Here is a 60,948-nt window from a genome sequence, read left to right on the forward strand (position 1 = left end):
TGCTGTGATCTTCGAGGGCTGCGGCCCTGGGGGCTCTTTCCTCTGCGCTCTTGGTTGCGGCTGTCAGTTCGGATATACTTTTTCAAATAGCCCCGGTTGATGAGTTGCTCAATTTCCTCCTTGAGTTGCCAACAATCATCTGTGTCGTGGCCGTGGTCCTTGTGGAACCGACAGTACTTTGAAGGATCTCTCCTGTTTCCCTTGGAGATCATTCTAGCAGGCCACTTCACGAACTCCTCTTCGCTGATCGCCGCCAGTATGTGCTTTCTGGAGGTGTTGAGAGGCGTGAAGTTTTCTTCTCTTCTCTGAGGAGGCGGAGACTTCTCTCTCCTGGGAGGTTTATCCTCCCTGCGCTGCTTAGGGAGATTCTTCTCTTCAGAGGTTATCCTCCGGTTTGAATTAAGAGCTGCCAGTGTTTCTTCCACCGTTATGTACTCTTCTGCCCCGGCCATAAGATCCGCTAGTGAGTGCGGATTTTGTCGAGCCACCGCTCGACGGAAATCATTAGACCTGGCGCCTGCGAGGAGCGCATTCATTGCTGCTGAGGGATCTAGATTTGGCACTCGAAGTGCCTCCCTGTTGAATCGGTGGACGAACACCTTCAGAGGCTCGTTGTCGTCCTGTCGCAAGGCCATCAGGGAAGCTGTTGTTTTCCTTGGCCTGCGGCTGCTCATGAAGTGGCGGACAAGATCCTCTCCAAAATCATCAAAATTGCTGATGGAGTTCGGTTTGGTCCTGGAATACCAGTCTCTTGCCGCGTCAGTTAGCGTCGTCGGAAATGCTCTGCAAAGAAAGCCATCGGAAGCTCCGTGGAGGAGCATCATTGTTCTGAATGTCTTCAAGTGGTCCACGGGGTCTGTAGTGCCGTCATACTGAGGGACGACGGGCATTTTAAACCCTCTGGGTGCTGGGGCACCCAGAACATCATCCGTGAACGGTGTCCTGCTTGAGAACGCCCTGGAGACGGGCCGGCTCTGGTCCTTCGCCAGTTCCTCTATCCGATGATCCATCTCCTCCATTCTCTGTAGTAGCGGATCCGTCCTGTGGTCCAAGGACCTGATCCTTTCCACAGACTGGCTCGCCGCGGAGCCGGACTGACTCTCCGGACTCCTACGACGAGGCCGGGACTTCACTGGTGGTGCACGATCTTCATGAGCTCGGCGCCTTTGTGCGGAGCGGGACCGCGACCTTTGGCGGCGGTGAGGCTCTGTTTGGGAATGTCTCGCTGTGGGGTGATGGACTTGTCTGGTGGAGTGGTGAGTTCGATCCTCACCATGGCGCGACGACTCTCCCCTGTGGATGTCTGGCCTTTCTTGGACAGATCGCAGAGCCTCTGGGGGAGGTTGTGAAGGCGTCTGAAGCAGTTGCTGATACTGCCCAACGAGAGCTGTCATCTGTTGAAATAGAGCTTGAACTTGCTCCGAGGTGGGCAAGGGATTCAGATGTTCTGAGCGAGCCGGGCTCTACTCTGCTGTAGCAGAAGCTGCTACTACTAGTGATGCAATTCGCTCGCTCCGGGTCCTGCGGGGTAGCGCGGTTTGGGTAGTCTGCGCCCGCGCAGTAGGCATCCGCGTACTCTTGCGTCCTGCCATTTTTGTGAGTGGGATGTGTAAGGACAGCTTTTAGTTCTGGGGTCCCACGGATGGCGCCAATCTGTTAGACCTAAAATCGGTAACAGGTACAGCAGTGGCGTGAGAGCTGAGCTGGATGACTAGGGGAGCTGAGTCCTGAGGGACCGGAGTGAACGAGAAGTGAGGTGGTGGAGAACGAGTCCTGCTATGAGGGCTGAGTCCTGCACAAGTCAAGCGAGGTCAGAAGACCAGACCGGGTTTTACTCCGGACAGGCCCTTCGACACTCAAGTCAGTATGAGCAGGAGTGAAGGGGAGATGTCTAAGAGTTTTTAGGGAGAGAAGGGATTTTTCATTACCCATTGGTCTGAGCTTTGATCCTGTATTTATAGGAAAATCTGGTGAGGTGTCCTGGACAGGTGTCCAGGACAGGTGGCGGCCTGTGAGAGGCTGCAGCTCACCTACTCTGGGACAGGTAGTGGCCTGTGAGAGGCTGCAGCTCACCTACTCTGGGACAGGTGGCGGCCTGTGAGAGGCTGCAGCTCAACTACTCTGGGACAGGTGGCGGCCTGTGAGAGGCTGGTGTTTTCACACCCCATCAGAATCTATGGAGATCTTTGCTTCTCATCTTTGCCTTTCAAAATGCTTCGGGTTTACTTTGTGAAACAACCAACTACTCCAAAAGCTTAAGCTGTTGGAGATGGTGTTATTTAATCTTTTATATTTTAACACTCCCCCTCACTTGTGGCCCCTCTTTCTAGGGTTGGCCTACGTGTGGCACATGAGCCCCCTCTTTTGGGTTGGTCGTTACATGTGGATTTTTAATATCAATGAGTTTTGAACTCGTGACCTTTGCTCTATACAATGTGAAAGGACCCGCAGGTGAACCCGAAGCATGGTTGCACATTGCATTGACATCAAATCTAGGGTTGGTTTGAATCCGAAGTGGATCAAGCAATGAAGCAAGGAGAGTCGGATGAGTGCATATAAAATATATTATCTTTCTCTATGTTCTAAGGAGAGTAACATCAACAACAACAAAAAAGCACTAGTAGAAAGATAATCTCAAGTATATAACAAAAAAAACCTAGGCCAAGAAGAGGAAGAAGGTTCCAATGGAGTAGCTCAGTCCCAACATATCACTTAGACCAGTACATAATCTCATAAGAATAATCATTGTTCCCTTTTCAACAAAAATAGGCTACCAAAAGATATTTCTTTACTTCAATGCCAAAGCAAAGCATGCAGATTACTAATACATCAATTCGAAAACCGTTCTTCAACTTGAATTTTTTCTTCATAGAGAAATCTTCCAAGTGCATTGTGTGGTATAGATCCCATGTTTGTTGGTAAAACCTAACAAGCAACTATAGAATATTCAGAATGAATTAAACCCTACTAAAGCCCATGCGCATATAAGAAGACAGAAATGTACACTCAACAAATCCAAGAGACAGCCTCTACATTGAAGAAAATAGAGCATTTCATGTAGATGAACCAAACCGCCTCTGTTACGCCACTGTTATGTCTACATATTTTCCAGATCTAAAAGTTGATTTTCCTTCCATGCCTATACATCTATTACTATTGAAAGAGTGATATAATGACAGTTTCTAAAATGTGGTTTTATTTGAACTTGAAGGATGGTTCGGTATATGTGGACATGATTACGAGAAAAAAAAAATGTCACAATAATTAATGCACCTGCTGGTATATTTTCTTATTATGGCGTTGATATACTTGAATTGATAGAAAACAAGCTTATCATCTCCTCAGGTATAGTATATTTTCTATTATGTATATGTGATGCATATTATGCTAATTAGTGACATGTAGTCTTTTTCAATTCAGGGAAGTACTATTGATGCCAACTACGCAAATATGACTGGATTTCTTGCTCCTCATGGACTACTCATAACGCCTGTAGGGGTATAGAACTAGAAACCCTAGAAGAAATAAGAAAAAACTCTTTAATTATTAAAACTCCTATAGGAGAAATATGATTGAACGGCATTCGGATTTCACATTATCATATAATATACAATTGAGTGTGGTTATATCATGTTGTATCCTGCACAACTACATTAAGACCATGGGTAGTTATGACCCTATCAGCAATTATGATAATAATGTTGAAGTGATCAAGAAATGAAGGTGCCTATGTGATGCAGAGTGTCGTCTCCTTGGCATTTGACATTAGCCTTCATGGCTCCTTAGTGTAGATTTTCTTTGTTTCATTATCGTTAGTCATGTGGTGTTTTGTTTGTAATTTCATTGTTTTTATGCGTTCTTAGTAGTCCTTTTCTTGGGTAAATTGGTCTCTTCATATGAGAGAGAGCTTGGTTCTTCTCATGTATTTTCATCTGCTTTCTTGAGATTGGAGATTTGCAAGCTAGCTTTTATCTTAATCTCCCATCCTTTTTTATTTCTTGTTAAATGCGAGATTGAATTCTTGGAGTGATTTCTTGCTTCCCCTCGCTTGAAGACACGTTTAAGATTATATTTCCTGCAAAAAGATTAAAAGAAAAAGAACAAATCAGATCTTCCAAACTGGTTTAGCTTCTGCACATCTGAGATCAAGACTCAAAGAGCTCAAGAAGTCTTCCGCAGATTGACCTGCATCATGTGGTATACGAGCTGGCTTGTTAAGTTTCTCAATTTTACGGATCTTGGTAGAGCTTATTGCAGGGGGATTAGGCAAAGATTTTAGTTTGCATTGTTTATGTTTGTTGATGCACTTCCGTGACATATTCATTTCAGATTTGTAGTTGGTTGATATTGTTTGCAAGGTAGTTCGATATGGCATGTCCTACTAGTCAAGAATTGTTTGCTCAACTTTTAGAAGGCGCAATGAGACAGGATGCTATATTGGGAGAAATCTGTGCCTACAACAGAAAATGGGATTGGATCATTTACCAACACAACCATTCACCTCCAGTAAAGAAGCATACTTTTCAAGCAGGGGAGCGGGTTGATATCAAGGAGAGAGTGCCAAGGAGATCAGCTCCAAGACATGCTTTTCAGTCACATGATGACCGGAAGTGGCACTCAGATGTTGAGGTTGACATTCCCAAGTTCTATTCATGAATGGAAGCCACGGACATTGTTGATTGGGCATATGCAGTTGAGAGAGTTTGATTACAAGCAAGTTCCGACAAAGAGTCATGTATCCTTGGTTGTTGCTAAGTTTAGATGTTGAGATAAGGATTGGTGGTTAGATGTGACCTACCGGTGACAGGATCTTGTTGACTCATTAATTCAGACATGGGCTGAATTGAAGAAGGTTAATGAGAGAGACTTTCTTCATAACTATTGGTTATCATCATAGGCTGCAGTCAAAACCAAAGAGTGCAAGGATTACTTCTCTACCACCATTGCAACCACCTAGGATAATTTCCACCCTTCTCCTATTATTAGTTCATATATTAGCTGTCATGGACATGATTTTTACAACCAAGACTCTAAGGACTGTTTTAAACACAAGTCATCAATGCAAGTGCGATAAGAGTTTGATGATGTTGAAGAATATGACAGCAATGTGCATGAAGAATACCATGAAGATCCTGAAGATACCATAATCTTAGAAGAAGATGCGAATGGCATTGGGCTTGATGGCACTAGCGGCCTTGATGATGAGGTTAATGACAAGGTTGAGTCGGACAAGTTCTTTGAATAACAATTTAGCCATATTAGCATGGGTGGTCCTTTTACATGGTATAAAGTACCCCATCTTCAAAAAGATATCAACAACCGTAAACAACGAATCATGTCCGCATTGGGTTCTAGGCAATCCAAGCACAAAATCCATAGATAAACTAAGCTACGGCCATTCTAGTGTAGGCAAAGAAGTATACACCCCTTTGTTTTGAGGATGACCCTTTGCTCATTGACACATCACACTAGCCCACCAACGTTTTTCACTTCCCATTGCATCTAATGGCCAACAGAAATCCTCTTCAAGGAGTGCCAGTGTCTTGTCTCTACCAGAATATCCTCCAAGCCCACCACCTTGTCTCTGTTAGATGAGTTGAACACGAAAAGATAATGTGGGTATACATAGTCGTGTTCAATCTATAAACAAGTAACAACCATGCAAAGGGAGATGATAAAATGTATCACTATCGCTGCTGGGGCACTTTTGTAAAATGGGAGAGAAGTATGGGTCTCTTCGGAGATCCCACATTTCCTCTAGACCAATCACCTTGGTTAGTAAGCATACTTGCATGCCTAATAAGAGCATCAGCTACTCAATTATGACTTTTGCACTTGTGCTTCAATATGAAGGTGAATCAAGGCAAGTCACCCACTTTTGCATGTCTCGAAATGAGTCTCTTTTGAGGATTCACTTAAGAGCCTCGCGGTCAATATACAATATGAACTGGTGGGTACCAAGTAGTTTCTTCAATGCCTTTCAACTTGAATGGAGTAAAACTCTACATCACGAATCAAATAGCTTATTCTAGGTATCATTCAACTTTTCACTATATAAGGAGATAGTCAATACTATACTAATACCTGAATATGAGGCATCACACTTCACCTCAAATTATTTATTGGAACCAGGTAGAGCCAAAATCGATGCTCTGGTGAGCTTGTCCTTGAGCTGCCCAAAACTCTCCTCAGCTGCCTTAGAGCAATTAAAAGTTGCGTGCTTCATACAATCAATCAGAGTAATAGAGATAGAACTGAGATTGCGTATGAACCGTCGAAAAAAAGAAGCAAGCCAGTGGAAGCTGGAGACTTCGGAAAGCGACTTTGGTGTTGGCCAATCAATAATATACCACACCTTTTCTAGATTAGCAATAACACCATTGGCCTGACACCATGAACCCCAACAATACTAATTTTTAGGCCAATAATCGGTTTGCACCCCCCATCCACGATCGGTTCTCACAATCTGAAACGAACAGGGCCTAAATATTAATCTTATCATTACACGACTGTCAATACACATAGCCCAAGTCAAATATTTTCTGGGGGTATTGCACAAGGATTCATACTTTCCCTAATATAACCTTTGGATAATAGTTTCTATACTTGCCTTCTTAATTCCTTTTATTTGGCAGGACTCATCCTAAACTATAGGAAGTTTAGTTAAGCAAGCTAGAACCCGGAAACATGCAATGCAAAATTTTCCTCATGGGTGGTAAATTCGAAGGGAGTTCTTCCAGAATAACATTAGGGTATATATTCAGAGCATTCACCCTATTATTACTCAGAACTCTTCAACTGATTTGGCAAGTGGCTGAAACATCAAATCTGCATTTAGGCATTGAAACGACCAATGTTCGGGGTCTCCACACTACTAGCAGTTCAAAGGTGGAGAATGTTTATTGGACTTCGAATGATTTGTGAGTTCATGTGTGAAGTCATTGGATTATACTTAATGTCTTCTCTGCCAACAGAGTCACTGCGTGGTAGATGGCGATGACTGAGTCATTCAGGACTGAGATTCGAATATCAGGAACTTCTTTTGAAACAGACTTTTGTAGCTTCTCTTCCATCCATAGAGCAAGTTGATAGGCTTGTTCAATTCAAAACAAAATCTCGTCATGGGTTTGCAGACGCAGTTCATTGATGTAGTGTGCCGTGACTTGTTAGATCTATTCGGCCTTTTAAATTTCAAAGAGCCTGCCATGATCTCCTGCTGCGGAAGTGGCAATGACCGACCTAGAATGTCCAGCTCAGAAGGACCCCCAAAGGCTACTTCCTCTCGTCAGCCCAGAGCGACCTGAGGAAGTGGTGGGTGGGTGGGTGGGGGGCAACATTTTAGTGTAGAAATTTGAACTCCAATATAAGGTCGACATGCGGCGCCAGGAAGCTCAGGGGCGCCCGGATGAGCAAAACAGGTAACTGAGGGCATAGAGGAAATTTTTCACCTCTTCCAAAAGCCCTAAAACGAATCCTAAAAGGCAATCTAGATGTGGGCGAGATAAATATAGAAACCGACTTCTTCAGGAGGTCAACCATTCACAAAGACTCCGAGAATTACAAGTTTCTTAAGCTGCCAAGGACTCCAAGTCTATAAAAGGGGACTCAACTCCAAGGTATGCCTTCTCACCACCACAACTTTCATACTTCGTTCTCAGCTCTTCTCGCATCTGCTCATTTCTTACTATTGGTGTGTGTCCTGACTTAAGCATCAGATGGTCCCCCAGAGTCCAAACTCTGGGCCCTCTGACGAGTTTCAAGTCGTCCCCAGAAGCCGAGCCTTTCGTGGGACCTCACCAGCCGAGAGCCAGTTCCGATCTCGAAACCAACACTCACTAACATGCTGAGTTCCTTGGTGACACCAACACTCACTAATATGCCGAGTTCCTTGGTGTAGATTCTGAAATCATCATAAAGAGGCTTTGAGAGTATTATGACTGTAGAAACTTCTCTCTTCTCTCTAAGACGAGTCTTCATCTTTTCACACGATAAAAAATTTTCCCTCCTCTTTGCATATTCTTGTAGCTTGAACTTGGTTCCAACATATGGAAGCACATCCATGCAGTCAGGTTGCTACTAACTGAACCTTCCTATCATCCAACCGCTTTTTCCATTTGAAGAATCTCTCAACTGAACATGTGACGTAGCCGGAAGCACAAAGAACAAGTTAGAGGTTGATCACTGTCAACCAATGTTCGATAAGCCTATGAATTCACGAAGGGTGCCACAATTCAAAATCACTATTCAAAACAAAAGGAAAACTCTATTTCATAAAAAAAAATCAAGTGCCACAATCCTTGGCACGTAGGTGATTTTATAAAAAAAAAATTTTAATCTCCCCTCCTACCAGAACTCAACTATCCTATTCCTACTAAAAGTACCATCTTGCGATCCTACTTGAACTAAAAGTACACTCCACTACTGCTGCAGGTGAAAGTGCGTGGAAGCTTTCTTTGGGATGAAGGTGAGTAAAGTCTTCAATGTCAAACAATTCTTGTGAAGGAATCTCTTTAAAATTCAGGTCTAAATTTCAGCCCAAATGAAAGTTTCCAAGTGCAAATACAGGGCCTGGTTTGTATCTAATTAGCTAGCTGAAAGTCATTGCAATTTCAAATATCAACAGATGTCTCAGGTGTCAAAATTGTTAGTGATTTTGGATTTTCAAAATCTTATATTTTGTCATGATTTAGTGTTTTTGGAAAATGTTTTCTAAATAGCATTTGGGAAAAATAAATTTTTTTCTTGGAAAGATTTGCTTTTTACAAAAGGATGTAGAAGTGTAGTTGAAAAGATAGTCCCATCCGAATGAGAGAAAGGAAAGAGAAGGGCTTATAAAGCATTATACTTTTCTACTACTTGTTTCTTTGCACATTGGGTTGAACCCATGGTTGGCCCCGCGGGATGGTGCAACGCACCGTTCGCACACACGCACGCGCGGGCGCGGGGTGGGCAATGGGCTATGGGGCGCATAGTGGCGCTTTATTGGCGCTTTTTTAGGCAACGTCGCGATGAGGGATTGGAGCCTTTGATTTTTCCAGATTTGATCTGGACCGTTGGATCAAGATGAAGGTGGACTGGTCGGATGGGTGGGCCGAATGGTTCGTAGGCCCATCAAGCCCAATGCCGAATGGTTCGGTTGGATTGAGCTTCGACTCGGGCCTAACGGTCGGCCTAGCGGACCCAATACTCTAACGGTGAGTGTGATCAAATGGGTTGTGTCCCTTCCCCCAACGGTCAAGAGCCAAGGGGGTGCGATAGTTGATCTAACGATGACGGGGTTGGAGAGAGGTTGTACTCAAACCAACAGTCACCTCTAAGATCGATCAAGACCGTTCAATATTAAATAGGTGCGATCTAACGGTCAGATTTCAAACATTCTGGAAATGTGCCCTGTAGAGGTGTTTTTCACACAGAAAAGACACCAAGTGGTCTATGAAATGTGCAGAATTCAGTCATTTCAAGAAAGAAAAACGAATTGGCAATTCCATTGTTCAATTATTGACAAACTTTAAACACTCTTCTACATTCTTTCAAAAATCCCCAAGGATTTCTTCATATTGTTTTTCTTTTGTTTATTGTTCTAGATACTGTTCTTCTGTAGAAACAGTATCTGGAAATTTCTCTAAGGCTTGAAATTTCTGAAGGGAATTTCGGGTTTGATTCCGCTAGTGCGAGGCGTCATCAAACATTAGTAGGGCTTCCTTACTAGGCTTCATTGTATCGTGGAAGCAATCCGCGGATCCCCTTTGCACACTACTGGTGGGGGCGAATCTTGTCTTAAGGAAAGTGATTTCACGCCTTGAAGCAACAAGTTTCTGTTTTCTATCACCAACAGTACCCTCAATTCTCCAACAAAAATATGGTGAAAATTTTTCCCCAGACTTGGGCAAAGTCAATCTATTGCAAAGGACCGTTTCCAATCCTCCTTTTAAATGGCAATTTGAGGGTAGATGGAAATGTTATTTTTCAATTCTAGTACCTTTTCTATGCTTTTAGAAATGGGAAAAGAGATACACGAATTTTATAAGAAGATTCACCAACAGTCCACCAATTAATTGAGCAACATTTTGCTCATGCTTACAGAGAGGGAGGTAAAAAAATTCAATTCACTATGGGAGGCTAGTTGCATGAAAGCCCTTAGATTTGTGATAGATCTATTGAGGAATCTAATTCTATTTTGTACTAGGGTAGTTCTCATCACAAATTCCCGACAACAAGTCCCAGTGCAATCCCCAACCTTGATATGTTAAGTCAGTAGTAAACTATGCTACGGAGTTTCTCTTGGCTCCTGAACAATCTGTCAATTAAATTTTTGAGCTACCATCATAGACCGACCCCAAATTATTTTGGTTTTCTTCAACTACAGGTGTTCTCAATTGGAGAGATCATTACCAAGATTCTAGAACTCCAACTAAAAGAGAGAGAACAAAATTTCACATGCATAAGACTAATGCTGCACACAGTAATAAGAATTCTGTGACTGTTTCTTCACAATCAAAGCATGGATTCAAGAATGTAAAGTATCATAGACTAAGATCTCTTACCAACAGTACTCATGTTAGTGAAATTTGAATACAAAGGAGCATTGAACATTACCGCAAATTTCTTGCACCACAGTGCTACAAACAGTTCTAACTTAGCCTATGCATTTCATGACAGTGACTGAACACACGATCAGCTGTGAGATGATTTTCTTGTTTTCCTCTTGAGGATTTCGACCAAGAACAGGTGGATCTAATTTCTTCATCTTCTTCGTTTTTTTGGTTTTTTACAATTTTTTTCTATTTTCCTTATTCTTTGCTGTATTTTAGTATTAATTGACGAAACCAGAGCAAGAGTCAATGCTAAATATTTTTTTTATTTTTTTATGGGTAATGCTAAATTAGAGTTATGGATAACTGCTATAGAATCCAAAGGTTTTAGACTGAGCAGGACTAAGATAGAGTATATGGAGTGCAACTTTAGTAATGTAAGGAGGCGAGACGAGGATGTAGTAAATATGACTGGATAAGAGGTATCCAAGAGGGATATCTTTCGTTATCTTGTGTTAACCACAAAATAAGAGCATGTTGGTTGAAGTAAAAGCATGCTTTCGGAGTTCTGTGAGACCTTAAAATACCTACCAAGTTGAAGGGAAAGTTCTATAAGACAGTTGTGAGGCTAGCCATGCTTTACGGCTCAAAATGTTGGGCCACCAAGAAGCAGCATGTGCATAAGATGAGTGTAGCAGAGATGTGAATGCTTAGATGGATGTGCTGCCTCGCAAGGTTAAAACGAATTAAAAATGAAGACATCTGTAAAAAGGTGGAGGTGGCACCAATTGAGGAAAAATGAAAGAGCACCACTTAAGATGGTTTGGGCATATCCAACATAGGCCTTTGGATGCTCCAATGAGAAGAAGTGACTCGTGCCAAGTTGATGGAGTAAAAAGAGGTAGGGGTAGACCGAAAACAACTTGGGTAAAACAGTGAGGAAAGACTTGAGGCATAGGAACATAACAGAGAACATGACATTGGATTGGATAGAATGGAAGAAAATAATCCATGTCGACGAACCCAACTTGTGTCAGGATTAGACTTAGTCAATTTGAGCAGGGTAGATTCTTTCACCTTCTTCATGAAAATTTTCTAAAGGATTCATTAGCCGAACCCAACTAGTTTGGGACAAATGCTTATTGAGTTGATTTGAGTCTTCTTATATTATATTTAGTATTTTTTTCCTTTTTTTTTCTTTAGTTTTTTCTCTATTTTTGTGAAACAACCAATTACTCCAAAAGCTTAAGCCGTTGGAGATAGCGTAATTTAATCTTTTATACTTTAACACTACGCCTCACGTGTGGCCCCTCTTTTTAGGGTTGGCCTTTACATGTGAATTTTTAGTATCAAGGAGGTTTGAACCCAGGTAAATTGCTTTAATACCATGAGAAACAACCAATTACTCCAAAATCTTAAGCCGTTGGAGATGGCGTTATTTAATCTTTTATACTTTATCAATTTTTGACTTCCACCCTCTTCTTATCTTATCTTTGAAGATTTTTGTGTTCTTTTTCCTTTTTCATACTCTTCTCTTCCTTTTCCTGTTTACCAATTCTTTTTTGAATTTAAGGAATCGTCAGGAAAAGTTTGGAGAACAAAAACTTTTCTAAAATTTCAATTTCCATTACCTAATTACAAATGAAAAAATAGTAACCTGAACCACCGCAGTTCATTTTTTTAAATTTACATGGACCTTTAATTAACAGTGATGTCCCTACAATTTACGATTTCCATCTAAATTGTAGGCCACATTTGACAACCATGAATTTTTTTCATGGAATATTAGTTTAGCATAAATTTTTTTGCATGGAATATAATATTAGCTTACCATGTGATGAGAGAGTGAGAGGGTCGAGAAGCAGAGACTAGATAAGGCATGAGTGAGGAGAGGGTGCCAAGTGGCTAAAACATAAGGAAAACAAAACTCTATGTTGAGTACAGTTTTTCTTTTCCCAATTTTTAGCTACCTCTCACCCTTTCCTCACTCGTGCCCTCTCAATTGTCTCCCTATCTCAACTCGGGTGGGTCAGGTTCGGGTTGGCCTCAATCTGATCCCAACCCGACCAACCATTTACTCAACCTGGATCCGACCCGACCCGACCCGAGGAACCCTTTTTGCCAACCCGAACCTGACCCAACCTGAGTTCAACCCGACCCAACCCGAGATTTTAAGCTTATAAAATATAAAAAATATTAAAAATGTTGGGTTGAACTCGGGTCGGGTTGTCCAAGCCCTCAACCCGAATCCGACCCAAACTCAACCCGAACCGAACTCAACCCAACCCAACTTTTTCCCGGGTTGCACCCGCCCAAGTTGCACCCCTACTCACCCTCCTTGTTCCTCTCCCACCACTTGAAGAACTAATATTCCATAGAAAAAACTTTCATGGCAGCCAAGCATGGCTGTATAAGCAAAAACAATTCCAAGGAAATTTTGCAAACCAAACAATGCCTTAAAAAACCCCATGTAAAAGCTTGAAAATACTTTCCATAAAGTTACTCTAAAACCTTTTAATAAAGGCCAAATGATGAAAAAAATGTGAACTTTATTCGAAATTGTTATTAAAGGGTAGTAATCTGGAAATTATTAAAAAGGAGTGTGAGGTGAGAGAAAAAATGTATAAAGACAAAAATACCCTTAGTCTAGGTTTTAACCTTTTAACTGTTATATTACTTTCGTTTTTAACTTTTCACACTTTTTTTTACCTTCGTCTTCTCCGACGAGAGCTCTCACCGCCGGTGGAGAAACAGCCGTTGCCAACGTCGTACATCCGCGTGAATCTCGGTGACGCACCACCTACTCGCCGGAAAGCATCCCCTCTCGCCAGAAATCTGCTCCGTCAACTATTCAAAGGTAATTTTGAAACATTTCATGTAGGGTTTTGTTAAATTTGGGTTTTTTTCGTGATGGGTTGGATCTCACGTATCTGAAGCTGTTTTAAGTACCTCTTTGGTAGTTTGTGAGAGGGATTTGCATGAGTATGTAGTTTTGAAGCATTTGAAATGCTTTGCAAGGGGTTTCATTTGTATGGATTTAGAAATTTTTGGGTTTTAATGAGGTGGAACCATTAATTGTTAGAAACAAAATATTTTGACATAGGGTTTATACGGTTTGAATGGTTGGGCTTTGATTTTGTATTTGAAAGGGTTTCGTTGAGGGCTTTAAATGGGAATAACGAGTAGGAAAATCAGAGGAGATCAAAATCCCAAGGGGCATTGCCAATCTTCCGCCATTTTTCCTTCGCTAACGATTTGGGAGTATTTTTGAGAAGCAATTGCATTTTGAATCTGTGTCCTTGTATGTTCCTTCTCTTTTGCTGAATGAACTCAACACTAGTTATCTTCAAAGCACCTACATGCAAATACACATATATGTATGTGTAAGGTTTTTCTATTAAAAAAATGCAAATATTATGCTAAATTGTTAATAAAGGGTAGATATTTAAAAATTATTAAAAAAGGGCTGTCAGGTGAGAGAGTATCAATTTTATGACAAATATACCCTCACTTTCATTCATTTTCCCACCATTTCTTAAGCTCTTTTTCTTTCTTCTTCCTCACCTTACCCAGGGAATGTCAAAAATAGCAGAGCCATTCCCATCCTTTGGAAGGTCTAATCCCCACGTTTTTCTTTCTTCTTCCTCTCCTCACCCAGCCAACGTGAAAAATACCAGTGCAGCCATTGTCATCCTTTGGAAGCTCTAGTCCCCACGTTTTTCTTTCTTCTTCCTCACCTCACCCAGCCAACGTGAAAAATACCAGTGCAGCCATTCCCATCCGTTGGAAGCTCTAATCCCCATGTTTTTCTTTCTTCTTCCTCACCTCACCCAGGCAACGTGAAAAATACAAGTGCAGCCAATCCCTATCCTTTGGAAGCTCTAATCCCATTGTATTTTGTTAAAAAAAAACACCATTACTTGTGAGAAATTTGAACGTCGGTGATAAACATAGCTCCAAGTAGGTCCATGCTCCTCTACTTCGATAAGGTTTAACAGTTTATGAAGGTTTTCATATTTTGTTGGGATTTTACATTTTATGGAGGTTTTCAGTTTTGTTGGGTTTGAACATTTTATGAAGGTTTTCATTGTTTTGTGTTGGAAAAAAGAGAGAAATTACCAAAGTTGTTCTATGTTGGTTGTATAATTGTTTCCATTGTTTTGTTGGGTTTTAAAAGAAAGTTAGAACCACCATATTCTCTGTTGGAAAAAGACCATTACTTGTTTCTACCCAATTTGGTTCGTACCGGTTCCGGGGTAGAAAATGTCACTCTGTACTGGCTCCGGCGTATAAAATGTGGTTCCTCAGTGGTTCGGAGGTATAAAATTTGGTTCTGTACTAGGTTTTAGGGTATAAAATGTGGTTCCGTAGTGGTTCTAGGGTATGAAATGTGGTTCCCTAGTGGTTCCGGCGTATAAAATGTGGTTCCCAAGTGGTTCCGGGGTTGAAAATGTGGTTCCGTAGAGGTTCCAGGGTATAAAATTTGGTTCCCTAGTGGTTACGAGGTATGAAATGTGGTTCCGTAGTGGTTGCGGGGTATAAAATATGGTTCCCTAGTGGTTCCGGGGTATAAAATGTGGTTCCCTAGTGGTTCCGTGGTATAAAATGTGGTTCAGGGGTATAAATTATGGTTTCGTAGTGGTTCCGGGGTATAAAATGTGTAGCTTCACACTGGTCCACTCGCAACTTAAACGGCTAAGTTCAAACTCTATTAAGATAAGAAAAAATCAAATCCCCTAAGAAGAAGACTTTCAACTATTCCAACAGAAATGGGCAATTCAAATGCTCCATAGATAACCCCCCGTGTCTCGTTCCCGTCCTTATCACCGGGGGATCGAAGAGCTTTTCCCTAGTGGTTCCGGGGTATAAAATGTGGTTCCCGAGTGGTGACGGGGTAAAACATGTGGTTCCCTAGTGGTTCCGGAGTAGAAAATGTGGTTCCTTACTGGTTGTGACGTATAAAATGTGGTTCCGTAGTGGTTGCGGGGTATGGAATGCGGTTCCCTAGTGGTTCCTGGGTATGAATTGTGGTTCCGTAGTGGTTCCGCGGTAGAAAATGTGGTTCCCTAGTGGTTTCGTGGTAGAAAATGTGGTTCCGGAGTGGTTGCGGGGTATAAAATGTGTTTTCGTAGTGGTTCCGTGGTATAAAATGTGGTTCCCGAGTGGTCCCGGGGTAAAAATGTGGTTCCCTAGTGGTTCCAGGGTAGAGAATATGGTTCCGTAGTGGTTCCGAAGTATAAAATGTGTTTCCGTAGTGGTTGTGGGGTATAAAATGTGGTTTCGTAGTTATTCCCGGGTATTAAATGTGGTTCTGTAGTGGTTGAGGGGTATAAAATGTGGTTCTGTAGTGGTTCCGGTATATAAAATGTGGTTCCATAGTGATTCGAGGGTAGAAATATGGTTCCCTAGTGGTTCCGAGGTATAAAATGTGTTTCCGTAGTGGTTGCGGGGTAAAAAATGTGGTTCCCGAGTGGTGATGGGTAAAAAATGTGGTTCCGTACTGGTTCTGGGGTAGAAAATGTGGTTCCCTAGTGGTTTTGATGTATAAAATGTGGTTCCGCAGTGGTTCCGGGGTATAAAATTAGGTTCCCTAGTGGTTCCGGGGTATAAGATGTGGTTCCGTAGTGGTTCCGGTGTATAAAATGTGGTTCCGTAGTGGTTCCAGGGTAGAAAATATGGTTCCGTAGTGGTTCTGAGGTATAAAATGTGTTTCCCTAGTCGTTCCTGGGTATAAAATGTGGTTCCCGAGTGGTCATGGGGTAAAAAATGTGATTCCCTACTGGTTGCGGGGTAGAAAATGTGGTTTCCTAGTGGTTCTGAGGTATAAAATGTGGTTCCGTAGTGGTTGCGGGGTATAAAATGTGGTTCCCTAGTGGTCCCGATGTATAAAATGTGGTTCCGTTGTGGGTTCAGGGTAGAAAATATGGTTTCCTAGTGCTTCCGAGGTATAAAATGTGTTTCCGTAGTGGTTCCGGGGTATAAAATGTGGTTCCCGAGTGGTCATGGGGTAAAAAATGTGGTTCCGAAGTGGTTGCGGGTTATAAAATGTGGTTCCCTAGTGGTTCCGGTGTATGAAATGTGGTTCCCTAGTGTTTCTGGGGTAGAAAATGTGGTTCCGTAGTGGTTCCGATGTATAAAATGTGGTTCTGTAGTGGTTGCGGGGTATAAAATGTGGTTCCCTAGTGGTTCCGAGGTATAAAATGTGGTTCCGTGGTGGTTGCGGGTTGTAAAATGTGGTTCCATAGTGGTTCCGGTGTATGAAATGCGGTTCTGTAATGGTTCCGGGGTAGAAAATGTGGTTCTGTAGTGGTCTGAGGTATAAAATGTGGTGCCGTAGTCGTTCCGGGGTATAAAATATGGTTCCCTAGTGGTTCCGGTGTATGAAATGTGGTGCCCTAGTGGTTCCGGCGTATAAAATGTTGTTTTGAAGTGGTTCCGGGAAATAAGATGTGGTTCCCAAGTGGTTCCGGTGTATAAAATGTGGTTCTGTAGTGGTTCCAGCATAGAGAATATGGATCCCTAGTGGTTCCGGGGTAGAAAATGTGGTTCCCTAGTGGTTCCGAGGTATAAAATGTGGTTCCGTAGTGGTTGCGGGTTATAAAATGTGGTTCCCTAGTCGTTCTTGTTTATGAAATGTGGTTCCGTAGTGGTTCCGGGGTAGAAAATGTGGTACCGCAGTGGGTCCGAGGTATAGAATGTGGTTTCCTAGTGCTTCCGGGGTAGAAAACGTGGTTCCGTAGTGGTTCCGATGTATAAAATGTGGTTCTGTAGTGGTTGCGGGGTATAAAATGTGGTTCCCTGGTGGTTCCGAGGTATAAAATGTGGTTCTGTGGTGGTCGCGGGTTGTAAAATGTGGTTCCCTAGTGGTTCCCGTCTATGAAATATGGTTCCGTAGTGGTTCCGAGGTAGAAAATGTGGTTCCGTAGTGGTTCTGAGGTATAAAATGTGGTGCTGTAGTCGTTCCGGGGTGTAAAATATGGTTCCCTAGTGGTTCCGGTGTATGAAATGTGGTGCCCTAGTGGTTCCGGCGTATAAAATGTTGTTTTGAAGTGGTTTCGGGAAATAAGATGTGGTTCCCAAGTGGTTCCGGTGTATAAAATGTGGTTCCGTAGTGGTTCCAGGGTAGAGAATATGGATCCCTAGTGGTTCCGGGGTAGAAAATGTGGTTCCCTAGTGGTTCTGAGGTATAAAATGTGGTTCCGTAGTGGTTGCGGGTTATAAAATGTGGTTCTTTAGTCGTCCTTGTCTATGAAATATGGTTCCGCAGTGGTTCCGGGGTAGAAAATGTGCTTCCGCAGTGGTTCCGAGGTATAAAATGTGGTTCCGTAGTGGTTGCGGGTTGTAAAATGTGGTTCCCTAGTGGTTCCAGTGTATGAAATGCGGTTCCCTAGTGGTTCCGGGGTAGAAAATGTGATTCCCTAGTGGTTCTTATGTATGAAATGTGGTTCCGTAGTTGTTCCGGGGTAGAAAATGTGGTTCCGTAGTGGTTCCGAGGTAGAAAATGTGGTTCCGTAGTGGTTCTGAGGTATAAAATGTGGTGCCGTAGTCATTCCGGGGTATAAAATATGGTTCCCTAGTTGTTCCGGTGTATGAAATGTGGTGCCCTAGTGGTTCCGGCGTATAAAATGTTGTTTTGAAGTTGCTCCGGAAAATAAGATGTGATTCCCAAGTGGTTCTGGTGTATAAAAGGTGGTTCCAGGGTAGAGAATATGGATCCCTAGTGGTTCCGGGGTAGAAAATGTGGTTCCCTAGTGGTTCCGAGGTATAAAATGTGGTTCCGTAGCGGTTGCGGGTTATAAAATGTGGTTCCCTAGTCGTTCTTGTGTATGAAATGTGGTTCCGCAGTGGTTCCGGGGTAGAAAATGTGCTTCCGCAGTGGTTCCGAGGTATAAAATGTGGTTCCGTAGTGGTTGTGGGTTGTAAAATGTGGTTCCCTAGTGGTTCCGGTGTATGAAATGTGGTTCCCTAGTGGTTCAGGGGTAGAAAATGTGGTTCCCTAGTGGTTCTTGTGTATGAAATGTGGTTCCGTAGTGGTTCCGGGGTAGAAAATGTGGTTCCGTACTGGTTCCGAGGTAGAAAATGTGGTTCCGTAGTGGTTCTCAGGTATAAAATGTGGTGCCGTAGTCGTTCCGGGGTATTAAATATGGTTCCCTAGCTACTCCGGTGTATGAAATGTGGTGCCCTAGTGGTTCCGGCGTATAAAATGTTGTTTTGAAGTGGTTCCGGGAAATAAGATGTGGTTCCCAAGTGGTTCCAGTGTGTAAAATGTGGTTCCGTAGTGGTTTCAGGGTAGAGAATATGGATCCCTAGTGGTTCTGGGGTAGAAAATGTGGTTCCCTAGTGGTTCCGAGGTATAAAATGTGGTTCCGTAGTGGTTGCGGGTTATAAAATGTGGTTCCCTAGTCGTTCTTGTGTATGAAATGTAGTTCCCCAGTGGTTCCGGGGTAGAAAATGTGCTTCCGCAGTGGTTCCGAGGTATAAAATGTGGTTCCGTAGTGGTTGCGGGTTGTAAAATGTGGTTCCCTAGTGGTTCCAGTGTATGAAATGTGGTTCCCTAGTGTTTCCGGGGTAGAAAATGTGGTTCCGTAGTGGTTCCGAGGTAGAAAATGTGGTTCCGTAGTGGTTCTGAGGTATAAAATGTGGTTCCGTAGTGGTTCTGAGGTATAAAATGTGGTGTCGTAGTCGTTCCGGGGTATAAATTATGGTTCTCTAGCTATTCCGGTGTATGAAATGTGGTGCCCTAGTGGTTCCGGCGTATAAAATGTTGTTTTGAAGTGGTTCCGGGAAATAAGATGTGGTTCCCAAGTGGTTCCAGTGTATAAAATGTGGTTCCGTAGTGGTTTCAGGGTAGAGAATATGGATCCCTAGTGGTTCCGGGGTAGAAAATGTGGTTCCCTAGTGGTTCCGAGGTATAAAATGTGGTTCCGTAGTGGTTGCGGGTTATAAAATGTGGTTCCCTAGTCGTTCTTGTGTATGAAATGTGGTTCCGCAGTGGTTCCGGGGTAAAAAATGTGCTTCCGCAGTGGTTCCGAGGTATAAAATGTGGTTCCGTAGTGGTTGCGGGTTGTAAAATGTGGTTCCCTAGTGGTTCCGGTGTATGAAATGTGGTTCCGTAGTGGTTCCGGGGTAGAAAATGTGATTCCGTAGTGGTTCCGAGGTAGAAAATGTGGTTCCGTAGTGGTTCTGAGGTATAAAATGTGGTGCCGTAGTCGTTTCGGGTTATAAAATATGGTTCCCTAGTGGTTCCGGTGTATGAAATGTGGTGCCCTAGTGGTTCCGGCGTATAAAATGTTGTTTTGATGTGGTTCCGGGAAATAAGATGTGGTTCCCAAGTGGTTCCGGTGTATAAAATGTGGTTCCGTAGTGGTTCCAGGGTAGAGAATATGGATCCCTAGTGGTTCTGGGGTAGAAAATGTGGTTCCCTAGTAGTTCCAAAGTATAAAATGTGGTTCCGTAGTGGTTGTGGGTTATGAAATGTGGTTCCCTAGTCGTTCTTGTGTATGAAATGTGGTTCTGCAGTGGTTCCGGGGTAGAAAATGTGCTTCCGCAGTGGCTCCGAGATATCAATTGTGGTTCCGTAGTGGTTGCGGATTGTAAAATGTGGTTTCCTAGTGGTTCCGGTGTATGAAATGTGGTTTCCTAGTGGTTCCGGTGTATGAAATGTGGTTTCCTAGTGGTTCCGGGGTAGAAAATGTGGTTCCCTAGTGGTTCTTGTGTATGAAATGTGGTTCCGTAGTGGTTCTGAGGTAGAAAATGTAGTTCCGTAGTGGTTCCGAGGTAGAAAATGTGGTTCCGTAGTGGTTCTGAGGTATAAAATGTGGTGCCGTAGTTGTTCCGGGGTATAAAATATGGTTCCCTAGTAGTTCCGGTGTATGAAATGTGGTGCCCTAGTGGTTCCGGCGTATAAAATGTTGTTTTGAAGTGGCTCCGGGAAATAAGATGTGGTTCCCAAGTGGTTCCGGTGTATAAAATGTGGTTCCGTAGTGGTTCCAGGGTAGAGAATATGGATCCCTAGTGGTTCCGGGGTAGAAAATGTGGTTCCCTAGTGGTTCCGAGGTATAAAATGTGGTTCCGTAGTGGTTGCGGGTTATAAAATGTGGTTCCCTAGTCGTTCTTGTGTATGAAATGTGGTTCCGCAGTGGTTCCGGGGTAGAAAATGTGCTTCCGCAGTGGTTCCGAGGTATAAAATGTGGTTCCGTAGTGGTTGCGGGTTGTAAAATGTGGTTCCCTAGTGGTTCCGGTGTACGAAATGTGGTTCCCTAGTGGTTTCGGGGTAGAAAATGTGGTTCCCTAGTGGTTCTTGTGTATGAAATGTGGTTCCGTAGTGGTTCCGGGGTAGAAAATGTGGTTCCGTAGTGGTTCCGATGTAGAAAATGTGGTTTCGTAGTGGTTTTGAGGTATAAAATGTGGTGTCGTAGTCGTTCCGGGGTATAAAATATGGCTCCCTAGTGGTTCCGGTGTATGAAATGCAGTGCCCTAGTTGTTCCGGCGTATAAAATGTTGTTTTGAAGTGGTTCCGGGAAATAAGATGTGGTGCCCAAGTGGTTCCGTAGTGGTTCCGTAGTGGTTCCAGGGTAGAGAATATGGATCCCTAGTGGTTCCGGGGTAGAAAATGTGGTTCCCTAGTGGTTCCGAGGTATAAAATGTGGTTCCGTAGTGTTTGCGGGTTATAAAATGTGGTTCTCTAGTCGTTCTTGTGTATTAAATGTGGTTCCGCAATGGTTCCGGGGTAGAAAATGTGCTTCCGCAGTGGTTCCGAGGTATAAAATGTGGTTCCGTAGTGGTTGCGGGTTGTAAAATGTGGTTCCCTTGTGGTTCCGGTGTATGAAATGTGGTTCCCTAGTGGTTCCGGGGTAGAAAATGTGGTTCCCTAGTGGTTCTTATGTATGAAATGTGGTTCCGTAGTGGTTCCGGGGTAGAAAATGTGGTTCCGTAGTGGTTCCGAGGTAGAAAATGTGGTTCCGTAGTGGTTCTGAGGTATAAAATGTGGTGCCGTAGTCGTTCCGGGGTATAAAATATGGTTCCCTAGTGGTTCCGGTGTATGAAATGTGGTGCCCTAGTGGTTCCGGCGTATAAAATGTTGTTTTGAAGTGGTTCCGGGAAATAAGATGTGGTTCCCAAGTGGTTCCGGTGTATAAAATGTGGTTCCGTAGTGGTTCCAGGGTAGAGAATATGGATCCCTAGTGGTTCCGGGGTAGAAAATGTGGTTCCCTAGTGGTTCCGAATTATAAAATGTGGTTCTATAGTGGTTGTGGGGTATAAAATGTGGTTCCCTACTGGTTCGGAGGTATAAAATGTGGTTCCGAGGTATAAAATGTGGTTCCGTACTGGTTGTGGGGTAGAAAATGTGGTTCCCTAGTGGTTCTGGGGTATGAAATGTGGTTCCCTAGTGGTTTCAGAGTATAAAATGTGGTCCCGAAGTGGTTCCAGGGTTGAAAATGTTGTTCCCTAGAGGTTCCGGGGTAGAAAATGTGGTTCCGTAGTGGTTACGAGGTATAAAATGTGGTTCCGGAGTGGTTGCAGGGTAGAAAATGTGATCCCGTACTGGTTACGTGGTATAAAATGTGGTTCCATAGTGGTTGTGGGGTATAAAATGTGGTTCCGTAGTGGTTGTGGGGTATAAAATGTGGTTCCGTAGTGGTTCGAAGGTATAAAATGTGAATCCGAAATGGTTCCCGGGGTATAAAATGTGGTTCCGAGGTATAAAATGTGGATTCGCTGTGGTTCGAAGGAATAAAATGTGCTTCCAAGAGTGTAACTTATTGTTCCAATTGTGGTTGTATCATTGTAAATGGTTGTTCATATATTACTTTGTATTCTAATTTTATGAGGGTTTAATATTGGTTCTTATCCTAATAGGGTTTGCGAAAATGGTGGAAAGAAGGTCTTCTTTTATGTTACACGTTGATGGGTACTTGAAGGATAAAGTATCATTTGAGTATATTGGCGGGATGAAGATGTCTTTAATTGTGAATCGGAATATAAAATTTGCAGAATTTGAGTCTCTAGTTTACCAAAAAATTCATACCACATCAACCGGTATCTCACAATCTATAAAATGTCGATATGTCGTGGATCCATATCAAATCATGTTGTACGACATTCGAAATGACGATGACCTAGCTATGGTGATGATGCTTTTTGAGAATAGCCTCTTCAATTGTATGAGCCTGTACATAACCAAAGAGTAAAAAGTAGGAGGAATTAGTTCTGCACCGATCCCCATCCGGAGGTAAAATATTCAGTAAGGTGGAGATTTTCATTCTTTGAACTCTCATTCCATTACACTATTAGGTGATGTGAAATTTGTCATTGCTCAGGAATATGAGGGATCGAATTCAACATTATGAAGATCCTATTTTAGATGGAAATATTTGTGAACCTTCTTCTCCTCCTCTTGAACCGCCATTGAACCTCATAAATAAATCCATCCGTGCAGCGTCAGCAACACCTAATCGAAATGACGTTGGTGCTCCAAAGAACATACAAATATTGGGCAGAAACCGAGAAGATACCAATATTCCTCGGAATCCGAAAAGATATTCAGTGGACTTGAACCAAGACTATGAGGACCCTATTTTTAATGTGACAGAGGAAAATACAACTCAACATATGAGCACTGCCATGTAATCTTGTAATTACTAATTACATTTACTTCGCCAGTTCTATGTTTCTCTCATACAATATGCATTGTAACGTACTCCCTACTGTGCAGGCACGATGCAGAGTTCAGCAGGGATTTCCATAGTGATATGCATGTTAGTGATGCCATTGAATGCAAGGATGGTAACAGTATAAAGGGTGATGATTCATTTAGTGATGATGACTTCGTTGAGGACAGTGAAAGCGAAGGTGACTTTGGTAAGGAAGATGAGTGCGAAGCTGTACGCCCCCTCGTTGGTCTACAGAACGTTGTGGGCGACCCGTTGTGTAATACATATAGAAGGGAGCGGTTGGAAGTAGATGAGATGGTTGTAGATGAATTAAATGAGGGACGTATAGGACTTGAGGAGATGAAGGTGGGGGAAATCTTCCCGAATTTGAAAGTATTTAAGAACAAAGTGAAAGAGTACGCAATCGAACGGAAGTTTGTATTCGTCCCAGTAGATTCAAAGCCTACAAAGTATGCTGTTAGATGCAAGGATAAAAGTTGCCCCTTCAGAATCAGTGGGAGAATTTGTTTGGATCATGTTATGGCAAAACGGTTTGTGCCAGAGCATACATGCTCAGGTACTATGAGGGGTAATGACCATCCCCTTGTCACAGCAGCTTGGGCAGCAGACACCTGTCTTGGATTATTTCCCTGCCCAGGAGACGTGAGGCCTACTTTGATAAGAGCATACATCAAGGATAAGTGGGGTATAACCATAAGCTATGTCAAGGCTTTCAATGCGAAGGTCATTATACACGAAAAAATGTGTGGAAATGCCGAAGCGTCTTACCGCATCCTTCCTGCATATGCTGAAGAGATGGAGAGATGCAATCCTGGCACCATTATGTGTGTATATCAAAGTCGTCAGCTATGGACGGGTGGAGATAATACATTTTGTCATTTATTTTGGTCATTCGGCCCTAGCATTCGCGCCTTCAGTCGAACAATTAGACCACTGATACTAATTGATGGGACACATTTGCGAGGCAAGTATAAAGGAATTTTATTAGCTGCCACTGCAGTAGATGGTGACAGTGGATTATTTCCGTTAGCATATGCAGTGGTTGAGAATGAGATGTATGAGAGCTGGCTATGGTTTCTTCGTTTACTCCGCCAAAGGGTGATACCAGCAAAAAAAAAACAACGAACTCACTATTTCCTCTGATAGGATGAAGGGTTTGCATAGAGCTATAGACGAAGCATTGCCGGGATCATATCATAGCTACTGTATTCGTCACCTCAATGCCAATTTCCTGAAGACCTTTAAGAGCCAAATACTTTGCAAACTTTTTTCCAGAGCCGCATATGCTTTAAGGGAGAGAGACTATAAGGAGACGATAGAATGTATTAAAGCGAAGAACGCAAAAGCAGAGAAATGGAAATCTGAGATTCCTAAAGAAAAGTGGGCTAATGTATACTTTAAAGGGTCTAGGTGGAATATGTTGACAACTAATGCAGCGGAGTCCTTCAACAACGTATTAAAGGGCGCACGGGAGTTACCGATCGCGGCTCTAGTCGATCACACTAGATGGAAAGTACAAGAGTACTTCCACCTTCGCCGCAAGGCTGCTTCTGAATGGAAAACGCATTTGACCCATAATGCAGAAAAATGGTTAGCCAGATCATGTCTGTATGGCAGTAAGTTTACACCCCGGCCGTGTAGTTGGAATGAATATGAAGTGATATCGTCAACTAATACAGATCGTGTGGACTTAGAGCAGAGAACGTGTACGTGTGGTCTTTTCCAAATTATGGGATTGCCGTGTGGGCATGCCATAGCAGCCATGGGAGTCAACAAGCTGGACAAATATAGGTACTGCTAGGATTGGTTTTTGACTTCAACTTATCGGACTACATATGACGACGTGATTCACCCTACTTTAGATCGCACACAATGGCCGGAGCCATCCCATGTTTCAGAAGTAGTGTTGCCACCACGAGTAAGAAGACAGCCTGGACGACCCAAAAAAGTACGAATGGAAAGAGGGCTACAATTTGGACAACATCACAACTGCAAATCATGTGGGGAACCTGGACACAACAAAAGAACGTGCAAAAATCCCCCCTTGTAAATCTTAAGTTAAATATGACGCCCATCGGTCCATCCGCACCTACAGAAAATACGTATGTTCCATTATTACTCACTCGATATGATTTCTCTATCAAACCCATAATTTTATTAATTGTTGCATGTTTTTCTTGTAGGTCCAGTGTCTCATTCGCACCTCCTTTCTTTGCTTAGGGATGGAGTTGTTGGTTTGTTTGTACAAAGTGACATTGATTTTGGGACTCTTCATACTGCACATAAATATTTACTCACATTGGTTGTACAGCTGACCGTGACTGTTGTAAAAGTGATCATTAATGTATCATTGGTGTTGGCAATATCATTGGTTTTTACTCACTACCGAAACGTCAGTCGGCCCACATTGTTTGGATCATCTAAATCATTCATTTGATGCGCCGTCACATATATATATGGTGTGCTCAAATAATCAGGTCCATCGAATCATCGTAATCCTTCCATCTGTGGACGAACAAAGTGTACGTACGATTACTCGAAAGTCCGAACCCAGCGTCGGACTTCCGAATGATGAGAGCGGAAGTGCAATATCACTTGTCTCCCGTCGGAAGTCCGATAACGTGTTCGGACGTCCGACGGGAGACAAATGAAAGTACACATTGTTCTGGACTTTCTTCGGAAGTCCGAACCTTTGTTCGGATGTCCGACTCGGAAATCCGACCAACCGTCCGGAAATCCGAAGGAACTCCAGTGTAGTTGCCATGGTACTGGGCTTCCTTCGGAATTCCGAACTAAAATTCGGAATTCCGACTCAGAAATCCGAACCAACGTCCGGACTTCCGACGGAAGTCCAGTAGAGTTGACATTGTTCTGGACTTCTTTCGGAAGTCCGAAACTATGTTCGGAATTCTGAATTTTAGTTCGGAATTCCGAAGGAAGCCCAGTAACATGGCAACTACACTGGAGTTCCTTCGGATTTCCGGACGGTTGGTCAGATTTCCGAGTCGGAATTCCGAGGTATAAAATTCGGAATTCCGAATGAAGTCCAGTACCATGGCAACTACACTGGAGTTCCTTCGGATTTCCGGACGGTTCTTCGGATTTCCGCGTCGGACTTCCGAACAAAAATTCGGAATTCCGAAGAAAGTCCAGTACAACAGCGAATATGGTGGAATTCGCCCTAATATTTTTGTGGGAGTTGATCATATACAAGGCCGAGTGTGCATGTGGTGTACGACCGGGTTCATGTAGGTTATTTCACGAGGATCTACCAATTCAATGGTCTTGATCACATGTGTACATCATTTGTGGCCCAAGATCATAAGTGTAATACATATTAATGATGATCATTTGGGTGGTAAACTCGTAATGTGAAGAACTTAATCTTAAAAGCACATATCTTTTGTGTCGGACTACCTTATAGAAAATGAAACTTTTAAGAGGAGTTCGCCCTAATATCAAAATATTGTACTGCCAATATCAGCGAAAATAATAAATTGCAGATTACATTTCTGGACCCATGAGAGACCAATGGCGGGGGAAAAAATTAGCACCTGCCTCTTGCTTTCATTGAACATAAGGACTGAAACAAAAAGTCCCAGCTGTGTCAGTTATGGGTTCAAAATAAAGATACAATCAACATGTAGAAGTTAAAAGAAAAAAAAAATTCAGTGTCAACAATGAGTACTACTACTAAAAAATCATATGAGACAATCTCTTCTGTAACATCCACGACTTCTTCAACTTCCACTTCTTTGGCTTCATATTCTTCCTCTTCATCACTACCTTCGCCATCTCATGCAACTGTCTCCAGTGCTTCTCCCATCTCCCCCATTCTTCCTGCAACTTCTTCCGCTTCTCTCGATCCTGGTCACTTACAAGCTTGCTATTGAAGGAGCAGATGTTGAAGCCATTCCTCATCCACGACTTCTTCAAGTTGGCACTAACGCTGAAGAGAGCCAGGATTTGGAACAAGCCTTACCTGCAAACAAGCACAATTATCATAATGAATAACTAGAACATTTTGATGTTTCCCAATTGTTTGCAAAATATCCACTCACCCTAGCAGATTGATTTCCCCCACCTACTTCAGGAACGAGGAGAGCAAGTATCGGATCAGCCGCCAAGCAATTGAAGTCTAATGCATGTACAACCAACAACAATGACTCCCAGGTAAGAATGTGAACAACTTATAGAGATACTTTCCCATAGACCCCATTCAACATTTCCGAAAGTAGGGAAGCTCGCATAGCCGTAATATCTTTCTGGGTGAAATCGAGGCTAGCGTCACGGCTAATGTATTCCATCTCTTTCAAAACGAACAGCCCACAGTCGTGGCTGCAAAACATGAAGCAAAACCGAGAAGAAGAATTAATCGTTTACGGAGGTATCGTAAACTGAAGTAATTGCACGTAACATACCTGTTACCTTGTAGGGGCCGATCGACCACTACATCAATGGGGAATGCACTTATATCAATGTCTTTGACCATTCTGAACCATTTAACAAGGTAATCGACCTACAAATCAAGAATTCTGTACGTTAGGGCCGTAGTAACAAAAAATTAATTAATAATTGTCATACGAATCAAGTAAAGAGTAGTACTCACAAGGGGTTGCACCTTCCTAGAATCCGTGCGACTGTAAAGAGAATCGTAAAGAAGGAAGGTACGATGCCCCATATCCAACACGAGAAGTACCCAATGAACCATATCAATGTTAATTGGAATGAGTACTTTTCGTATCTCTTGAAGAGGGGTGTTCTCTACACGAGTTACGAATCTGGAACATGCATCGGGACGTTCACATCTTTCGTCAAGAATAAGTTGCTGCAACCAGAAAAAGAAATGTTAGAATTGCCCGCAGCTTCAAAAACAAAAACCATTACTTATAAGTGAATTTAATCTCACAGGTAGATGGGTAGCAAGGCAAATGCATGATCCATTTTCTGTTGTTCGCAAACATTCGTCCCGCAAGTTCAAGTAATCCGTATATACATTAACAATCTACAGAACAGAGCATAGGTCAACGAGAAGGAATTTAAGAAGATATGTGTACCAACGCATTATTCACGCTTTACGTTACTAACTGAACCATATAACATCTTATCGGAGATGATATACACCCTCTACGATCGGTTAGTATAAGCAAGTCTTCTTTACACATGTGGTACCCATCACTGTGAATGACTCTCTCACTGCAAATCGAGTAAAAAGTCACCTACCTCTATGAACCTTTGGTCATATAATTGTACTGAATCAACCTATGTATGCAATTAATCGAAGAAATTAGAATTCCAAAACAATATAGGTTGTACGAAAATTTACCTAGGGTCTAGCGCTGCCAATGCATCCACCTTCATCGCTGCAGGCCCGGTGATATTGCGAAGAGCATACATGCTTTTCCGGTTGCTTATGGCATACGGTGAACTGACTGCTCTACTAGGTTGCAACTTCCTTCGACGTTGCTTCACATTTTTTTCAATGCTCCCAATCACTTTTTCATCTTCTTTCTTATTTGATTTCTTACTCTTACTGAGGATCAAATCAGGACTGTCAAGCAAGATAACCATTTTAGCTGCAGCATCCCTGACATCCCTAGTAATTAGGCTATCAATAGAGATATGTTCTACGCTATCATCAACTATGTGTTTCCCCATATCATCTACAAAAACGCCATCCCCTACTTCCCCCTTCGCAGTCACTATCTCGGCTTCCCCATCCATATTGTCGGCCTCTCGTTCCCTCTTTCTCGTTATTTTCATTGGGATATTATTCCCTGACTCCAAACCTTCCCTCTTTCTGGAATCTCTCCCAAACAAATGAGTTTTTACCTCTCTCATTTCACGTTCAACTCTGGTTAACCTCTCCAACAATGAACTCTTTGTAACAGATTCATCTACTTCGGACTTCTCATGTGCCCCACTTCCTCTGCTACTCCTCCTCCTTCTTTCCATCCCCTGCTCTGCTGCAGTTGGCGCCATTGAATCCCCCACTACACGCACAATTGGACCCATGCCATCCCCCACTGACCGCTTTGTAACGGAGTCATGTACCTCAGACTTCCCATGTTCCCCTCTTCCTCTCCTACTTCTCCTCCTTCGTTCCCTCCTCTGATATGTCACAATTGGCCTCTTTGGATCCCTCAGTACAGGCAGAGTTTGACCCATGCAATCCCCCACTGCGACCACAATTGAACCGACTGAATCGCAAGGAATACTACCATCGTCGTGTTGATCATCGAGTCGAAGTAGAGATTCTTCCCTTGCCGTAGCTTCGACCCTCCTAACCACCTGGAATACATTCCATATTATTAATTACAAATACGACTATAAAAATAACACGAAAGACATACAACGACCAACATGAATTATACTCTCGCCTCTGAGGCTTTCACCGTCCCATGAAGAATACAATTAATCAACTGTTGATGCTCCATCTTCATCGTATTCATCTGAGCGGTCCACTTAAATAGACGCGGATACGCATGAGGAGAATTAGGTGCCCATAACGTGGTATGCTCAAATAGCCATACCTGATATGAAACTAGATTAGATCCGCATAAGATAGAAAGAAAAAAACTATATGCAATGAATGGAAAATTACCTATAAAAGGATAGAGCAACCCAATATATGTCCCTTTCCACGGAGTGTAGCATGTGAATCTAATGATCTGACCAAGAACTCATGAACGGGATAAGCCCATGCAACATTTCCTATAGTCTGCAGATCAATATACGGGAAGAGGCAAGAACATGCCTTCTGGTTCCTCTGCGCAAACAAGACAGTGCTGCAGAATAACAATATCAAATGCTTCACAGTCGACTTCACGAAGTCTTCTTCGTCTGAATCCATATCGGCATGAATAACCTTGACCACCTCGTCAAAGGTGGCGGTTGGACCCCCAAACCTCCAACCATCCACAGTATCCCTGTTAGACCAATCAAATTGCGGCATTTCCCCAATGATACTTAAACCTAATATTTTCGCTACATCACTAACTAGAAATGGGAGTACGATGCCGCCCAAACAAAAATCTTTCTGTTTGGGATCCCATTTATTTACCATTGTCGTTAAAATCTTCTTCCGCAACTCGACATCTTCGAGGCCCTCATGCAGAATCAAATCTGTAAATGGGGTATCCTTTATGAAATCCCTATGCACATCCTGTAACCGAATATTTTGTAAGGACTCGTGAAAGCGTGACAGACAGCATCTAGATAAGACATATTTCGCCTGCAAAAAATGGCACTATTAAACAGTTGAGCTAGAAACAGGAGGAGATGCAGACGGAAAATGATCTGGGGTTACTCACCATGACGAAGATGGAAAGAATTGATGGGAAAGATCAACAATTTTGTTAACTTCGTCTGTATCTGTCGAAAGCAGCAACAATCACTTGAAACACAATATTAGTCTATTCAAACACAGTATTACTCCATTGAAACACCAAGGATAGAGAAACCATATGTAATCACTTTAAACAACACAGGGCTCCCCAAGTAACTTGAAACAACTAGACGTAAAGATCATCAACACCATATATGACAACCGTAGCTAATCCCTTCAAATTTAAACAATCAAACATCGGTTCAAACAACATATGGCTCCCCAACTAATAGCAACCATAACAAACCGTACGAAACTGAAGCTAAACCATTCAAACTTAAACCACCAAAAATCACTTAAAACAACCATAGCTATATAGATACTTGAATCAAATTCATAAGAACCATCAGAAACATACCATGCAAGCAAGACACAGAAATATAACGATAATAACATTTCATCCATCCATCCATAATAACATATGAAACCCGTATATAACATAACATCCATCAACCATTTATAATAATAATAAAAAAAAAACATAACATCCATCTATCCATAAATCAACCACAGCAACGGTCTAATGATCTGGGGGCAACAGACGGCGGACCAAGTTGGTGAGTGAAGAAACCTGCTCCGTGAGTGAGGTGACCGCTGTGCCGAAGTCCTGGCGTAGGGTGGAGACCTCGGTGTGTACCCCAGTCAAAGCTTGCTGAGTCGCCAATTGCTCCTGATGATGGGATTGTAGAAGCTGATGAACCGCGATAAACTGCCCGTCAAGGTACTGACGATGCGCACGAAGCTCCTGCGCAACAAACTCCTGTGATGACTATAGGGGTTTTGGGTTAGGTCCCTGTGGGGTTCACAAAGTAAAAGGGGAGCCGCTTCCGGTCCTTATCTGCAGAAACCAGGAGAATAAACTTGGAGGGGAAGATACTTCAAGTATAAGATAGTTGAAAAGTTGAAATTAAAGATACTTCGAAGAAAACCATGTTTCAGAAAGTTCGTACAAAACACACTATTTAGAGACTTGGAACCACTTGAAACTAATGTTAGGATAGAGGAACTATGGAACCACATATTAGAAAGTTCACAAATAAGATTAGTGGAACCACATATTAGAAAGTTCAAACCACAATAACTGGATAGAGGAAGTACGGAACCACAAATTACACAGTTTGAACCAGTAATACTGGATACAGGGTCTATGGAATACTGGTTCCAACTTGGGCAGAATATGTAGTTTCATGGATCCAACTTCAATGGAATAACAGTTCTAACTTTCAAACCCCTAATTGAAACCCTTCAAACAAATTCAAAACAATGCAACCATTGAAAAGCATTGAAAACCATGGAAACCCCAAATGAAACCCTTGCAAGCTTAACAACTTCAAGGGAAACTTAAGAGAGAAGCTTCAAGGGTGAAGGCTTAAGGGAGAACAAGTGTAGAAATCTTTTGTAAGTTGTTTTGATATATATAAAGAGTTCTTATTTTGGTGTTACATTTCTTGTTTTTCGTGGAGCTCTACACGTCCCCTTTGCCCGTGTATCTCCAAGCCCCCTTACCTTTCTCTTTTGACCTCAACACAATATAATCGATCCATGTTTATTGGGGCCAACAAGTGGTATCAGAGCATAGGGCGTGTTATCGTCAATCGGAATTTCCTACAAAGAGTTATTGTCAAAAGAGCACACATATGTGAAAGTTGACTGTTGTTCAAGATCTGAATGTTCCTTCAAGTGTTTGGGTTGAAAGGATTATGGTCCATTTAAAGGTTTAACGAGGAGCTTTTGTTTAAGGTTTTTTTTTTGTTACAATAGAGAATGACTCTCTTCTCTATATCTATTTGTGGTATTTTCATTTCATTGGGTGGTGCAAAATTTATGGTGTGAGAAAGAGAACGATACTCTTCTCTTATTCTCAAGATTGGAAGGAGAAGTGTCCTCTTTTCTGTTCCGGGAAAGAGAACGATTTTCTCTTATTGGCCCGATGAGTGTTGGGAAAAGAACAATTCTCTTCTTTATACCGTTGGTGTTGCAAAAAGGCAACGGTTATGATGTTTGATGCACCATGATGGAAACCATTATTGTGCAAGTTTTGTTCAAAGCATTTCTAATGGAAGCTTCAGAAAAGTTTAAGTTAAAACCTCCCATTTACAGTGTTTGGAAAGAAGGAGCGGACCTCAAACTTTTTTTTTCAAAGCCTCGGTTGAAGTTAAAGAAAGAGATTGTGTGGCGGATTTGAAGAATCAGATCAAGTTGCTTGATGGCGAAATTGTTATGTTCAAAATGAAGATTTCATCAAGCTCAGATGAAGATCATGTTGATGAAGACTAGAAACATTTTGGGATTTTCATTTAAGGAGGGGTGTTGGAAATAGTAAATCAAAATTAATATTAGTATGGTTTTGTGGAAACTCTATGTAGTCTTCTAGGTTATTTATTATGCATGGAAAATGTAAGTCTTTTTGTGTAGCTAATTTATCATAGAGACAAATGTGGATTTCCTATGTAGTTGCTTACACTTCCTAGATGACTCATGGGAACTACAACTATGGTTTAATGTATTTACTATTTTTAGGAGTCTTTTCAGTCTACAAATATGAAGTAGTGTTGTAGAGATTGCAAGCTTAAGAACTTCAAGGGAAAGTTAAGAGAGAAGCTTCAAGGGTGAAGGCTTAAGGGAGAACAAGTGTAGAAATCTTTTGTAACTTGTTTTGATATATATAAAGAGTTCTTATTTTGGTGTTACATTTCTTATTTTTGGTGGAGTTAAGAGAGAAGCCTGTGGTTTGGCCATTTTCCACTTTTAACCTCGTGCTTTGGAAGTTACCAACGACACCCCCTCAACTTTCCATGGGTTTTTTTAACATGACTGAGTGGATGGAGAGGGGGAAATGGCTATAGTGCCCCCATCTTCCCCAACTAAAAATTAGGGTTTTCAACTCATTTATTTATCAACACAAACCCTCGATTTAGGGGTTTTATTTCTCTTCATTCACATCATTATCATGATTTGCACAAAAACCCTAATATTTTAGGGCTTTTTTATTTTTATCAAGGTTTTTTTTCTTAAAATGTGGGTTTAATGTACCCATGGGGTGGGGTTTCATTGTCTGTGGTGGAGGTGACGGCGGTGGCCGGAGATGGCGAAGGTGGCGGTTGAAGGAGGTGGCGGTGGGAAATGGCGTAACCCTAATCCCTCTACTAAAAAATCTCATAAAGTTGAGGGGGTGTCATTGGTAACTTCCAAACCGCGGGGTTAAAAGTGGAAAATGGCCAAACCACAAGGGGTGTATATGTATTTTTCCCTTTTTTAAAAAAAAATACATTAACTACATGAAATGTTGAAGAACAAAAGGGACAAGAAATATTCATCACAATGGCAATTAGAACTTCAAATCATCAAGTTTGTTCGAGGCTAGCATTACCTTAACCAACAAAAAGAAATTCAAGAACAGGAGGGAATCTTAAAAGGGAAAAAATACAGGCAAAGTTGCTCCATGATTAGCAGGTTGTTCTGTAACTCAGTATGGATCAGTTTTTCAAAATGCCGATGGGATGAAAATGCAGCGAAAGTGAATCCTAGTCGACTTGGTTGATGCGGCTGAGTACTTGGTTGATGCGACTGAGTAATCGGTTGACGGGGTCATAAATCAGGAGAATCAGATGAGCTTTGATGGACTTTGTAGGACAAAAGGCAGACTCGGACAAGAACACAGCCAAGTTAAAAAGAGTTGACTTGGGTGAGTCCATGATGATGTGGGGAAGTTTTGAAACTATGGCATGGATTAAACATTTTATGGAATTGAAGGGGGTAATACAGAACAAGTTTGAGAGGGGGTAATATAGAATAAGTTTCAGATGGTTCTTGTCTACTTCAGTTTCCATTTGCTAGAGTGCTAAATTATTGCATAGGTTGTCATAAGTTTCAGATGAAAAATATTCCTTTTTTTCTTATATTTACTTGAAAGGTAAGCTAATCTTGGAACTGATATTAAGTGAAGACATCTCTCTCAAGAAAGTTTTGGTAAATGCTTCTAAAAGTAAGTAGGTCTGGGAAAATTGTATTGACTTATAAATCCCTACAATAAAATATTTTCATGATTTAACATTTAAAAAAAAACATTTCCAATATGAAACTCTAAAAGCAAATTTTTTTTTTGCATGTATGTGCTTGTGTAGAGAACCTTAAACCATCCCAACTTACAGAAGATCAGATATCAACTGGGTATAAATAATAGAAAAACCAGAACCCATTGATATCAAGAAACAACATTCTCTGTAATATTACTCATAAATTCCTAATACACATACATATCTGCGTATTTGCATGTAGGTGCTTTGTAGATAACTAGTGTTGAGTTCATTCAGCAAAAGAGATGGAACATACAAGGACACAGATTCAAAATGCAATTGCTTCTCAAAAATACTCCCAAATCGTTAGCGAAGGAAAAATGGCGGAAGATTGGCAATGCCCCTTGGGATTTAGATCTCCTCTGATTTTCCTACTCATTATTCCCATTTAAAGCCCTCAACGAAACCCTTTCAAACACAAAATCAAAACCCAACCATTCAAACCGTATAAACCCTATATCAAAATATTTTGTTTCTAACAATTAATGGTTCCACCCCATTAAAACCCAAAAATTTCTAAATCCATACAAATGAAACCCTTGCAAAGCATTTCAAATGCTTCAAAACTACATACTCATGCAAATCCCTCTCACAAACTACCAAAGAGGTACTTAAAACAACTTCAGATACGTGAGATCCAACCCATCACGAAAAAAACCGAAATTTAACAAAACCCTACATGAAATGTTTCAAAATTACCTTTGAATAGTTGACGGAGCAGATTTCCGGCCAGAGGGGATGCTTTCCGGCGAGTAGGTGGTGCGTCACCGAGATTCACGCGGACGTACGACGTTGACAACGGCCGTTTCTCCACCGGCGGTGAGAGCTCTCGTCGGAGAAGACGAAGGTAAAAAAAAGTGTGAAAAGTTAAAAACGAAAGTAATATAACAGTTAAAAGGTTAAAACCTAGACTAAGGGTATTTTTATCTTTATACATTTTTTCTCTCACCTCACACCCCTTTTAATAATTTCCAGATTATTACCCTTTAATAACAATTTCGAATAAAGTTCGCATTTTTTTCATCATTTGACGTTTAATAAAAGAGATGGAGAGAGTCTCCCAAAACGACCCTTTTTTAAAAGGGACGTGATATCCTTCCCTTAACTTCTCTGTGCCGACGCCCTCTACTAAATTTATGAGACTACTCTTTTTAACACTAAAAAAAGGGGTGGCCCAGGGAATAGAAAGGATCGAATATATCCTTTTCACTTTTTAAAACTTAACTAACGTACTGCATGATGGGGCCCACTAACAAGTTGGAAATTTCCATTAAAAGGAAAAAGTAGAAATACAACCGCCATTTTTATTAACTCCTCTCTTACAAGTATCCATTTCCTGCAAAAAAAACACAGCTTTTTGCTGCAACAGATAAAATTACAATTTCGCCCCCCTTTTCTCTATTTTCGAGGCTTAAAATGAAAACTCTCTCGCTCTCTCTGCACGTTTCTCTGGGGAAAATGTCAATTCTTTCACCCTCAGATATTAATTATATTTACCATTTTACTACCTACTCAACGTGTCCTCTCCAGAAACAGAAATTAAGGATCTGGGTTTTAGGGTTTTGTATACCCTCTTTTTTTTTTTCTTCCTTTAAAATTCTCTTCTTCCTTCATGGATTCAAGGACTGCATTTTAGAGGTACTTTTTTTGTTAGTATTAAAGCTACCATTTTTTTAACTTTTTGTACATCACAGTTATCTTTGCTTCTTATTTTGGGTCCTGTGAAAAATGAAGGCTTGAAGAGGTTTGGATTTTCTTCCAATTTTTTCAGTTTTCCTGATATAGGGTTCTGTTTTTGCACTGTTTTTGCAAATGGGTTTTGTTCTCTTTTTCTTTATTTTGCTTTTTGCATGAAGGGAAGTATCATTCCTTTTCTGTTTCTTTGTTTTGTTATGATAGAAAATGTTCTTCTTCTTTTTTCTTGCTTTTGATATTGGATGAGGTTTTGTCTTTTTCTTCCCCATTTTGGTTGGAACCTTGTAGAAAATGGGAAGATTTGGAGAATCTCTGCTTTTTTTTAATTTGGGTTTATTTTGCTTTTTAATGAAAATTACAGTTCCCTTTCTGGTTTTTTATATTTTGTTTTGATTCATTTGAGCTTCAGTAAATTTTGCCTTTTTTTTCATTTCTGGTTTTGGGTGTTTTGAAAATGATGGAGGTGATTTCTTAATTTGTGTTTTTTGTTCCTTTTTTAGTTATGTTTTTTTGTTCTTTATTTTGCATTATACAGTGATTTCTGGTTTTGGGTGTTTTGAAAATGATGGAGGTGATTTCTGATTTTTTTTTTTTGTTCTTTATTTTGCATAATACATTGATTTCTGGTTTTGGGTGTTTTGAAAATGATGGAGGTGATCTCTGAATTTGTGTTTTTGTTCTTTTTTTTTTTGTTCTTTATTTTGCATCATACAGTGATTTCTGGTTTTGGGTGTTTTGAAAATGATGGAGGTGATTTCTGAATTTGTGTTTTTGTTTTGTTTTTTTTCTTTTTTGAATGGCTATGTTTTTTTTTTGTTCTTTATTTTGCATTATACAGTGATTTCTGGTTTTGGGTGTTTTGAAAATGATGGAGGTGATTTCTGAATTTATGTTTTTTGTTCTTTGTTTTTCATCATACAGTCATGGAATTTGATTAAGGGAAAAAGCCACAGAAAATATGTCAGAAGCAAGGAGGCATTCTGTTGATATCCCTCTTTCCAAAACCCTAGTTGCACTTAAGAGAGTCCGATCGTTAAGGGATCCATCGACAAACTCCATGACCAATTTCAATTCTTTCGCCGAAAATCTGAGCTGGGAAACCAATTCTTGTAATGGGATTTCTCTAAAATTTGAGCCCAAGGTTGAGGGAGGCAGTTCGGACAATCATAGCATTCGTTCCTTGCATAATTCTTATAAACATGGGGGAAGAGAGGAAATTGAGAGTGATTTTGAACTGGGTTATAGTAAGAAAATAGCCAATTCTAAATTCGATTCTTCCAAGAAATCGGCTAGAGTTGGAATTAGAGGGACTGATTTGAAGGGGACAAAAAGGGTTGAAGAATTGGGCCTTTCTAGATTAAGTTTCGATGGAATATACGAAAACAAGTTGTTCTGTGAAAGAGATGATCGTAATCATAGATTTAAACCATCGGCTTTGACATGGATTCATTGTTCTGGGAACTGTTTGAAACAAGATATTGACTCATATAGCGAACCAAACTTAGAATCTGCACGGTCTAGAAGGATTGATTCAGCAATGTCGAAGAGGAAGTCAAGATATGGTAAACTTGTTAAGTCATCTGTTGCAGTAGATGATGTTGTTAGTAGTCGTGTTGGGAGTCCATACCAGTCCGAAAGTGATGCTCGGATGGATGGGTTGAGCATTAACACATCTCTCTTTGAAAAGGAAGAGGTGGATGCTTTGGGTCCGAGTCACTGTGGATGTGGAATTAGTCAATGCTGGTCAAGAACACCAATTAACGTTGAGGAGCATCCATTGTTATCATCTGAAGTTAGGGAGACTGATCATTTGGTGTGGGAAAGGAACACATATTTGAAGGGTGAAGTGACTATGTATTCTGGAAATCCGAGGAGTCTAAGTGAGAAATTTAGGCCAAAATTTTTTGATGAAGTGGTTGGGCAGCACGTAGTAACGCAGTCACTCCTAAGTGCCATTTCAAAAGGAAAAATCTCATCCATTTATATATTCCATGGTCCCCGCGGTACTGGCAAGACATCAACATCTAGGATATTCGCAGCGGCCTTGAATTGCCTATCGCTTCAGGAACATGGGCCATGCGGGTTCTGCCGAGAATGCATATTGTTTTTCTCTGGAAGGGGCAGAGATGTCAAAGAAATGAATGCGGCAAAACTCAACCGTATAGGCAGGTTTAAATCACTTCTTAAGAATGCGGCTGTCGCTCCTGTTTCATCCCAGTTTAAGATATTCATTGTTGACGAATGCCAGTTCCTACGAGGGGAAATATGGGCTGCTTTTCTTAATAGCCTTGAGGAAATTCCTAGACATGTCATTTTTATAATGATTACTGCTGACATGGATAAGCTACCTCGTAGTGCTATATCACGATGCCAAAGATACCACTTCGCCAAGATAAGGGACGCGGATATAGTTAGCAGGCTACGAAAGATCTGTGTAGAAGAAACATTGGAGTACGACGAGGCTGCATTGGATTTTGTTGCTTCTAAATCTAATGGTTCTCTTCGAGATGCAGAGGCAGTGCTTGACCAGCTCAGTTTGCTTGGAAAAAGAATCACAATATCTCTAGCATACGACCTCGTGAGTAATGACAATCTACCTTTATTGGGGCAAGGTTTAAAATTTCGGTTTCGGTGTCAGTTTCGGCAGTGGCCAAAATTTGGTAATGAAAAAAAGAATTGGCCCTGTTCCAAAATTTCGGCCGAAACTTAAGAAATTTTGGCCGAAATTTTGTAACCACCCAAAAATTTCAGAAAAAAATAGAAATGGCCGAAATTTCGGCTGAAATCTAGTCCGACACCAAAGTCATGTACTTTCTGTGTCGGCTCTGGGATTTCAGCCGAAATTTTAAACAATGATTGGGGATGGGGTTAAACTTTGGTTAGCAGAGTAGTTTTTATGGGTTACTTATCTTCTTTATATGCTTGATTCACTTTGAAGTTTCATGATTTTTATTTTGTATTGTGTACGCAGAATGGGATGGTTTCAGATGATGAGTTGCTTGATTTGCTGGATCTGGCTTTGTCCTCAGACACTTCAAATACTGTTAGAAGGGCTAGGGAGCTTATGAGATCTAGGATTGATCCTATGCAGTTAATATCTCAACTGGCAAATATCATCATGGACATTCTGGCTGGAAGATGTCGATTGGGCAGTTCTGAAGGTAGACAAAACTTTTTTGGAAAACATGGTGGTAGATGCAGTGATTTCTTATTGTTGATTTCCTTATATTGGTATACGATGAACCGTACTGGTAACAATTGTTTGCTAGGGAATATTGTTTGGATTTGTCTTGGCTTTGCCACTAATAATATTTTCCATGTACTTTCTGATTTCCTATTGGTACCTCCTATCACTTGCACATGTTTCAATAAGACACTATTCATGTACCTTAGCTTAGACTAAAGGTCAATTCTCCCACATACTTTTCAATGGCGTTGATAATCCTAAGCTGTTAAATGCTAAATGACAGGTCGATGGCTGCCCGATTATTAATCTGCATGGACTCAAGGTCTGCAACAACCATGAGATTTCGAACCTATGAATACATATTCACCTAAAGATTAAGATGGGGAAAGTCTTTAGTTAACCCATGCTCGTGTACAAAAAAGGCGCTATCCATATTGGATGCATACCGTATATTAACGTATTATATGCACTTTTCTATCTTACATTTGCTTTTGTGCTCCAATGTTTTGATAGTTACATTCCTTACTTCATTTTACACGTCTCTAATTAGCTTTCTTCGCTTGTAACAATTCACAAAAGGCTATCTATGGCCAATTAAGGAACTATTTAACAGAGAGAAGATTGCCATTATCAAAACACAGGAGTGAGGATATCATTTCCGTTTCTATATTCATATGCAGATTGTGTATTACACATTTGTTTCCATCTTATGTCTAATTTTAAATGTTAATTGTCATACTGATTTTCATATTATTTGTAGTAGCTGAAGTGGACTCACCGAAACTGAGGAATGCGTTAAAAATACTTTCTGAAACTGAAAAACAGTTGAGGACATCAAAGAATCAAACAACATGGCTTACAGTAGCGCTTTTACAGTTCAGTGCTGGAGAATCCTCATCTTTCTTGGACAGAAGTGATTCAAGGACATCCCTGAAAAATACATGCAAGATAGGTGATGATAATGTGAACTATTTCTTATCATAGTCCCATTGGTTGATGAGTGTTATGATTAGCGGTGCAACTCGGTTCGTGTTCAACCCCAAAAAAACACAGGTCGGGTTGTGTTTGAGTCAGGTTCGGGTTCGGATTGAGGAAGTTGAACCCCACTCAGGTTTGGGTTCGGTCCGGGTTTAGGTGTTGAGTTGACCCGACCCGCATCAAAACCCGAGTTTGTAAAAAGAAAAAAGTTACCATTTTTCTGTTTTGTTTTTTTTAACATAAAAATCTAAAGGGTTTCGATATCACGATACCGGGTCATCCCGACTCAACCTGACCCGAATTGGGAAATCGGGTCCTGTTCGGGTTGAGATATTAATTTTTCAGGTTGGGTCGTGTTAGTCTTCATCGGGTTGAGAGTCAGGTCGGGTTCGGGTTAACAACTTAGAGTTTTGGGTTGGGTTCGGGTTGGCTTCAACCCGACCGGAGTTGCACCCCTAGTTATGATGTCTGTTGGGAGTTAGTCTAAAAAACTGATCTTGATTTTTAAGATTCGCATAGATACAGCATCTAGAGATTGCAAATGATTTTGTGGTAATTTTTACCCTATTTATATCATTGTTTGAGTGCAGTTGATGGCTTATGCAGCACATCCTCAGCAATGGAGAATTTGAAGCATTCTTCTTCTTACGTGCACAGCCACAATGATTCTTATCACTCAGAAATACACAGTGATACTTCACGGGAACTGGAAACTATTTGGAGGAGAACCATAGAAAAATGCCAATCAAATACGCTTAGAAGGTTCTTACAAAAAGAAGGGAAGTTGTCGTCTGTTTGTGTCAACCAAGGTACATCCAGTAGTTTATCACCTTTAATTATGTAGTGTCTTCTCATTGGCAACCTCCTTTTCTCCTCATCCAGTTTCCTATTTTTTATTTTAATTTTTTGGAGCTGCAGATCTTGCCATTGAACATCTATTATTTTAATGCATATTATTGGCAGTTTATAAGGCTTGGTTATTTCTTGTGGTCTGTAGCAAATATGTGCTTAATAACTGCATAAACCGAATTTTGTCATTTATAAGAAATTCTCCACCAGCCCCAACTAGTTTGGGACAAAGGCATATAGTTGAGTTGAGTATAAGAAATTCTCCACCATACACGGTTTATTGGAATTTGCCCCACCATGCGCCGGTGTGAAGTCTACCCCACGATACGCAACGTTGTGAAGTCTGACTTGCTGATTCAGGGCTTATGCAATAGCCATTATTTACGGCTGTATAAAAACTTTGGATTCGGGAACCCCTTTGACTTCAAGATGGGAGAAGTGTGTCCCATCGGGCGTGCCAAAAATTTATTCACAACAAATTTCACATGCATGAAAAGAGAATCACACACATAAAATGCATTGAAATCAAATTTTCCTCTTGTGAGAAGAGGTTCTATTAACTTTTTGGTGGGGACGTACACTTTTGGCTCTGTCAGCTGTTAATTACATTTCTTGAAGAAAGAAAATACCTCTGGTCTATTAAGAGGTTTCCCATCAAAATTTAAATTTTGACTATTGGATAATAATCCGTCTTGAAATGGATGGTGGCAATAATTCCTCGTAAATTTTTTATCTATCTTGACTTCCGGAGAATTGTACGAAGTAGATCAATAGTTGCATGATCTGGATCGACCTTCAGAAAGGTTTGGTACGATCGATCAATCCGTTAATTTTATTTCAACTCTATGAGAGAGTCCTCCCGGAAGAGGAGCTCTCTTGAGTCGTAATTTTGACTCTTCTTTTATGAAGGGTCCTCTCGGAAGAGAAACACCTTCGATTCAGCTGAGATAATTTTGTTTCAACTCTGCTTTTGTAAGAGAGTCCTCTCGGAAGAGGAACTCCCTTGAGTCGTAATTTTGACTCTTCTTTTGTGAAAGGTCCTCCTAGAAGAGAAAATACCTTCGAGTCATCTGAGAATTTTGTTTAGACTTTGCTTTTGTAAAAGAGTCCTCTCAGAAATGGAACTACCTTGAGTCGTAATTTTGACTCTTCTTTTGTAAATGGTCCTCCCGGAAGAGAAACACCTTCGAGTCATCCGAGATTGTTTTGTTTTGACTCTGCTTTTGTAAGAGAGTCCTTCCAAAAGAGGCTCTCTTGAGTCGTAATTTTGACTTTTCTTTTATGAAGGTTTCTCCTGCATGAGAACCACCTTTGAGATTGTTTTGTTTTGACTCTGCTTTGTAAAAGATTCCTCCCGGAATAGGAGCTCCCTGAGTCGTAATTTTGACTCTTTTGTAAAGGGCACTTCCGGAAGAGAAACACCTTTGAGTCATCTTAGGGTGCATTCTTTAACCATCTTTTAGAATGATTTTTCATTTTTTTAGCCTTAAAAAATCAGATGGTGTTCTTTTGCAATTTCAACCACTCTTCTAAGAATTAATCCTAATTTTTAGGCATTATTTTATGGAGCGAAAGTTTCTCGCTCCAGAGAATCTGGCACTATCGCGCGATCTCCCTTTCACTTTACTCTCAACTTTTTAGCGTAAACGTGTCCACTCTCCAACTTTTTAGGGTGAAACCGTGTAACGACCCGATTCCGTAACTAGGTCGCTACGGGCAAGAACCTGCTAACAACCACAAGAGAAATCTTTTTTTTTTAAATCATTACTTGAATATTAAATAAACCATAAATTCTTATTCCAATAGCATAAAGTGTTCCACTACAATTGATTTAACTAAAAAAATCCTGAAGTAACCTATCTTTTCAAAGTCCCAAATAAATTAATCATATCCAACTCAAGAAAACTTAAAATAACCAAAGACATCGACGAAAAGTATCGTCTCCATTATTTATTCGCTCATTTATTTCTCCTACGCCTCTAAACATCCTCCTTCGCAAACGCTCCTTCGCTTAAGTCCTCTAATCCTAGGGAAAAATGTCGGCCAACAGCAGGTCAATAGAAAACGAGGCAAGTATAAAATTTCAAATCGAGCAATAGTTCAAGATCAATACTTAGTGACAAAAAAATAGAATAAGTTGAACAATTAAATTTTTTCCATAACAACGATTTATAAAAAAGTTCTACAAAATAAACAAGAGAAACTGATTTAGAGAAGACAAAATATAAATACAACTGGCATAAGAAATAAAATTAATTCCAATGAACAGTTCTGTTGAATTAATACCTACTTACATACATATATAATCCTATATATATATATATATATATATATATATATATATATATATAGATATGGGATTGACACGAAATGAAAAGTGCTGTTGAAGTCCGTATGTAGATACATGTATATAGATATATATACACATTTTTATATATAAAATAAATTCCACATGAACAGTACTGTTGGAATATCTCTACCTACATACACCCATATATATACATATATATTTATATACGGATAGAGTTAAATTGAAAAGATAAGTACTGTTGAAACCAACCTATATAAGAATCACCTATAAAGAACCTTTTGTATCATATTGTTGTAATAGAATTTGCATACAAAATCCATCTTAGAAAGGTATATTCGTTTGACAATACTAAACAAAAAAATTTCTCAAAATCCTTCGTAAAAGTGATAAATAAATTTTCTTTCTACTTATAAAGTACATATCACCCCATATATCTATATCGTTTATTAAATATTGCATGTTTATTGAAAATCAGTCATCTGCTCTTACAAATCTGACAAAAAGGATCTAAATAGCCACACAACTACATAACGTCACTAATCACTTTTAAAAACTTATTCGATCTCATAAAGTCGTTGAAACTAGATTTTTGTAATAAAAACCACAGGATCCAAATTACTCAAAACCTAAGGTTTCGTGCGAAAATCACTTATTAAAATGATGAGTCAATGTAGTTAGGCATATCGGATTAGTCGAGTAATACGTAGGCTAAATATACACCACAAGAAAATTCGTTGAATAAATCTTATTCTAAATCTCTGACAAAAATCTTGGAAGACAATAAAATTATATAATAAGATTTAAACATAACCCTGGTAAAATAAAATACAATTATTAGCAAAACGTATGCGAAAAACCCAAGAATGACTTATATTAAACCATTTCAAAGGGTTGGTGTATATTTTTTTTTGAAAAGGAAAGGGTTGGTGTATATTAATGCCTTAATAAAGACTACGGATAAAAAGAATCTGCAAATCGCGGTTCGAATCTTTTTATCTTAGAATTGGAAGAACAAGAAAGCGGCGATTACTTACCTGGGAACGGTGAGAACCCGAAGAATGATCGAAGAGTCCGTACAAGGTACGAATCCCCACTCTTTCTCCTTTTTTGTTTCTTCTTTTTTTTTTTCTTTTTTTTTCTACACACTCTCTCTCTCTCTCTTGGGCGTCCAAAAAATTGGACATGGGAGAGGGTGATCCCAATTATATATATATATATATATATATATATATATATATATATATATATATATATATATATATAGAGGAAACTGTTGGTGAGCTTAAGCTCACCAAACTTATGGTGAGCTAGCTTGCCCAATCACATGGGTCCCACATTTTGGTGAGTGATCCAAACCATTAATTTGCAAGGCCTTATCATAGATAGGGGGTGTACCAAAAATCAGCTCCATAGGATCATCCTAACCCCTCCATTTGTGGAGGACAAAAATGGAGCAGATTTGTGTCTGTCCATATATATTTTTTTTTTTCTCATTTGAGATTTGGCTTATCCCAATCTTGCTAACTTTAAAACCCCTAAAATCTCTCTCTTATTCTAATCTTTTCTTCTTCTTGGTTATTTACTTTTGCTTGGCCTCTAAGAAATCTTCCCTATTTTTCTAAATAAATAAATAAAAATTTGATTCATCCAATGGGGCCCACTAAGTGACGCCCATAGGGGGAAATAGAGGGGAAAAATCGTGCGCACACCTCCCTTTTTGGGAGTTGTGCACGATTACAATTTTCCAAAATTTGTATACTTCCTTATTTTCTCCTATTATTCCTCCCCTAGAATAATTTCATTACTTAAATTATAATTTACTAATCTTTAGAGATGCAAACCTATCTAATATAACCTTACCCAAATCTTTTGGGTTGCCTTATTTCTTTTCTTTCTAGTTTATCTTAATTGATAATCTCAAGTTGGGCCCACTTATTGGGCGAGAAAGGGAGGAGAGAAAATATTGTCGTACCCACTCCAAGATTGGAGTGGCGGCTATTTTATTGGAGGATTGGGGATACACCCAAATTTTTTTGGAGTTGGGGGAATACGATTAATATTAGGAGGTTTTAACAAAAAGGTATCTTCTCGCAAATTTTAACTAGCCCCAAAATAACCCTTCAGCCTCTCTTTAAGGAATAAAACAATTAAGGTTAGATAAGACATAAAAAATTTCATAACTTTTGTGGCATTAATAACAAGGTTTTTATAAACATAAAATAAAGTTTTCGGGTGTTACAAACCGTGTTTCCAACGTCATCAAAATTGAGAATTTGTAAAGGTTAAAAAAACACAATCCCAATCTAGAAGGACTCTGGAGGATAAAAATTAATCCTAATTTTTAGAATGGATATCTAGAGAATGGTTAAAGAACACACCCTTAGATAATTTTGTTTTGACTTTGCTTTTGTAAAAGTCTTCTCGTAAGAGAACTACGTTTGAGTTATTTGAGATAGTTTTGTTTCGACTCTGCTTTTGTAAAAGAGTCCTCCCTGAAGAATTGCTCCCTTGAGTCGTAATTTTGACTCATTTGTAAAGGGTTCTCCCAGAAGAGAAATACCTTCTAGTCATCTGAGATAATTTTTATTTGACTATGCTTTTGTAAGAGAGTCCTTCCAGAAGATAACCACCATTGAGTCATTTGAGATAGTTTTGCTTCGAATCTGCTTTTATAAAAGAGTCCTCCAGGAAGAGGAGTGCCCTTGAGTCGTAATTTTGACTCATTTGTAAGGGTTCTCCCGGAAGATAAATGCCTTTGAGTCTTATTTATTGGTTTGAGTCGACCCCCGGAAGGGTTTCTCGATCAAGCCATTGATTTCATTTCAACTCTTCTTTTGTGAGGGAATTCTCCAAGAAGAGGCTCCCTGGTGTCATAGTTTTTACTCTTCTTTTGTCAAGGGTCTTCCCGGAAGAGGAACGCCTTTGAGACATAATTTGTTGGCTTGAGTCGACCCTTGGAAGGCTTTGGTCGATCAAACCGTTGATTTCATTTTGACTCTTTTATTGTAAGGGAATCCTCCCACCAGAGGCTCTCTTGAGTCGTGTTTTTTACTCCTTTTGTAAAGGGTCCTCCCGGAAGATGAACGCCTTTGAGTCATAACTTGTTGGTTTGAGTGGACAACCGGAAGGGTTTCTTCTATCAAACCGTTGATTTCATTTCGACTCTTCTTTGGTGAGGGAGTCCTCTCGGAAGACTCTCCCTTGAGTCGTATTTTATTCATCCTTAAAGAATGACTATGTATGTCAGTGCAGAATTTAATGACCGGACTATCGCAGTATTTGCTGCCCTCGATGGTGCAACATTTGATGTCATTATTGTAGCCATATTTGAGCATCTGCTGTCCATGACAGTGTGGCATTTGATGTTGCTGCTACGTCTATATTTGATCATCTGCTGCCTTGATGGTGTGGCATTTGCTGCGGCTGCTGTGGCCATATTTGATACTTCAGTATCTACTCTAGTTGGTGAGCTGGAAGACCTAGTTGGGTAATGCCTTGCCGCTGAACATGGTTCTTGACCGACAGCGTTGAAACCGAAGAAGGAGTCGAGGTGGTCGACGAAGTTCTTGCAGAGGTCTAGGTAAGACCTCTGAGATAGTTGTCACCGGTATCAGTAGAGGCACTCTTGGTGATGCTACCTTTAGGGTTGGATCCCGACCAAGGCAGCTTCTGAAATAGCCATGCGTATTTGGGGTAAACCATTCAATGCATTGCGGTTTTTTCCTCCTCTCCATGCATCCTCTCCCTTTGCATTTCTCCGTCTCCTTCTCCTTCCAGTCCATCTCTCTCTCTCTCTCTGCAACATTGATTGAAAGAGATATGACAATGTTAGAGAGAGAGAGAGAGAGCAACTACAACGGCTTCCCCTTTTAGATACCAGCCAGATAGAAAGAAAAAGCACCTCCACACACACACACACACACACACACACAGAGAGAGAGAGAGAGAGAGAGAGAGAGAGAGAGAGAGAGAGAGAGAGATTGGAGCCTTCAACCATATTTCTCTTTGCAACATTGAGAGAGAAGATTTAGCATCACCTCTGCTTTTCCTTTTTTTTCTCAGTTTCTCCTCCCAGCAGCCATGTAGGTGTCCTGTCTCCCAGGCTTTTCTCCCTCTTTTCTGATTTTTCTCCTCTTCCCCCTTTCGAGTTTCGGCAGCTTCCTTTTATTCCTCCAGAGGGAAGCTTGCCGTTTTTCTCTCCGTTTTCATCTCTGGTTTTTCTATTGGCATGGAAACAGACCCTCTCCTTGTTATCTCCTTCATTTTCTCCATTGATCAGCCCCCTTTTCATGAACATCTTAGAGTGAGTCTCCTTTGAGAGAAACAACAGTTTCCCTTTTCATCTCTACCTCCCTTGCTTTTCTTTTTTATCCTCTCCTCTCATTGGTTGTCTAGATGTTGGTAGACTCCAAGCGAGAAAAGAGATATAGCTAGAGATATGAGGAGAGGTTGATCTCAACCAAGACTAAAAAAGATGAAGGAAAGAAGGATCGAGATCAAGAAAAATTAAGATCAAGGTCAAGGAAAGACAAGAAAATCAATGGAAAGAAAGATAAGGGTGAAAGGGGAGAGAAGGGGAAACGGTTTATAAACCCAACCGAGAAGGTTGAAAGGGGAAAAAAGAGGGAATGATTTATAAGCACAACCAGAAAGTGTGAAAAATAGACTGATTTATAAACCCAACCAAAAGGTTGAAAAGGGGAAAAGATGGGAAAAGGAATATATATGATGTAAGAACGGAGAAAGGGAATGAATAGAAGATCTAAGAAGGGAAAAGAGGGAGATAGAATAATAGAAGAGGGAGATAGAATAGTAGAAGAGGGGAAGGGAAAGAGAGAAGGTAGAGCTTATCTTGACACAAGAGGTGCTTCGTCTCACATTTTTCCAAGGTTTCCAAGGCTTCCAAGGGCTTAAGGGTTCTTTTGGGGATTTACTAAAAATAGGAAGTTCACACTTACTAAAATTAGTAAGCCCATGCTTACTAAAAATATTAAGTCCGTATTTTTAATGGTTGATGTGTAGGCTAAGGCTTATGTGATACTAGGGATTGGGAAAATGTGAGGTAGGTGGGCCATGGGGAAAAAGGGTGGGTCATAGGTGATGTGGACATTTCCTACATCTAAGCTACACAAAAATGCTAATAATCTAAATAAAATAATAATAAAAGAAAATAACACGTGTTCAGTAGTCCAATGGGAAAAATAAATCTAACGTCCTCCAAGATGACTGAATCACTTCACATGTCATCTTCCAGCACGAGATTTCCTTTGTTTTCAGCTTGAGAGAGCTTTTAGGGGTTTCAACAAGCCTCGATTGGATGTGGCCAGCATTGTCTCTGCCTCCTTACACGGTTGGTAATTTCACTGCTACCCACCTCTTGATGTCCTCCACAGGCCATCTTGGATATGTGTATTCACCACCAGACATCTTTTTAAGAACAAATGCATTTGCGGCTACAGAAGTATCCACTTTAATTAAAACATAGAAAAAAGTATCCCCTTCTATCTTCAGCGTACCCTCAACCAAGGTTTTAAATTTCAGCTTCGGTTTCGATCTGCATGGAAATGGAAACTGTTAACTTACCAACTTCTCCAAAAGCTTAAGCTGTTGGAGAAAGGCGTTATTTATCTTTTATACTTTAACACTCCCCCGCACGTGTGGCCCACTTGGCAAACACGTGGCACATGTGGTCCCACCTTGGGCCGACCATCGCATGTGGATTTTTGCTATCTGGGAGGTTTGAACTCGAGACCTTTGGCTTTGATACCATGTTAACTTATCAACTTCTCCAAAAGCTTAAGCTATTGGAGAAGGGCATTATTTATCTTTTATACTTTAACAGAAACATATGCAAATGATGAAATTTTTTAATCTTAAAAAAAATATGCAAATGAGAAAATTTTAGATGAAACTTTGGGAAATGCTAGAATAAGCACAAATACGTATTTAGAAACCACCACCGAAGTAACAAAACCATCCACAATGGCTTAATCACATCGAAAACCTAGTAACATATGTTGTTGCACATGTCTAGAATAGTAAAGTCAATAAAGAAGTACAATGTAATGAAGTATAAGAAGGTACAATGACTATTCTCCCCTCTAAGGACTCTAACTTCATATCAATACCACGTAGATTTACGAGGTATTATTGGTCCCATGCCAATTTGACATCCCAAACATTACTTTGATGTGCAGTTCAACGATGTTCCCGAGCAAATATCATTCTCTGCATTAATGAAATGAACGAAATGCAAATAATAACATCATTCCAGTTTTTGCCGCTCCGACCATTTCGGTCGAATTTCAGAAATTTCGTTCAAAATTTTGGCGAAATAATGACGTGAAAGGAAATCATGTAGATTTTGTTTTGGTGGGGACAGAAATGGAAATAATTCAGTCGTTTTGGAGAAATTTCGGGGAAATTTAAAACTATGTACTCAACCCCAACCCCCTTAGGAGAGGTATTATGTGTAGCCACGGTCGCTACACGCCTAATCATTGTCACACTAAGCTGGATTTCTTTGGGAAGGACTCCTCCAAACTGTGTTCCGACCTCCATCTCCATTTATTAGCTTTAGGGTAGTTATCTTGCCTCCCTTTCTGTTTGCTCTAGAGAATGCACTTCGTTTCTTTTATTTCCGAGCGACATTGGAGACAGAATCATTGTCTCAAAATATTTTTAATCCCACAGTCGCTGTATCCCCAATCTCCCCTCTCCAGCACCCTCTCAGCAAGTCAATTTTCAGCACCCTCTAGCTCACTGCATCTCTAAGGCATGGAACTTGAAAATTTTGTCTTCATTTTTCTTGTTTTTTTATCCGTTATGTAATTTTCTAATTAAGATGAATTTATTAGTTATTATGGAGGTTTGATGAGAGTTTTCTCCTTTAATTAAAGCTGAATGAGTAACTCGACGTGGTATTGACAATAATTTCTTTTATTTCCTTAAATTTAAGTTGAGAATTATTCAATATAGAACTACAGCCGAGCTCACTTACTAGAGCTTGTTACCTTTACTGTTTCAATATATTTATCTCAACTCAATTCTCAACTAAGCCTTTGTCCCAAACTCATGTGGGCCCATGTTTTTGGGGGGATCAAAACCATTCATTTAAAAGGCCCTATCATGGATAGAGTGTGTACCAAAAATCAAGTCCATAGGATCATCCTAACCCTTCCATTTGTGGAGGGGAAAATGGTCGGATACTATTTCTCCCCAAATTTGCGCATTTTTCCCTCCATAAATGGAAGGGTTAGGATGATCCAATGGAGCTGACGTTTTGTGGACACCCTATCCATGATAGGGGCTTCCAAATGAATGCTTTGGATCCCCCCAACAATGTGGGCCCACACCTGTTTCTGAGCTCGAGCTCAGAGTGGGCCCACACTTGTTTCTGAGCACGAGCTCAAATAAGCTTATCTGAGCACTAGCTAGCTCAGAAACACTATTCTCTCTCTCTCTCTCTCTCTCTCTATATATATATATATATATATATATATATATATATATAGAGGAAAATGATTGTGAGCTTGAAGCTCATATAGCTTATATGAGCTTGAGGGCCCAAACACATGGGTCCCACATTTTTTATGGTGATCCAAACCATTCATTTGCAAGGCCCCATCATAGATAGGGTGTGTACCAAAAATCAGCTCCATTGGATCATCCTAACCACTCCAAAAGGGGAGGGCAAAAATGGGTTGATTTGTGGCAAACCGTGTCTGTCCATTTTGCCCTCCACTTTTGGATGGGTTAGGATGATCCTATGGAGCTGATTTTTTATACACACCCTACCTATGTAAAGGCCTTTCAAATGAATGCTTTGGATCATCCTAACAATGTGGGCCCACATGTGTTTGGGCCCTCAAGCTCATATAAGCTATATGAACTTCAAGCTCACAATCATTTTCCTCATATATATATATATATATATATATATATATATATATATATATATATATATATAGAGAGAGAGAGAGAGAGAGAGAGAGAATAGTGTTTCTGAGCTAGTGCTCAGATAAGCTTATTTGAGCTCGTGCTCAGAAACAAGTGTGGGCCCACTCTGAGCTCGAGCTCAGAAACAGGTGTGGGCCCACATTGTTGGGGGGATCCAAAGCATTCATTTGGAAGCCCCTATCATGGATAGGGTGTCCACAAAACGTCAGCTCCATTGGATCATCCTAACCCTTCCATCTATGGAGGGAAAAAATGCGCAAATTTGGGGAGAAATAGTATCCGACCATTTTCCCCTCCACAAATGGAAGGGTTAGGATGATCCTATGGACCTTATTTTTGGTACACACTCTATCCATGATAGGGCCTTTTAAATGAATGGTTTTAATCCCCCCAAAAACATGGGCCCACATGAGTTTTTGACACTCGAGCTCAGATAAGCTATCTGATCTCGAGCTCAGAAACACTATTCTCATATTATATATATATATATATATAGAGAGAGAGAGAGAGAAGGGTTCTTGCGCTCGAGCGCAGATAACTTATCTGCGCTGAGTGCAAAAACAGGGGTGGGCCCACATTGTTGGAGGGATCTAAAGCATTCATTTAGAAGGCCCTTTCACGGATAGGGTGTCCACCAAAAATCAGCTCCATTGGATCGGGTGTCTATTTGTGGGGTGAAAAAATGGGCAGATTAGCTTATCTGCGCTCAAGTGCAGGAAACAAGGGTGGGGCCACATTTTTTGGGTGATCCTAAGCATTCATTTGAAAGACCCCATCATGGATGTGGTGTGTACCAAAAATCAGCTCCATTGGATCATCTTAGGGTGTCCATTTGTGGGTGTGAAAATGGACAGATACTGTTTGTCCACTAATCTGCCCATTTTTTCACCCCACAAATGGACACCCTAAGATGATTCAATGGAGCTGATTTTTGGTGGACACCCTATCCAAGAAAGGGCCTTCCAAATGAATGCTTTAGATCCCCCCAACAATGTGGGCCCACACCTGTTTTTACACTAGAGCGCATATAAGCTTATCTGCGCTCGAGCGCAGAAACCCTTTACTCGTATATATATATATATATATATATATATATATATATATATATATATATATATATATATATATATATATATATATATATGAGAGAGAGAGAGAATGGTTCTTGCACACGAGTGCAGGTAAACATGATGGACCCACATGTTTTGGGTGATCCTAAGCATTCATCTGAAAGGCCCCATCATGGATGGGGTGTGTACAGAAAATCAGCTCCATTGGATCATCCTAACAATTCCATTTGTGGTGTGGAAAAATGATCAGATTTGTGGACACACAGTATCTGTCCATTTCCCCACCCACAAATGGGCATCCCCACCCACAAATGGGCACCCTAAGATGATCCAATGGAGCTGATTTTTGGTACACACCACATCCATGATGGGGCCTTTTAGATGAATGCTTAGGATCACCCAAAACATGTGGGCCCGACCTTATTTTATGCACTCGAGTCAGGTAACCTACCTGCACTCGTGTGCAGGAACCATTCTCTCTCTCTCTCTCTCTCTCTCTCTCTCTATATATATATATATATATATATATATACATATATATATATGTATATATATATAGAGAGAGAGATATATATATATATACATATATATATGTATATATATATATATAGAGAGAGAGAGAGAGATAACTGCTAAATGTTAATACAGTGCCAAACTTCCAAACTTTTGCCAACCGAAGTGTTGAAAAGGAAGGTTGCACACCTGTTTTTTTAGCATGGTAGCCCTTGACGTTTTTTTTTTTTTTTTTTGAAAATTGACATTTTTATTGATACTATGAAATTACATTGGGGACCAAGAGTCCCACCTGGCATTACATAGCATCAAATAAAGCTGGCCAGGGCATACCCTGAGCCAGAAAGACTGAACAAAAACAACAAAAATTTGTGCCCTTTCTTCCTGAACCATGCCATGGGCGAGTCTTACACTACAATCAATTCAAAAAAAGCTTTCCCCGACCATGCCCAGCCAACTGCTCTGCACTACAATCATTCCAACCTACATCCATCGTCTTCCTCAAACAGCTTCCAAAAAAACCCCAACACTTCTTTAGCAGCAACACCACCACATTCCTTTACTAACAGCAACGTAGAAGAACTTCTAGGCAGCAATGCCTCAACAAGCGAAAGACCATGGTCTCTCAGCTATTGAGGATCTAATACTTTCCTCGGCGCACCTGGAATTTGGTATTATATGGGACAATTACTCCTGCTATCTCTCCAATCCACCATTATAAAGTATCACCTTAACACCGACCAGTAGAACTAAAACCAACTTCATGGATCCTACAAACTAAATAACAAAACACCCAACTTCCCCTTTGACCATCCCTTTTTCCTTCCTCACTCTACTAATACTTAAAACAACAAACATAACCATATCTATACTCAGCACTTCATTGGAGACAAGTATTTGAAACCCTCAGTACCCCACCTACTCTTAACCACAAAGCCAAAAATTAGAATCGTCCAGGGGTCAACTACTGAATTAACCATAAATAGGTCCTATCCTACCAGATTTGGAGTAGAATTTTAGGAGGTTCACCAATCTGTTGTTTATCTTCTTTGACCCTAATTTTGTAACTAAAATATTCTCCAATATATTCATAAGGACATTTTCTTGAGATCTTGGCCCCCTAGATAAGGGATTTGAACCATCATAATATCTGTCAGGGGCTCGATAGCCAAAACTCTTCCTTGCTTTTGGGTGAAAGCCAATTGACTTGACAATCTTAACGGGTGCACCTAGGCAGGCAACTTTCCGCCTAGGGGCAGGGAATTTTGGCTTAGATGTCTCGGGCCTTGCAAATGGTAAGCCTGATTGATCGCTTTCAGGACCCACCACACCTTCATTAAGGCGAGCCATCGGCACTTCCTTGGGCGGCAAACCCGAAGATTCGATTAGTTAGATTTGAAATTTGAAATCCAAACGGGATCAGAGGCTCACCAATAGACCACCTCTGACTCGTCGGCGGCTGATACGCCGGCAATCGAAAACCTATCCTGGAAGGCCCAAGGAGGATGTGGAAATAGGAGACCTTTCTTCCCTGGGAGCTCAACCCCAGTAGTATAGGTCTGGTCAAGAACTTTGATTTTAAAACAGGATTTAGGGAGGTGCCAACGTGGGGCTAGAATTTTGGCCGAGACATAACTCATACAATTCTGGTGATTCCCTTCCATCTTGGTTTCTATAACCTTACCAAAGAGACCCCCTATAGCCTCCACCTTTGAAACAGCCCAAGCGTGTAAAGGGATGCCATAAAAGTGAACCCAGTGAGCTTCCTCACCTTGAATAAACTCCCTTTTCCATGATGAGAGGGAGAGCAAATGATTACCTAAAGCCTCAGGTCCCTTAGCAAGGATATGTGTTGCCTGTGATTCTGTTTCAAACATAAAGAGAATTTCATTCTTCGCCAATATAGAAGGAGAATGTAAAGATGGGATATCCCAAGACTTTTGTGCCCATTTCCAGAGCTCCTGCAAGGTCTCATTATGATTTTTCTTTTTCCCTATTAGGCAAGCTCTTAGTAAACCCATTCGTGTGTCCACCTCCTTGCCCGAGACAGATAAAAATGTACTCCCTGAACTTTTGTGGTGATAAATTTTGCCCGAATCTTGCCAACAATCATCCTCACCACCATTGGATTCTACCCTAGAAGGTGAGCTAGCACGAGGAACCCACTTCGAGGGGATTCTGGCCCGATGACACCAGCGACCGCCATCTGAAATTAAGATATTGACAAGGAGAGCAAAACCGTACACCAGATCTGTTACCTTGATTTGGCTTAGAACTCCCTGTAGGCCTTCTCCCACCGTCCAGAGGCGAACAAGGTGAAGGGATCGATTTCACTCTAGCTTTCGAGCACCTTCTACATCTATCCCGCTAGCCGAAGTTGTGGTAGAGACAATAGGGGCATATCCAATCGTCCGCCTTTTTCATTTCTCACAACTAAAGATCGGCGTTTTTTAGCCCTTGACGTTTTTGGACGATGTATTGCGTGTATGGAACCATGGTTTCACTTAGATTAGCTAATAAATTTGATGCCGCCATCTTAGTTTTTCCTCGATGTTATATAATTGTAGATTTTATTTCTTAATCGTGATTAACTGCTAGACTTCGATTTTTTTTCTCTCATGAATGCTTAACTGGTTGGGATCTACTTTGTCCTGGTCGATGGATTTATAAATATTCATGTTAGCATATATGTATCTTTCAAATGGTTGCATATGTAATGCCGAAGAAGTTATACTGAGTATTATCTTTGGAATTTCAGGTATGGCTATAGCAGTAGTTGAATTCTGTCACCCAGATCATGTATCAAGGGCAGAAAAGTCATGGAAACTCATTGCTAGTTCACTTCAGCATGTTCTAGGATGCAATGTGGAGATTAGAATTAAACCCTGCCCCCAAACAAAAAATGTCAAAGTGAAGAAACCATCATGTAATTTCTTGAGTTGTTCAGTAAGAATGCAAGAGAAGTCAGTTTCAACCACTGTAAATGAACACGGCCATTTAGATGATTCAAAAAAACAAATGCCTGTTGAACCTGACTCCTTGGATCACGGGTCTCAATTCTCTCCATGCATGCAGCACTCAGATGCTATACAAGTGTGCGAGACGATCCATTTTTATCATAAAGACGCTGTCACTATTAGGAATGTTGAAGGAAATGCATTACAAACGGGCCCAACCACGCCCCATAGAACAATGCAGAATGACCCGCCAAATGGATGCAAGGTACCAATGGATTTTTCCAAGGAAACGAATACCCATGGGTATAATGACATTCAAGAGCCTGAAATTCAGCCTTGTTGCTTCTCAAAAACTGTGAAGTTTAAGAGAATTTTGCATCCATCTGATGTTGTTTCTACAATCTGTTTAAGGATGCAACCAAATAAGAAGCTTGAATTGTCTATTCCCAAACAGACATCTTTCGAAACTTGTGTCTGCACAACTGATCCATTCATTATCGGCTCCAATACAAATACACAAATTGCATACAGTAACAGTTCCAGAGATGGGGATGGGTAAGTGGTGTAATGGCCGTCTCTTAATCTTATTGTATCATGCTTCATGGGCATCCTGGGTTGTGGATTATATACAATTTTGGAAAATGATATCCACACCTTGGTTTAATAATGGCACTCCTGGCCACCTTTTTGTTGCTGTAGATGGCTTTATTAAACACCTTTTGGTCGCTGTAGATAGCTTGCTTTGGAGTTTTAAGAACCGATGACATATAATTAATGAAAAAATAGAGTGGCATTATTAAAACAAGGGAGTGTGGATAACATCTCTTTTATAAATGATTAGATAATAAATATCTTACTTGTGTTATCAATTAATAGACTCATTACTTTGTAATTTATTCTGGTCCTTTTTTTTATAGGTAATTTATTCTGGTCCTTTAACCCGTATATCTCTTTTTCCTGTGTCAATGAATGCACACTTTGCTCAACTTGCTTACTTATTTCAGGTGCAACTTTAAATGTGTAATATTCCATACGTAGGTGATTTTTTTTTTTTGGCTAGATTTGCTGCTATTGATAAGCTATGGTGCGTTTATAGCATCGTGCTTATCATTCACTACTTTTGTCTGAAAATGAACTGTAGCTCAAGGAATACATAGGGTTTTTTTTTAATAATAGAAGCGAAATTTGAATATGATTATTTAGAAGATGGTAACTCACTTGTACCATTGGAGCACTACCAATTTTCAAGTGAAAACATTTCTGTGAACTGTATTGTGCAGCTTTTCTAGCTAGATCAGCATTACTGTGTGGGCACTTATGACCTACACTGGTACCGACGGAACTTGTAGTGTTAGGTACTACATTGAGCATATTCCTCTACAGTTGATTACTGTATCAGTCACTCTACAATATTTTATGGAAATCCCAAACTTTTTGGTGCTGATATGTAGGGAAACCTTTGCCAAGCATATGCATCCAGGTGATTAATATGTATCACCTGTTCATGGGAGAATATCCACCTTTTTCTATAATTTTTTTTCACCTTTTTAACCATATAAATGCAAACCTTGAAGCAGACTGCTACTAAAGGTCTTTCTCTTGAATATGGCTCATAGAAAAATCTTACATAGCTTAGGATCCATGGATTTACTTACTAAATTCATTCAGTGACGCCTGAAGAAATTCCAATTACTGAGGCGAAATGTTTGTACTGCTATACCGTTTTTCAAAGAAACTACTATTATACCAAATGGAAAGATGTTCTAAACTGAACTATGTTACATCCAAGCTGTTGCATGGATGAATTTGAAGCTGTCTTATTGGAGCAGGTGATACATGCAATTACTAGAAATGGTTATCTATGGTAAATCTATGGATAATTATTAGTGGTGCATCAAATGTGATCAACCTACGGAAAGTGAAAAGGGATTTGCATTTTAGACTTTGTTGCAAGATGTTTAGTGTCCTGGGTGCATGGAATGGTTCAGAATCTCTTGGTTTATGTTGTGTAATAGAAGCAAATACTCAAACCTTGTGATAAATTAGCTATAGAATGGTTCAGAATCTCTTAGTGTATGTTGGGTAATAGAAGCAAATAGGCAAACCTTGGGATAAATTAGGTAAGACAAACTATTTTACCATTTTAATGTATCCTAGGATTGGCATTTTATTTGCATCTGGGTCTTTATTTTCTTTATGCTTTCTTGTAAACTCTTCTCAATTCGTGTTATATTTTCATTGAGAAGTGATTCTTTTACAATCTGATTGTCAGTTTTTTCTTGTAGACCAAGCAAAGATTCAGGAGTTAACTCGAAGATGCATTGTTGGAGAGCTCCCAACTTCCCGAATAGGAAGGTATGGATTTGCATCAGTTGCTGTTCACAACTTCACATCCACCGTTTCCAGTATGTTGTTTCGAGTAACTTTAACATGATTGAGTCCTACTTGGCTGTTCAGCCATTGGTCTTGCCTGTTAATTAAGCATTTTTCTCTGCTGCTTCTCCAAAATTTTAAGTTGCTTTTATTTCCTTTATTTTATTTTCCCAGTATGCAAATTAGTTATGGGAAACTAAAATCCCACCTGGAGGCTATTTTCTGTTTGATTTGCCTGAGTTACAAAGGACCTGTCCTGGCTGCCCCATGGTAACAACTCAACTCAACTAAGCCTTTGTCCCAAACTAGTTGGGGTCGGCTGATAAATCCTTTAGAAAATTTTCGTGAAGAAGGTGAAAGAATATACCCAGCTCAAATTGACTAAGTCTAATCCTGACTCTAATTGACTAAGTCTAGCCCCATGGTAACAACACTGAAAAAAATTCTTTACAGATTCTTACATTAAAAGGGATGACATGTTAAAATGTTTATTATAAATAAGAACTGAAAAAGGCCAATGGGTCTCAGCTCCTCTGTTTTGTTTCAAGATTTAAGTTTGTTTTATTCAATTGCAATTATATGGGTTGCATCTGGTCTTTGAGCATTTCATTTGTCATGTGGACATCCACTCTGGAGTATTTTGTTTTTCACATTACGCTAGATCTTAAGTTGAAATTACTAGAGTCTAACTTTGTGTTGAAATGTTCTTAGGCTTGGCTGCATAGGAGACAGAAGCGGAGAAAATCTCATTTGGTGGGTTGGATCCTACCTTGTTCGACTGCTAAGAAGTCTGCGGAATAAACAAATGGTTCTAGTCGCAGGCTACAAGCAAAGGGCATACATGGAAGATTCCACAGATTGCGGCCTCCAGGTATTTGTAAAGATATTATAGACATGATTCTGTATCTTCAATGTGAGCCATGAAATGAAAATATTGAGGTTTTCCATTGAGGAGATGATTTACCAGATGAGTTCAATCCTAGTCAACTAGGGCGAGCCAAACTCGGACTTGGAGACCATATTTGTATAAAGTTATATGTATATGCACTGAGTTATAGTAATTTTTGTTCATCAGATGAGATCGCCTTGCAAGTCAATCTCGATTTTCTTTTTATAAAACTTATGCCAGCCATTAGGTGTTACCCTTTTGTCATACAAAAACTTTTCATATTTTTGGCGGATTCACTGGCTGTTCACTTTCAGTGTGGTGGGATGAGCAAAGACTCTACTCTATTTTGGTGATTTTGTCTGTCATGGCTGCAACCATGGTTACGAATAGATAAAATCTTGAAAATTTTACTAAATTCTTAAAAAGCTGTCAAAAGCCAATTAAAAAAACAAAAGACAAGTTGAGTTTTTGCAATTATAAAAACATGGTAGTGCCAATATCATTAGCCTTAAAAATATTTTCCCAGTTTCTTCCCGTTATAAAACTGGACTGATGGTGTGTTTGACACAGGCTTGTTGGAATTGTTTTTAAGTTTGAAAGGTTCTGCTATTGTTGGAGATTTAGAGGATAGCATGATTCATCAACTGAGGATAAGAGCATTGCTTCTTCATTGGGTAGGGCCCACGGCGCCACCTCACCCTCTCTCTCTCTCTCTCTCTCTCTCTCTCTCTCTCTCTCTCGGGTCACAATGACTCATTTGAATCTATTTGAGTTCGTTCACTTTCAATTCAAGTTGTTAGTTAATTTGGCTCAGTTTACCTTCAAGACAAGTAGAACCAGATAAATCGAATTGATATGGAAGGTGTAATATGGAAAGATCACAGAAAGAACAATTTGTTTGACGAACCAGGCATCTTTTGGCAAGCAATAAGCACTTTAATAATAAAATTTGAGTGTACCATTGTCTTTCTCATTTCACAAAACAGTTGTGGGAGGAAAAGGAAACACCGGAGGGATATGAATCGGACTTAAATAGAAATGGTATGAAAAGTGTTCACCTGCTTTAAGCATTTTGGAGCTCCTAAACTTCAAGCATCCTTATTATTATTATTATTTTATATACGTATTTCATAGGGAAATGATATGTCCACCTGCTTTCTCATCATTCCTACCTCTTTTGTATTCTCTTAAAATGACTATATTTTTAAGAAAATAAGAATTCAATCAACCTCTTTAAGGCTCCGTTCACTTGTTTTCTAGCTGCAGGAAAGAAAAAGAAACTGTGAGAAAATTCTTTTTTCTCATTGTTCACTTGGCCGATAAAGGAAAAGAAAGTATGCAGGCAAAGTGGTTTTCATAGGAAAATGATTTTCTCATCCTTTTGGTGAGAAAATTTAGAGGAAAAGTGCAAGAAAGTTGGTTTTCCACGTAATTATTTAGAATTTTCACGTGTGTAAATCCGCTTTCCCGAGAAAATGAGTGAACGGCGGAAAATGTC

General features: G+C 40.3%; 1 protein-coding gene across 2 annotated transcripts; it reads left to right on the forward strand.

Moving 5' to 3' along the window:
• The first annotated feature begins 36,075 nt into the window (after positions 1 to 36,075).
• LOC143860897 (protein STICHEL-like 2) lies at positions 36,076 to 59,637 on the forward strand. 2 transcript variants are annotated; one of them, XM_077371747.1, is made up of 8 exons: positions 36,076 to 36,307; positions 37,286 to 38,942; positions 39,336 to 39,525; positions 40,315 to 40,503; positions 41,120 to 41,338; positions 55,990 to 56,743; positions 58,474 to 58,543; positions 59,273 to 59,637. In XM_077371747.1, exons 2-8 carry the CDS (start codon positions 37,323 to 37,325, stop codon positions 59,360 to 59,362), a joined length of 3,132 nt encoding a protein of 1,043 aa, XP_077227862.1. In that variant the 5' UTR covers positions 36,076 to 36,307; positions 37,286 to 37,322; the 3' UTR covers positions 59,363 to 59,637. The 2 variants fall into 2 exon arrangements, with proteins under 2 accessions (XP_077227862.1, XP_077227861.1); XM_077371746.1 differs by having other exon boundaries at positions 36,079 to 36,307; positions 40,312 to 40,503.
• The last annotated feature ends 1,311 nt before the right edge of the window (positions 59,638 to 60,948 follow it).

Source organism: Tasmannia lanceolata, unplaced genomic scaffold (genome assembly GCF_043159265.1).
Source record: "Tasmannia lanceolata isolate RefF3 unplaced genomic scaffold, GAP_Taslan_0.1 ptg000037l, whole genome shotgun sequence".
In the NCBI taxonomy this organism is placed as follows: domain Eukaryota; kingdom Viridiplantae; phylum Streptophyta; class Magnoliopsida; order Canellales; family Winteraceae; genus Tasmannia; species Tasmannia lanceolata.

Excerpts from the sequence above, each read along its gene's own strand:
- LOC143860897 (XM_077371746.1), top strand. The coding sequence starts at position 37,323 with ATGTCAGAAGCAAGGAGGCATTCTGTTGATATCCCTCTTTCCAAAACC. Across the intron at positions 40,504-41,119 it reads GAAAAATACATGCAAGATAG|TTGATGGCTTATGCAGCACA; the intron begins GTGATGATAATG and ends GTTTGAGTGCAG. Across the intron at positions 41,339-55,989 it reads GTCTGTTTGTGTCAACCAAG|GTATGGCTATAGCAGTAGTT; the intron begins GTACATCCAGTA and ends TTGGAATTTCAG.